This window comes from Mesoplodon bidens (genome assembly GCF_964165515.1).
Source record: "Mesoplodon bidens genome assembly, chromosome: 2".
Taxonomy (NCBI): Eukaryota; Metazoa; Chordata; class Mammalia; order Artiodactyla; family Ziphiidae; genus Mesoplodon; species Mesoplodon bidens.
In genome coordinates, this window is record NC_138177.1 from 171,167,889 (window position 1) to 171,234,546 (window position 66,658).

At 48.7% G+C, this 66,658-nt stretch overlaps 2 protein-coding genes across 2 annotated transcripts; one reads left to right on the forward strand and one right to left on the reverse strand.

Annotated features, from left to right (window-relative positions):
• Nucleotides 1-11,690: 11,690 nt before the first annotated feature.
• Nucleotides 11,691-13,543, reverse strand: FAM43B (family with sequence similarity 43 member B). Its single transcript, XM_081224856.1, has one exon. It carries the CDS (start codon nucleotides 13,166-13,168, stop codon nucleotides 12,182-12,184), a length of 987 nt encoding a protein of 328 aa, XP_081080982.1. The 5' UTR covers nucleotides 13,169-13,543; the 3' UTR covers nucleotides 11,691-12,181.
• A 34,954-nt stretch (nucleotides 13,544-48,497) lies between these two features.
• MUL1 (mitochondrial E3 ubiquitin protein ligase 1) lies at nucleotides 48,498-56,124 on the forward strand. Its single transcript, XM_081224149.1, has 4 exons — nucleotides 48,498-48,714; nucleotides 52,315-52,402; nucleotides 52,814-52,934; nucleotides 54,210-56,124. Exons 1-4 carry the CDS (start codon nucleotides 48,595-48,597, stop codon nucleotides 54,937-54,939), a joined length of 1,059 nt encoding a protein of 352 aa, XP_081080275.1. The 5' UTR covers nucleotides 48,498-48,594; the 3' UTR covers nucleotides 54,940-56,124.
• The last annotated feature ends 10,534 nt before the right edge of the window (nucleotides 56,125-66,658 follow it).

The window sequence follows — 66,658 nt, forward strand, 5'->3', positions numbered from 1 at the left end:
ATAAACATCAATAAATAAGATAAATTTATAAGGGCTTTCCTGGTTGTGCAATGGTTAAGAATCTGCCTGCCAATGCAGGGGACACGGGTTCGAGCCCTGGCCCGGGAAGATCCCACACGCCACGGAGCAACTAAGCCCGTGTGCCACAACTACTGAGCCTGTGCTCTAGAGCCCGCAAGCCACAACTACTGAGCCCGCGTGCCACAGCTACAGAAGCCCGTGTGCCTAGAGCCTGTGCTCCACAACAAGAGAAGCCACAGCACTGAGAAGCCCCCGCGCTGCAATGAAGAGTAACCCCTGCTCACCGCAACTAGAGAAAGCCTGCGCACAACAATGAAGACCCAACACAGCCAAAAATAAATAAATAAAATAAATAAAAATAAATGTAAAAAAATTTATAAAACAGAAATCGCATCAGCTTAAGTTACTTAACTTCTGCTTCTCAGGCTGCTCATCTGTAAAGTGGGTCTAGTAACAGAGCTCTCTTTTCACTGTTTTATTGTCTGTTCTTGCCCTGCTAGAATGGAAGCCCCTTGAGGGCTGGGATTTTTGTCTGTGCTGTTCACTGCCCTAACCCCAGTGCCTAGAACTGTGCCTGGAATAGCGTAGCTTCTCAATAAATCTTTGTTGAGTGAATAAATGGATGCATGGATGAGTGGGGGATTAGTTGCAGGATAGGTGGGAGAAGATGAGGAAAGGATAGAGCCATGTCTCTGAGAAAGCTTAAAAAAAAATTGAAAAGCCGCTGGCTTCTATTCTCTGCCTGGAATGGTTTGCAAACTACCTGCTTGGTCTTCAAGCCTGTGGTGAAGCCCCTCATCCCTCATGCAAAGTCTAATCACATGGGGCAAGGGGGTCACCTCTTCAGGGATGCCCACTTTTTTTGGCTCTGCCTTCCTTAGTGCTCGGTGTCCTCTCCATTCAGCTGGCAGATGAGGAAAGCAAAAACAAGGCTTGCTTGGGGCAGGAATGTGAAAGAGGCTCACATGCCATTGGCTAGAACGTAGTCACATGGCCACACCCGGCAGCAAGGGAGGCTGGGAAATGTGTAGTCACGCCTCTGTAGGGAGAGGTGACGGCTTTGGGGATCATCTTGCCAGTCTCTTCCACGACCATTTCTAGCCCAGAGATTTTGTAACCTTGGAATTTTCCATCTTGTAGCACCCACTTTCCTTACACCACTCTACTTTTTCTTTTCCATACATGTGTCTCCTTCTAACAGAATGTATTCATTTACTGTGTTTCTTATTTATTATTGGCCTCCCTCACTAGGATGTGGGCTCCACAAGGGTAAAGTTCTTTGGTGTTTTGTTCATCACTGTCTCCTCAGGACCCAGGACTGGGCCTGGCGTGCAGAAGGCACTCAATATTTATCAGAAGAAAGTTGAATGGTTGCAAGTGTGGCCCTCTGGCCTGCAGCCTGGTCCTGAGAGCACAGTAAGCCCTAGACAGATGGTAAGTCTCTCCTCCGCCTGCTGGAAAAGCCACAGTGGGGTCTGGGGAGTGTCCGGGCCTGGCTGAGAAAGGGCGCTGCGCCTGAGCTTTCCCAGGTGACTGACTCGCCCTGTGCAGGTCAGCAACCCTCTTCTCTGGCACAGCTCCACACCCAGGATGCCTGGACCCCTGACTCCATTCAGGCCAAGAGGCTTACTTCTCTGGAGAAGTGGCCATTTCAGCCAAGTCACCTGTACTCCGTGCTGTCCTCATGCACAGGGTAGCCTATACCAGTCCATTTTCCCAGACAGAACCTGATTTTTTATGTTTGTTATTAAAAATATTTATTTTATTTTATTTTTTATTTTTTATTGTTTTGGCCACACCGGGAGGCTTGTGAGATCTTAGTTCCTTGACCAGGGATTGAACCTGCACCCTCAGCAGTGAAAGTGTATAGTTCCTGTGAATTCCCTGGAACCTGGTTTTTTAAATGTAAAACACAGAAGGGAGCTTGGTTCCTCTTTTCCAATTTTGGGGGACAAACACAATGGTCAGGTGGCAACTTCAGAGCATTCGAGCTATAGAGCCGTCCAGCTTCTGTAGCCTTCCTGTGCCTCATTTTTGAGAGGAGGAGACAAAGCCCAGAGAGGTAAAGGGACTTGACCAAGGTTACCCGGGGTTCCGGTGACCAAGAACTCCCGGGCAGTGCCCACAGCATGCTCCCAGAGGACAGGTGTCTAGGTCCCCCTCCTGGCTGGTTCCCTTCTCTGGGCAAGACATCAGTGATGGGAAGGGCACAAGGAGACAAGAAGAGATGGCTTGGGGCGGGGTGGGGGGGGCGGGATGAGGAGAGGCCACCCTGAGCTCTGCCTGGAAGCACACAGTGTGGTCAGGGACCAAGCAGAGAGGAGGGTAGAGGCAGCAGAGAAGGGTGGTAGCCTGAGGGCTCAGAGAGAGGCTCTGGTCCTGGCTTTGAAGGTGAAGAAAGAACATCATCCTGACCTGTTGCCTTTGAATCTTTGCAGGATCCTTACCCCCTCCCAACCTCTACGGAAGCTGGCAGCCAGCACTCCCTCGAGGAGCCAGGGCCACCAGCCTTCACAGCCCTGTTGTAGCACAGACACCTCTTGGTGCAGAGGAAGCACCACTGGACAAGCAATCAGGAGACTTGGGCTCTATCAATTCAAATCATTACTAAACACCTACGACTTGCCAGGCACTGTCTTCAGCAGGCAAGAGCTCTGCCCCATGGGGCTTCTATTCTAATAGGGGAAACTGTTGATGAACAGACAAACACATGCCTGAGATCATTACAGATGATGACAACAAGCAGGGTAATGGGACAGATGATGGCTGAACAGGTTAGTTTGAGTCGTGGGGAGGGTGGAAACAAGGAGGGCCTCTCTGAAGAGGTGACATTGGAGCTGTGATCTGTATGTGAGAAGGTGGCAACCATGTAAAAATCTGAGAGAGGTGTGGTCCTTCCCTGGGACGTGGCAAGTGCAAAGGTCCTGAGGCAGAAATGAGCTTGTGTTTGGGCAAATATGACTGGTGAGAGGGACAAGAGGAAGAGTATAAAAAGAGGCTCCTTCCCTTTGTCATTATCTCTGTGGGATTTGAGTACATCTTATCTCCTTACTTGACCCCTAAATTTTGGGCATCTGTAAGTTTAAACAAACCTTTCTTGGTCCTATTTCCAATTTTTATTTTAACATCTTTTGTACAGAGGACAGGATATTCTTAGTCTGAGAGTCAGAAGACCTACATTATGGCCCCAGAGTTTTCAGTAGCAAGCAGTGTGACCTTGGACAAATCCCTTTTCTCATCTTTAAACCAGGAGATTGGACCACAAGCTCTAATGGCCCTTCTGGCTGAGACATCCCAGCACCGGGAATTCATGTTAACTCTTCTTGATCCTCTTTATTTTCAGCCCACGTGTGGATCTGCTCAGCATACATCTGCTCCTTCTTCCAGGATCTGCACACATTTATTAGATGCTTTTAAAAACATGAGACAACCTGTACAGACATTAGCAGGAGATGGTTGACTATATCATGCAGCTATTAAAAGAAGAATGAGTTACACTGAAATCCCCTGAGCTGGACGGAAGCGCATGATGTAAGTGATAAAACTAGCTGTGGGATGTTAGAGAAAGACTCCGTTTTTGTGAAAACCAAACGACAAAATCTCTGTGTGTGTGTATGTGGGTTTGTTTATGCTCACAAGTCAGGAGAAAGGTGGGAGAGAATAAGCAGCAGTCTGCAACATTAGTTATCTAGGAGTGTGTGTGTGTGTGTGTGTGCGCGCGCGTGCGTGCACATGTGTGCGCGCTTCCTCTAAAGACAGTAGCACGCTTCCCAGAACCCATCCCACCCTCTGGGCCTGTTTATCAATGGGATTCTGGCAGAGGGTACGTGATGCCAGTCTCCGAGTTTGTGTCCTTTGGAGACTGAGGGAGGTAGAGAGGAACAGGTGTGGGCAGTGTCCACTTTGATCTTGGAATGTCCCTCTCACCTCCTGGCACCTGCGCCTCTATTTCAAAGGCTGCTGAATGATCACAATCTGAGGCTGGTTTTGGTGGCAGGAGAGGCACCAGAGCTGTCCAGGGCCTATGGGATCCAAGATCACAGGCATGATTACAACAAGAGAAGCAGATGCTCCAGCCTGCTGTTTCCTGCTCCTGCTTTAGGACTTCAGAGGCAGCTTGGGCTGCAAGGGTCTTCTGGGCCCTCCCTGGCCATCCCCCTGACTGCAGACGGATGAAACCAGCCATCCCTCCAGCCTACCCTGGGGGGCGGTGTGTATGGGGAGCTTATTGTTTGAGCTGCTTCCGGGTCATGTAACTCTTCCCTCCAGGGAATCCCTGCAGACATCTATTTTAAACCTCCCTTGCTGCGGTCCGTGTTCATTTCCTTTGCCTGGGCTCCTCCCCCCCCAAAGAGGAACCCTTCAGCCTGGATGTCGTGGAGCGGCCTCACTCCAGCTTTCTTGTCCGTAAGGAAGTCCGTAAGGAAGCACCCTGCCCCGTATATGGTGCTTGATGCTTTTCAAAGCCTCTCATGTTGCATCCCACGTGAACGGCCCTTTACAAGAATCCTCTGAGGCAGAAATACCTAGGAGTATTGCCTCCATACTACAGAAGAAATGGGGATGCAGAGCAGTTAAGTGACTTGTCCATGTCCCAGGATGAATAACAGGCAGTTCTGGGTCTCTCACTCTTGAGATCAGCCTGCTCAGATCCCGATCCATCATCAGAGGTGCCCCCTCCACACTGAAGGTCTCCTGGGAGGTTGGCTTAGTGGCCACATTTCCATCTGATGAGCCGACTCCCCAGTTGCAGAGGAGTGGACCAGGGTGGGTTCATGATCTGGGGTGATCACCTAGAGCCTGGGCTGCACTGATCAGCCTTGTGCTCTAGCATTTGAATGAAGGCCAGAAACTGAGTGAAGAGGCACGTGGAGTCAGGGTCAGAGCCATGTGCTGATTGAAGTCGTGGAGGGACGGGCACTATGCGCTCCATCCATAGAGGGAAAACTGGGAAGGTGTGCGAGGGGCAGCCCGGATGGAAGATCGGGTGACCTCGGAGAGGGACAGGGCCTGGGGACTTTTGGATCCCATGAGCTGCCTGGATGTCCCACAATCAGGCAACCCTGGCAGACCCTGAAACTTTTCAACAATCCCCCTTTTCCAGAGCTGGGGACCTGATGAGAACAGAGACGGCAGGGCCAGGGCTCTCTTTTATTTTTTTTGCGGTACGCGGGCCTCTCCCCGCTGTGGCCTCTCCCCTTGCGGAGCACAGGCTCCGGACGCACCGGCTCAGCAGCCATGGCTCACGGGCCCAGCAGCTCCGCGACATGTGGGATCTTCCCGGACCGGGGCACGAACCCGTGTCCCCTGCATCGGGAGGCGGACTCTCAACCACTGCGCCACCAGGGAAGCCCCAGGGCTCTCTTAGATGTAAGCGAAAGAAGGCCCAACTCACACTGGCTTAAGCAAAAAGTACAGCTTATTGGCTCAAGGAGCTGAAAACTCCAGGGGCAGACCTGGGCAGGTCCAGTGAGATCCAGGGGCTCAAGTGATGCTTTGGGGTTTGTGGCCTGCTCTGCTTTTCCCTGTTGGCCTCTCAGCCTTTCTCTCCTCATGGTGGCAAGATAGCTGCCAGCAACACCAGACATACTCCCTACCTCTCAGCAACTCCAGCAGAAAGTGAGCTTCTCTCTTCCCAAGAGTTTCAACGAAAGTCCCAGAACTAAGTTCCACTGGCTCTGACTATGTCACATGCCCATTCCAGAACCAATCTCTGGGGCTAAGAATACAGGATGTTCTGATTGGTCAGGCCTGGATCACACGTTCTCCTCTGGAGCCCACGTGTGTGAAGTCAGCTCCGCCCAAAGCCCAGGGACCAAGAGCAGAGAATGATGGTCTCGCCAGGAGCATCAGGGCAGTGGGTCCCAAGACGAGTGCGTTAGTCAAGGTAAGCTACTTGCTGCAATAAACCCCCCAACACGTCAGCGGCTAACACAGTACAATTTCGTTTCTTTCTTTTTTTTTTTTTTTTGTGGTACACGGGCCTCTCACTGTTGTGGCCTTTCCCGTTGCGGAGCACAGGCTCTGGATGCGCAGGCTCAGCGGCCACTGCTCACGGGCCCAGCCGCTCCATGGCACGTGGGATCTTCCCGGACCGGGGCACGAACCCGCGTCCCCTGCATCGGCAGGCGGACTCTCAACCACTGCGCCACCAGGGAAGCCCCAATTTCATTTCTTGCTCCCATTGTTAGCAGGGCTGGGGCTCTACTTCCCGTGTCCATTCAGGGACCCAGGCTGGTGGAGGCTCTGTCATCTTCATCATATAGTTTCCAAGGACACCCTGGGTGATGACATCCAGCCGGCCATCAGGAGAATAAAGCAAAGGTTACGTTTTGTTTGGTCCAGGCCCTGGGAGTGACACTCATCAATTGTATTGGCCAGAACTCAGTCACATGACCACATCTCAGTGCAGGGGAGAATGGAGAGGAAGTCTCTACCATAAAGGGGAGATGGATGAATGCTGGGCAGACAAAAACAAGATCCACCTGAGCTTTCCAAGTCCTTTAGCCTTTGTCAAGGGTTCCCAGCATGCCGCAGTACTGGCCCAATCTTCCCGGCTGAGGTCTCCTCTATGATGGCTTGAACTCCACCTTCCCCCTTAATGCCTCACCTGCCCATCCTCTTTCCCTCTCAAGCTGAGTGGTGAGGAGGCTCAGTTATTCTGGATCAGCTGACAAACCCATGTGTGCTTTATGGACAGGAGGCAGTCGAGCAAAGGGAGAGAGAGGACAGCTTTGGCTCAGAGACTCGTCAGGTCTGCATGTCAGCCCCGCGATCCTTTTCGGCTGTCCTCTACTGGTCCTTAAGCCAGCAGCCTCTTCCTCTTCTCCAGAGCCTGTAGCTAAGGGCAGACAGGGACTGGAGGGAGGCTGATCCATCTCTCACAGAGGACTGGCATCTCAGCTTTCTGAAGACCTTAGCTGGGAAGACTATGTGTCAACATTTCTGCCGGCAGCAGCTAAACATTCGTTCATTCATTTACCTCTGAAGTGCTTACCGTTTGCCTGGCATTGCACTGGGTGCTAAGGTGAAAAGGAGATACAAAAGCTTAAGATATTAGATCTAATCTAGTGTTAAGGCGATCAGGCTTATGCTGGTTGAACAACTGGAGATGAAAATAAGACAAGCTGAAGCTGAATCTTCTACCGTGATTTAGAGATGATGCCACCCCAGGGCATGAACAAGCAGCATATTTAGTGTCTCAGGGACCAGGCACCTGATCTCCTCATCCCAGAGCTGTCAGCAAGGGGAGCTCCAGGTGAAATGATGATAATCAACATCATAGCAGCAGCTACAACTTATTATGTGCGTCGGGCACTGTGCTAAATAAATTATCCAAGTGCAAAGCTTTCATTCTCCCAACAACCATATAAAATCTAGACTCACCCACCCCTGTTTTCACAGATGGAAAATCAAGGCTCTAAAAGCTTTCAGAAACCTGCTCCAAGTTATAAAGCCATCAGGTGGCAGCTCTGGGAAGGGCGGTCAGGTCTATCTGATGCTCAAGCCCAGGTTTGACCGCCTGTGTGTTAAATTGGAGATGGCATCTGTCTGGATGGTCCTCCCGCTGCCCAGACAGTGCACCTGGAGGTGCTTGGTCTCCACCAGGAGCTGCTCTGTATTGTGAGTGGCAGCCCTTTGCTGGGGCTGGGCTAGACCAGAGAGTGAGAAGGCCCAGTCCTGGGGATTTGGAGCTCAGAGCAGACCCCAGGGACAGAGGCTTCAGTTTCTTCCACTGGCCTCATCTCTTGAGCTGCTGTTTTTCTCTCCAAGAATAGCCATCCATCTGAGCAGGGCGTCTGAGGATAGCTCTCCTTCAGCATCTCCAGGCAGAAGCCTGGCAGAAGGAACACTTCTCCACCCACTTGGTTTCCTATCCCATGATGGCTCTTCCATCTGGCTCGTTCATTCATGTGTTCATTCAACAAATTAATATTGAGCCTCACTCTCTGCCCTGCCGTGGTCAGGGTACTGAAGGGGGTGGGGAAATGAAGATGGATCAGTATGAGAGACAAGACACTTCCATATAAACAGGAATCCCAGGGGTAACCTAATGAGGACCACGAGAAAAGGATAGGCCACGTCCTGTGTGTTTGAGAGGAGAGATCACCCCCAGATTTGGCAGGAGTGGGGGAGGGGTGTGCATTAAGGAAAGTTCTGAGGAGGTGAGATTTGTGCTGGGCCTTGAAGAGAGGGTAGGATTGGACACGTGCAGCGGAAGGAAAGGACATTTGCGGTAGTGAGAAGGGCAGGGGCATGGGCCTGGAGGTGGGAACACGTGGCCATGCCTGGGGCCTGGGAGCACGTCCACGTGAGGAACAGGAGCACCAGGAATCAGGATGGCATCGGCGGGCCAGCTTTATCCTCTAAGCTGTGAGCCGTGGCGCAGTCACCGCAGTCACAACCCAGCCCCTCCAGAGTAGGATCAGGAGAACAGGAAATAAGGCCCCAGAGGTCCCAGGAAGAGGCTGGCCCAGATGAGACACACTGTCCCCGGCTGCCTGTTGCTCTTGGAAAGCCCTCCATTGACACATTCACACTCCAGCGTTACTTCTCAGGCCTAGTTGACCCAGTGGACCTAAGACACACACAGCATGGGGGCTGGAAGGAAAGTTTAAAGGGCATCTCACCCAGTGTTTAAAACTCGAAAAAGAAGAATCTGTAGGGTCCCATTATTCAACTGGAATCCCATAAACCCCAAAGGGAAAACAGAGATGATGCTCCAGTTAAAGCAGGTGGGGGGCGGCCTCGCCATTCCGTCTCCCCATCACTCCCCACAGCAGCTCCTGGGGCACCCCTGGGAAATCTAGGACTGGGAGAACCCTCCCATTTTTATTTTACAGGTGGGGAATCTGGTGCTGGAAAAGAGACACAGGGACACCAGATGGCTCGCCCGATGCTTCAGGGATCTTCTTGAGCTTGTGTCTAAGATCGGGGGAGAGGGCCTCCCTGGTGGCGCAGTGGTTGGGAGTCCGCCTGCCGATGCAGGGGATACGGGTTCGTGCCCCGGTCTGGGAGGATCCCATATGCCGCGGAGCGGCTGGGCCCGTGAGCCATGGCCGCTGGGCCTGCGCATCCGGAGCCTGTGCTCCGCAACGGGAGAGGCCACAACGGTGAGAGGCCCGCATACCGCAAAAAGAAAAAATAAATAAATAAATAAGATCGGGGGAGAAAGGCAGTCAGTGTATAGATGGAGGGGGCCTGGTTTTCCAGGAGGCATCTTCCTCCTTTGGTAGCAACGATGCTTGGGGCCTGCTGGCTGGGGCTGCCCTCAACACCTACTCTGTGGCCTGGTGGCAGTTGGCACTGTGCTGGCTCCCCTGTGGCTTATCTCATCCTCAACCCACTGTGGGAGGGAAGGTGGACCAGGTCCTTCCTCCATCACACACACTGAGGATGGAGATGTGGGAGTTAGGATTAGTGGTTAGGATTCCGGGCTTTCACTGCCATGGCCCTGGTCAGGGAGCTGAGATCCCGCAAGCTGCACAGCGTGGCCAAAAAAGAGACAGAGAGAGAGAGAGAGAGAGAGAGAGAGAGAAAACAACTTATAATCACCGTTACCAGGGAGAGTGGAGTGGACATGGGGGGAAGGCACACTAAAAATCCTAATCTAAAGAGAAGAATCCTGTGGGTAAAATGGTTGTTCTTCACATGTGCTGGGCATTTTATTATCTGCCAAAGCTTTTTCACAGACACGATTCTATTTAATTCTTATAATCAGCCTGTGAGGTAGATATTAGCCCCTCCCATTTTACCAGTGATAAAGGTGAGGCTCAGAGAGGCTGAGGGAGTTGCCCAACATCATACAGCTGGTAAGGAGGCAGGGACCATCCTTTCACTCTGGTCTTCTAACTCCAGGTCTAGCGAGCATACTGGGAGCAAGGAAAGGAAGAAGGCAGTTCTGTGTGTGTGTGTGTGTGTGTGTGTGTGTGTGTGTGTCTATGTTTTGGGCGGCTGCCAGAGAAGAGTGGAAGAGCAGAGGCTAAGGCTGGGAGTGTGCTTGTGAATTATTATATTGCAAGTGTTCCTTTAATTATATGCATTTCACTTGAGAATATAAGAGCCACAGGGAAGGGACTCCTGGACCGCTAGGACCTAGCTTAGTGCCTGTCCCAAGGCAGGCATTTAGTACATTTCTGCTGCAAGCATCTGATTAAAGAGGTTGTGCTTGTGACCTTGTTTCTGGGTGAGGTTGTCTCTAACACCAGAGGCTGCCTTGCAGCCCATCCTCCTCTCCCAGGGCTGACATCTTCCCACTTCCTTCTCTCCTTCTGTATATGGGGAGAAACACCAACAAATCCCCTGGCAATGCATAAGAGGGAAGCAATGAACATGCAGGGTATCCCTGTCACCCCCAAAACATGTGAAGTCAAGCCCAGCTTTCCCCTTCAGAGTCCCCCCCCACCGACCCTGCCTGGGTTTCTCCAGGGTGAAGCGGCAGTGGTACCCTCTGTTCCAGCAGCTCCAGGAAACAGAACAATCCTGATTGCTGGTAATTGCAGAGGCCACTCGTCTGGGCTCTGGACAACTCTGGGATCAGTGCCCAGCTCAGCACAGAAGTAAAGAAGATATCCAAGCTCAGGACTCCTGCTGTTATAATGGTCTGGACAGATCTCTCCAGCTCCTCTGAAAGCAAATTGGGTTGCCCACCCCTCTCCCTTACATCCTTGAGGAGACCCAGCAAATACCACCTGCTTTGACATACATACACATGAACCTTCTCAAAGATACATGGCTGATGAGAAGGCCCCAGCCCAGTGCCCCCTCCCTGCCAAATGTCGCAGAGACACTTGTGTTTGGTGCCCAGGCCGAGAGACATTCCGGGACGCTGAGACAGACAGCTGACACCCCTTCCAGGCTTGGCACAGGTGACGTGCAGGCGAGGCACCTGCTACTGTTTCCTTTCCCGACATGAAGGGAACAGCTTCCTGGCAGCAGCCCCTTCGTCCCCCCCTATCCTGAGAGTTGGCTCCAGCTGCTAAAGGGGATACTTCCTGGGGTCTTCTCCTGCCCTTCAAGGCTCTGATGATAATCTTTTCACCCCCAGCAGGCCTGGCATCAAACACAACACAGGAGTGGTGACAGGCTGAAAAAGCAGGAACACTTTATTTACAGTGATCATTTGGTGACACATAGATCTTTGGGTTTTTAGTGGCCTTGCTGAGAGACACATGGGCAGGGGTCCGCTCTCTCTGTTGGGTTACCGCATCCTCCTGCCTCATCCTGCTATGAGAATCCAGCTGCTGTCAGGACCCTCGTGCTCTGACAAGCCTCAACTTGGGGGCATCCCTCCTGTGTCCATTTTCTGGGTAGTCAGTGTCCTCAAGCACTGCCAGAGGTCCTCCTTACCTCCTCTGGAGGCCTCGTCTTGGTCCTGGTTGTGGGGCACCTAGGGGGGAACCACACACATCGGTATGCAGAAAGATGGGGTGGGTGAGGAGTCCTGTGAGGGGTGGCAGGTGCCAGGGCACAGGCTTGGACAGCCATCTGGGGCAGAGAGCTGTTACTCGGCCTAGCCTGTGGTTGGGGTTGGTAGGAACATCCCAGTCTTCTCCAGAGCCAGAGCAGTGAAGTCCCAGAAGTCCTCCAAGGGGTAGAGAGGCCAGGTATAGAGAAGTCTTCCTTGTGCGTAAGGCAGCAGACTCAGTTGCCACTTTGGGCCTGGCCTCAGTTCTCCAGGGCTACTTACTCTTCCCCCTACAAGAATGCCTCCCCAGGGTTGGTCTCATCCCAGGGAGGAAGGCTAGCCTGGTCAAGGGCAGGATCACTGCCTCCACCTGGCCAAGATCCAAGGCCACCCTCCTGGATTTCTGGAAACGTCTCTCCCCCTACTCTTGAGAGGATGTTTGGGGAGAAGGCGTGGTCTATGGGTAAAGAGACTTGGTGGGAAGCGTAGGGGGCAAATCCACAGTGGAGGGCTCCGGGAGTTTCAGGTGGGGGGAGAGGTGAGCACTGAATTCTGCTGCTCCCCCATCTGGTTCCCCAACACAAGGGCGTGTCAGGCGTCACCGTGAGCCAGGATGAGGCTCGCGGACAACAGAGACCACGAGGGAGGCACGGGCCGGGGTACCAGGGGGAGCCGTAGCGGGCAGGGCCGGGGTTAGAGGCTGTTAAGTCAGGCCGGCCGGGTCTGGGGCCGCAAGTCCTGTCCCTTCGGCTCTCAGCGCGCCTGGCCGGCCCGCTCCCGGTGGCCGGCCTTCCAGCGGCGAGGCTGCGAGGGCGGCGGAGGCGCCGGGGCGCCCCGCAGGCTGCACGTCCTCAGCTCCCGGGCCAGGCTGAGCACCTCCGGCCGCTCGCTCTGGGGGGCTCCTTCCTCGCGCTCCTCCGCCTCCTCGTCCTGGTCCTCGTCCTCCTCCTGGATGCTGCTGAGGCGCGGCGCCCCGCGGCCGCGCTCGGCGGCCGGCGGCCTGTAGGCGCACTTGGCGTTGAGCAGCCGGCGCAGCGGGGCGCGGGGCACCGAGGCGGCGGCGCCCCCCGCGAGGAGGTGCTGCTGGCGCACGTGGCGCGCGTCGCTCTGGCGCTGCAGGCGCTTGAAGTCGCTGAAAGCCGCCAGCGCGGTCTGGCGGAGCAGGCGGGCCAGGGCGCGCGCCTTGTGCGCCCGCGCCAGCAGCACGGCGTGGCAGCGCAGCACCACGGCCTTGTGGCGCGCCTGGTGGCGGTAGACCCAGGCGAAGACGCGCGGGTGGCGCCCGTCCGCCGTGCAGTAGGTGATGCGCGGTAGCAGGTAGGCGTGCGCCGGTCTGCGGCTCCCCGAGCCCCCAGAGCCGCTGCGCTCGCACGGCTGCATGCGGATGCCGTGCGGGCCTAGCGTCAGCTTCATCTTGGTGCCCCCGCCCGGCCCGCAGCGCGCCCAGATCTTGCCCACGGCGTCGTCGGTGCAGCCGTCGCCCTTGGCGTGCAGGGTGACGGCGTTGCCCAGGTACCACACGGTGTAGGTCGGGTCCTCCTTGTTGAGCTCCACTTTCTGGCGCCGGCTGCGGAACACGCGGCCCAGGCGCTCCAGCGGCCAGTCGGGCAGCAGGTCCGGGCAGGAGCGCAGGAAGCTGGAGAGCAGCGACGTGTAGGCGAGCCCCGGGCTCAGGCTCTTCGCCTTGCACTTGGCCTCGTCCTCCACCAGCACGAATTTGTTACGTCTCCAGGGCAGCATCGCGGCGGCGGCCAGAGGGGCTGGGGACGCCGCGAGCTCACAGGCGTCCTGCCCGGCGGCCGTGGGGGAGGGCGCGCAGAAGCCCGCGGCCCCGGGCTTTCGAGAAGCTGGGCGGCGCCGGAGACAGTCGGTGCTCAGAGATGCCCAGTGCCAGGCAGGGCTAGCTAGCTTCGCAGATGCCCGGTGCCCAGCCGGGCTGGCAGCCGAGATGCCCAGGCAGCGCCCGAGCGTCCGGGAACAGCGTCCCCCGGGAGTCGCTCCAGACGTCCGGGAAGCAAGGAGGGGCAGGGGCTGGGCGGGGACGAGACGCCCCCCAGGCCCGAATAGGGGGGATCCCACGGTCCCCGCCGCCCAAATTGCGGCGGCAGGGAGGTCGCCGGAGCCGGGGCTGGCGGCTGGCTGCTCGGAGGGGTAGACCGAGAGAGCGCGACTGCGGAGGGGACTCCTTCACGCGTCGCGGCTCCACCTCCCCGGGCTGCCTACATCACCGGGCGGGACCGCTAGCTCTCTTGTCCCCTCCTCTCTCTCCTCCCCCGCGCAGGCTAGCAGTGCTCTTCGCCCGAGACGCAGCACAGGCGCGGTGGATCGGGTTTAATCATTATCGTCGGAGGGGAAGGGGTGGAGGTAGGAATCTCCTGAAATCCACCGGAGGGCTTTGCCAACGCACGTTTCTCAGGTCTCACTGGTGGTCTCTAAGCTCCTCCTGGAGCGTTCGGTATCCCCCTCCTCTTTCTAGGATTCCCATTGCCCCTCACATCTCTACCCGCATCTCTGAGGGTGAGTTCGGGTGGGTTCCTGATGGGCCGGCCTGGCTCACTTTGCCTCTTGTCTGCACAGCAGAAAGCCAGATGAGGCGGCCGAGCAGTGCAATGGAAAAGTACTGTCGCTTGGTGAAGCTTTCTCCCAGATTCTTCCAAGGTCGTGGGCCAGGCTCCTGCGCCTGAGCTGGGAGACCAGTCACAGCTCCAGCGGCCGGTAGTGGCCCTCGCCTGGACTAAAGCCGGGAGGGTACTCTCTGAGGGTGGGGAACCTTCCAGAGTGGTCCTGGGTCTGTAGGAATTGCAGATCAAAAGCTCCTTTGGCCAAAGGGGAGCCTCTGGACTCTCCCGGGATTAAACAGATACCATTCCTGTTTGTGATCACCTCTCCTCCTCCGGCTGCCACCTCCGGGGGTTTGCATTCATTATGTCATTATCACAGGATTACCCAGGCTCTCAGTTAAGCGACTTGCCCAAGGTCACAAGGCTGACAGGAGGTGGAACTGGGGCTCCACTCAGGCTCGGGTGACCCACGACAGGGCCCTCACTCTTCTGTGAGTCCACTGTGTGCTGCACATGGATGGGGCGTTTTCCACCCTCCCCTGAGACCTTCCAGTGGGGCCTCTTACTAGGGAGGGGTCCTAGTGTACTGGCAAAGAGACACTTGACCCTGGGTATGGGGACACATCTGCCCCTTTCAGGATTTGTTAAATCACAAGCTCCCTAGAATCTCAGGACTGCTCTGATGGGGGCCCAGGAGTCTCCTACAGAGCCAACACCCAAGCCCTTTCGGTGGCTTCAGAACAGGTCATTCGGGGAGTCTTCCAGGTCAGGAATGAGCCCAGAGGCTTGGGCTAGGCCAGGCCAAGCCAGGTGACCTCCCAGAGTGGGGACAGTGGGAAGATGATATGTCCCACAGCCTGGCCACATTCGCCCCAGGCCAGCCGGTTGGGCTCAGAATCCCTGGGGGGGGGTGGGGTGGGGGGATAAAAGCAACCCTCCTCCTCACAACGCTGCCTCACTGAATGCTCCTAAAATGACATGCAAATAAAGAATAGGAAATTACTTGGAACGGCAGAATCTTAGCTTCAGTGGGGGCCTCAGAGATTACCTGGTCCACTGCAGCCTCATTTTATTTTATTTTTAAGGTGGAAATGTCTTTATGGCTTGTTGCTGATTATAAAAGTAATACATGCTTGTGGTAAAGCAAATCACTCCAGAAGGACATGGAGGTCTCCTACTGTCCCCACGCCATAGCCATGGCCTTATTTCTCCATAAGAGGACAGGCTCTGAGAGGCACAAGGATCCACCCACTGGACCTCACTGCCTCAGGGTCCTCTTCCCCACAAGCATCAGGAGGCTGGTGGGAGAAGCCAGTAGCAAAGTTTCCGCTTGCAAGGCTGAGATATCTCCAAGCTTTTGGGAAGGCGTAGCCTCCTGGGGTTGCTAGAGTTAATATATCATGACACGGGAAGCCCAGTTAAATTTGAATTTCAGCTAGATGACCATTTCTTTAGTATAAGTGTGTCCTAAGCATTGCCTGCATTCGACCAGGTAACTAAGCCTCCTGCCTCTCAGAGAACAGGAAGGGGTGGGGCGCTGCACTTGGGAGCCTAGTGTAGGCTCACTCATCTAGTCCTGCTTCTTTTCTGTTCCCACTGCTTTTGGAATATCCTGGCGGGGGGTGGGTGTGGGGAGGGTTACCCTGGACTGCGTTGAGATCACAGTGTGCAAGGGTCTGTTTTGTTTGTTTGTTTTTAATTTTTATTTTTGGCCACGCGGCATAGGGGATCTTAGTTCCCTGACTAAGGGGAACCTGTGCCCCTGCAGTGGAAGTGCAGAGTCTTAACCACCAGACCACCAGGGAAGTCCTGCAAGGGTGTGTTTATGTTAAGTCCTCTGGACCACAAAGCAGCATTTGACATCATTAGCCATTTTGTTACCTTGTGGACAACTCACCTTGGCCTCCGTTGCAGGGATTTCCTCCCTCTGGCACCGGCTCTGGGACCATTCCTCCCTTCAGGGGCTCCTCCTGACACCCTCGGGCCTGCTGTCCTGCCTTCGGCTCCTCTTCCTCTAAACTGGTTCCTCGGAAGGGTTCAGCTGCCGTAGAGCTCCCACTGTCCTTTCTATTCAGAAGACTGGAGAGGCCGGCCTGGTCCCAATCATCCAGGCAGAGCTCAAGGCTGTCCCCTCCCTTAAGTCTTCCTTCCCCTCTCTCCCGTCCATGGTAGGAGCTCCCAGCTTTGTACCAGAGCAGTATCATCACTGCTTCATAGACTGGCATGTAGTTGGATTTTTTTTTCTTTTTTCAACTTAATTTTTAGCTCTCGCATACTTATACTGGTATTCGTTGAAAAAGTCCTATAACTGCCTTATAGTAGACATATAATTAAAAAATCAGTTTCCTACCCATCCTTTCCTCAGTCTCAAGTCTCACTTCCAAAGACAACCCCTCTTTCATGCATTTTAGATGGCACTTCTGTCATATGCCTATTTTTATTTATTTATTTATTTATTTATGCGGTACGCGGGCCTCTCACTGCTGTGGCCTCTCCCGTTGCGGAGCACAGGCTCCGGACGCGCAGGCTCAGCGGCCATGGCTCACGGGCCCAGCCGCTCCGCGGCATGTGGGATCTTCCCGGACCGGGGCACGAACCCGTGTCCCCTGCATCGGCAGGCAGACTCTCAACCACTGCGCCACCAGGGAAGCCCTGCCTCCTTATTTTTAAATAACACACCTAATTCAGATTTTCCACTTTTTGAAACTTTATCTATTGCCTCTCTTCTATGGAAGGTGAAGATTTAATGCCCTTTCATCTACCCACATCCCACACATTATTTTCCCTTCCTTCCTCTCAGTTTAGTTATATCATTTTGTTGCTGTGGCATCAGTATTCAGTGTTTAAGTATTATGACTATGTAACTATTGTTCATAGCTGAGCCTTGAAGTGTGTTATGATTTCATTTTTCCTTACTGGACAACATTTTTGCTTTTCTAGAGGTATTTAATCACCTTATTAAAAAACAAAACCAAAACAAACGAAAACAAACTTCCTTATGTACACATCACTAATTCATCCCCCAACTGTCCAGCAGTACCCTAAAACGTCTATCTGGTTGAACACACCAGGTGGTCGTTCAGGTCTCTGTGTTTCTTAGAGACACCCCTCCTGAGGCATCGTCCCTGGGCTCCAACCTGGACTGCTTACCCTACAGACCTGTAGAGCCATTGTCCTGGGACCTTGTTTTACTACCACCCTGGAAATTTCCTTTGATTCTTTCCTGTGTTGGATCCTGTTTTCTGGTTCTCTTGCTTTCTGCCTTCCCGCCACCCCGCCGCCATCCCCCCACCGGCTCCCAAACAGGGTTTATTTCCTTGTTTTGGTAGAGCATGTATTTCAGTAGCTTTGATTGCTAGTTCTACTGGGTGTAGAGTTCTAGATTGGAAATAAATTTCCCTCAGGATTTTGAGGAGTTGATCCATGGTTGCTGTTGAAAAGTCAAGCGACATTCTGATTCCCGATCCTGTGCGTGTGTGACTTGATTTTTCTCTCTGAAAGTTTTTAGGATCTCTCAGAGGTCTAAAGTTTCAAATGATGTGCCTTTACTACGGGCACTTCTTGGTGAACCTTTAAATCTGTAAATCAATCTCCTAATCTGAAAATCAATTTTGGGGACATTTCTTTGTGCTGATTCCCTCCATTTCATTTCTGTTTTTGCTTTTTCTATTTTAGATGGATGTTGGGCCTCTTGGATTGATCCTCTAATTTTTTAGAATGTTCTTTCCAATTTTCCATTTTAAAAAATGTTTGTTTATTTTCTGGGACATTACCTCAACTTTATCTTCCAACTTTTTAAATTGGATTTTTCTTTTATGTCTCTTCTCAGAATTTTTCACTTCTAAGAGCAACTTCTTGTTCTTTTTTATTTTTTTGCGGTACGCGGGCCTCCCACCGCTGCGGCCCACCCCACCACGGAGCACAGGCTCCGGATGCGCAGGCCCAGCAGCCATGGCTTCATGGGCCCAGCTGCTCTGTGGCATGCGGGACCCCCCCGGCCCGGGGCACAAACCCACATCCCCCACATCGGCAGGCGGACTCCCAACCACTGCGCCACCAGGGAAAGCCCTCTTGTTCTTTTTTATAGCATCCTATTCTTGTTCATGGACATATTATCTCCTGTTCCTCTCAAAATATTAATTATAGTTGCTTTAAATTTTTAAAAATTTTAAGTGTGGTGAAATACACATAACACTTACGATCTTAACCATTCTTAAGCGTACAGTTCAGCATTGTTAAGTATATTCACGTTGTTGGGCAACCGATCTTTAGAACTTTTCATCTTACAAGATCAAAACTTTAGGGCTTCCCTGGTGGCGCAGTGGTTGGGAGTCCGCCTGCCGATGCGGGGGACACGGGTTCGTGCCCCGGTCCGGGAGGATCCCGCGTGCCGCGGAGCGGCTGGGCCCGTGAGCCGAGGCCACGGAGCCTGCGCGTCCGGAGCCTGTGCTCCGCAACGGGAGAGGCCACAACAGTGAGAGGCCCGAGTACCGCAAAAAAAGAAAAAAACAAAACAAAACAAAACAACAACAACAACAAAAAAACTTTGTACTAACAAAACAACTCTTCATTTCTCCCCCAGTCCCCACCATCCCCACCCCCAGCTCCTGGCAACCATCATTCAACCCTCTGTCTCTATGAATCTGAGTACTCTAGGTACCTAATATAAGTGGAATCACACAGTATTTGTCTTTTTGTGACTGGCTTATTTCACTTAGCATAATGTCTTCAATGTTCATCCATGTTGTAGCATGTGTCAGTATTTCCATCATTTTTAAGGCTAAACAATAATCCACTGTATGTATATAACATATTTTGTTTAGCCATTCATCCACTGATGGACACTTGGGTTGCTTCCACCTTTTGGCTATTGTGAATAATGTCGCCATGGACATGGGTGTATAAATATTTCTTGGAGACCCTGCTTTCAATTCTTTTGGGTATATAACCAGAAGTGGAATTGCTGGATCATATGGTAATTCTATTTTTTTAAAAATTTATTTATTTATTTATTTATTTAGGGGTGGGTCTGCGTTGGGTCTTCGTTGCTGTGTGTGGGCTTCCTCCAGCTGTGGCAAGCGGGGGCTACTCTTCGTGGCGGTGCGGGGGCTTCTCATTGCAATGGCTTCTCTTGTTGCGGAGCACGGGCTCTAGGCATGCGGGCTTCAGTAGTTGTGGCATGTGGGCTCAGTAGTTGTGGCTTGCAGGCTCTAGAGCACAGGCTCAGTAGTTGCAGCGCATGGGCTTAGTTGCTCCATGGCATGTGGGATCTTCCCAGACCAGGGCTCGAACCCGTGTTCCCTACATTGGCAGGCAGATTCTTAACCACTGTGCCACCAGGGAAGTCCCTCTCATTGTGATTTTGATTTGCATTTCCCTAATTAGTGATGTTGAGTATTTCTTCATGTGCTTGTTGGCTATTTGTATATTTTCTTTAGAGAGATGGCTATTCAAATTTATTTTTTTGTTGTTGTATCGTAGGAGGTCTTTATAGATTCTGGATATTAACCCCTTATCAGATATATGATTTGCAAATATTTTGTCCTGTTCCTTAGGTTGCTTTTTAATTCTGTTGATCATGCTCTTTGATGCACAGAAATTTTAAATTCTGATGTAGTCCACTTTGTCCCTTTTTACTTTTGTTGCCCGTGTTTTGGTGTCATATCCAAGAAATCACTGCCAAATCCAATGTCATGCAGCTTTCCCTCATGTCTTCTTCTAAGAGTTTATAGTTTTAGGTCTTATTTTTAAGTCTTTGATCCATTTTTGAGTTAGTTTTGGTATATGATGTAAGGCAAGGGCCCAACGTCATTCTTTTGCACATTGATATCTAGTTTTCCTAATGCCATTTGTTGAAACAACTGTTCTTTCCCCATTGATTGGTTTTGGCATCCTTGTTGAAAATCATTTGACCATATATGCAAGCATTTGTTTCCATCCCTATTCTAGTCCATTGGTCTATATGTCTGTCTTTATGCCAGTACCACACTGTTTTGATTACTATAGCTTTGTAATAAGTTTTGAAATCAGGAAGTGTGAGACCTCCAACTTTATTCTTTTTCAGGGTTCTCTGAGATTCCATATGAATTTTAGGATTGATTTTTCTTTTTCTGAAAAAAAATACCATTGGGATTTTGGTAGTGTTTGCATTAAATCTGTAAATTGCTTTGGGTAGCATTGGCATCTTAACAATATGAAGTCTTCCAATCCATGAACACGAATGTCTTGCCACTTATTTGTGTTGTCTTTAATTTTTTTCAGGAACATTTTGTGGTTTTCAGTGTTCAAGTCTTTCCCCTCCTTGGTGAAGTTTATTCCTAAGTATTTTATTCTTTTTGATGCTATTGTAAATGGAATTCTTTTCTTAATTTCATTTTCAGAAATTGTTCATGGATAGTGAGTAAAATGCAACTGAGTTTTGTAGTTTTGTGTGTTGATTTTGTATCTGGTCATTTTGCTGAATTTATTTATTCTAAGGTTTTTGTGGAATCTTTAGGGTTTTCTAATGATAGTTGTTTTTTGTTGTTGTTGTTTTCTTATTTCTTTGCTTTTTTTTTTTTTTTTTTTTTTGCATTGGTTCTTCGTTGCTGCGCATGGGCTTTAGTTGTGGTGGGCGGGGGCTACCCTTTGCTGCGGTGCATGGGTTTCTCACTGCGATGGCCTCTCTTGTTGCAGAGCACGGGCTCTTGGCATGTGGGCTCAGTAGTTGTGGCTCGCAGGCTCCAGAGCGCAGGCTCAGCAGCTGTGGTGCACGGGCCCATTTGCTCCGCGGCATGTGGGATCTTCCAGGACCAGGGCTTGAACCCGGGTCCCCTGCATTGGCAGGTGGACTCTCAACCACTGCGCCACCAGGGAAGTCCATGATAGTTGTTTTTAAAGGTTTTTTTTTTTTTTCAGTTTCATGCATTGCTCTTCTCCCTGAGTTCTTTCTCCCTGTTTAAAAAAAAAAAAAGTTAAAAGATGTACATCTCTGACTGTCATGCTTACAGCTTTCCTCTAATGTCTGGTAATCACTATCATCTAGCCCTATCTGAGAGGCACAAACACTGATTGGAAACTCTATGTATGGGAGATGCAGGGGGATGAACAGGACTTGTCATATATGGGCCTCCTTATCTGATGACACACTCAGCCAGGTTACAAAGAAACACTGGCAAAGACTCTCTCCTTGACCAAACTTGGCTCAGGCTCCTCTGAATCCTTTTCTCAACTAGGCTCCCTCCTTGTTCATCCTGCATCATCCAGTTTTAGCAAGAATCTTGTTAAGTCAGCTTATACAGAATCCCCCACCCTGGATATCTGATCACATTCCTCACCCTCCCATCATCCCCTCTGTTGATAGCTGATCACCCGGGTCTGCCTTCAGCAAAGATCCTGTCAAGTGGGTTTAGTCAGAATCCCTTCTTAGCTCTGACTTTTCCTCTTAGTAGTTTGCCCTCCACTGACCCTCCTCCCTGCTTCTTGGCTCTAAATGCCCCCTTGTTCTTGTTGTATTTGGAATTGACCCCAGTTCCATCCTGAGGTTTCTCTATTGCAGTCGTTCCTGAATAAAATCTGTTTTTACCACTTTAACCACCATCCAGCTCTTTTTTTTTTTTTTTAACAGCCCTCCAGTGTTGAGGTCTGTAGGTCTTTTCTTTTGGGCTGGCCAGGGTCCCCAGGGAGAACTCCTAGAGCCTCCTGGCCATGGGGGAGGAGATGTATAAACCCAGCTGCCAGCATTCTGGGGGTGGAGTAGAGATGGGGCCTCCTGGAAGTCTCACTGATCAGTAGGCGGGCTGCCACTTCATTCGTGTTCAGGATGGTGCCTCCCTGCCCTCGGCCACGCCTGGGGTCCTCAGTCCAGAGGCGCCTTGGGTCCATCTCCCCAGAGAGGAAAGCTCCAGTCTTCTGGTGCAGGGGTGGGGTGGGAATCCCCATGCTGCTCCGGAGAGGGGAAGGTACCTAGGGCTCTCACTGCAGACTCTCACTGATCCTCTGTTTTTACATCTGACCTGCTGTCGCCAGAGATGTCTGGTGCGTGGGATTCCTGGGTTTCTGGGTCTCCTCAGCATGACACGACTTGATTCTGTCTGGGTTTCCATCCTTTGTGCTCCACTGAGCTTGCTACCCCTTGTCAACGTGCCTTCCATCCTCCAACATGTTGTTAACGCCTCTCAGCGGCTGTCATCGCCTCCTTTTTCTTTGTCAGTTTATGCCACTTTTGTTCCTTTATTGTCATTTTAGTGAGGCTTGGGGAATGAATGGGGACTTTATCTCAATGCTCCATGTCTAACGAAAATCTCTCCTCAGTACTTTTCTGATGGTTCATTATTGTGCTCAAGATTCGTGTATGACATTCACTTGGTCTCATTATCATTTGTCCCTGGCAATGTAAACGTACCTCAATGCATACCAATCGATTAATTAATTCGTATTTATTTATGCGTTTATTCAGCAGCTTTGTTCTGACAAATGCAGAAGTTGGACTAATCGCCACAGTTCCTTCTGGTTTGGACATTCTGCCATCATAGGAATCATTTTATTAAGTGGGTGCTGAGTTCGAAACTGGACACCGTGGGGGCACCTAGAGATAGGTGGAGATGTGTAAGATATTCCTGAGCCGGCCTCCACGACAGCTCCCGGTGAGGCTCACCTCCTGGTATTCGTGCCTGTGTGTCCCCCTCCACACTGAATAGGGCTGACCTGAGTAATGAAAAAGACATTGTGGATATGACACTGGGTGATTTCTTTTTCTTCTTTTTTACTTAAAAAAAAAAATATTTATTTATTTATTTTGCTGTGCTGCATCTTAGTTGTGGCATGCGGGATCTTTTAGTTGCAGCATGCAGGCTCTAGCTCCCCAACCAGGGATGGAACCCGGTGGGCCCCCAGTATTGGGAGTGTGGAGTCTTAGCCACTGGACCACCAGTGAATTCCCCAGCACCAGGTGATTTCTGAGGCTAGAACTTGAAGGACATTGTGGCTACTGCCTTGTTCTCTCCTGGATCACTCTTGCTGGAAGGTACCAGCTGCCATGTCATGAGGACACTCAAGCAGCCCTGCGGAGAAGTCCTCATGGCAAGGAACTAAGGCCTCCTGCCAGTTCACCACCCATGTGAGGAAGCCATCTTGGAAGTGGACCCTCCGCCCCAGTCAAGCCTTCAGATGACTGTAGCCCCAGCTGACATCTAGGCTGCAACCTCATGAGAGACCCTGAGCCAGAACCATGCAGCTCCCAAATTCCTGACCCACAGAAACTGTGAGATAATAAACAGTTATTCTTGTCTTAAGTCACTAAGCTTTGGATTTTTTTTTTAGCAAAAGATAACGAACATAATCCCCAGTCTGTCACACAGGCCCCCAAAGCTCTGATTGCATCCCCCTCTCCCTGCTGCCCAGCTTCCTGCTAAGACCCTCTTGCCTACATCTCTGGGCCTCAGCCGTGCTTTACCAGCCTCCTCCCAGTGCCTCTAACCTCTGCGTACCGTCTTGCCCCAGGTCCTTTCCACATGCTGTTCCCTCTGGTCCTCATCCTTCTTTCTCATCTCCTCTTCCAGCCTATTCATCTTTCAAGCCATTGCTTAAAAGTCCTTGCTCTTAGGGAAGTAGTTCCCTGAACTGTCCTGACTTCCTTGGTTGTGTCCCTCAAAGCACCCTTCAAAGCATTTATCAGAATTGTTATCAATTCATTATTTGGTTTTTTGTTGTTTATTTTTGGCTGCGTTGGATCTTTGTTGCTGCACACGGGCTTTCTCTAGTTGAAGCGAGTGGGGGCTACTCTTCGTTGTGGGGTGTGGGCTTCTCATTGCGGTGGCTTCTCTTGTTGTGGAGCATGGGCTCTAGGTGTGTGGGCTTCAGTAACTGAAGCACGTGGGCTCAGTAGTTGTGGCACGTGGGCACTAGCGTGCACAGGCTTCAGTAGTTGCGATGCGTGGGCTCTGGGGTGCGCGGGCTTCAGTAGTTGTGGCTCACAGGCTCTAGAGTGCAGACTCAGTAGTTGTGGCGCACGGGCTTAGTTGCTCCGCGGCACGTGGGATCTTCCCAGATCAGGGCTCAAACCCGTGTCCCCTGCATTGGCAGGAGGATTCTTAACCACTGCGCCACCAGAAGTCCCTCAATTCATTATTTGTGTAATCATCTATTTAATGACTGCCTTCCTTTACTCCTAAGGCTCCAGGTACTCTGAGGGCAGGGAATGCATCTGTCTTTCCCACTGCTAACTTCACACTGCCCTGGATGGCATCAGGAACATAGTAGGTACTCAAAAGATAGTTGCTGAATAGCTGAGTGAGTTTGACTCAGTTTTCATTCTCTCCACTATGAGAAAAATGTCTTAGAGCAAATCCCTAATCGATGGCAGGTCAGTACATTATTCTTAAAGGACAGCACATGCACTTTTATTTAAAAAAAACAAGTCTCACTTCTGAAAATGACTCATTTTGTGACCTTGGGCTGCCTACCTTTCCTCTCTGAAAAAGATAGATAGCAATTGGTAAAGTGCTTCTCTTGAAGGCCAGGAACTATTTCATTTAGAGAGATTTTGGCAAGGTTTTCAATGCTCTTAAAAGTACAATCATCTTGGGCTTCCCTGGTGGCGCAGTGGTTGAGAGTCTGCCTGCCGATGCAGAGGACGTGGGTTCGTGCCCCGGTCCGGGAAGATCCCACATGCCACGGAGTGGCTGGGCCCGTGAGCCATGGCCGCTGAGCCTGCGCGTCCGGAGCCTGTGCTCCGCAACGGGAGAGGCCACAACGGTGAGAGGCCCGCGTACGGCAAAAAAAAAAAAAAAAAGTACAATTATCTTAATATCCAGGTGGTTGTAAATGATTATATAAGTGATGAATATAAATGAACTATGATTTACCATGTGGATATATTTCAGTTATAAGGATGTATGTGTGTGTGTATATGCATGCCTTTTGGTGCTAAACTGGTAAACATTTGTGTATGCATATTTCTTTTTAAAGAAGCGTTTGCTCTAGAATGCTCATGAACATCCAAAACTCTGCTGCAGATTTGTTTGAAGCTGTAATTGTTTGACTTTGCTCAGAGCTGTATTCATTTCTAATAATAGCAAACCAATATTTACTTACGTGTCCAGAATTATGCAAAACCTTTTCCTTTATCAGAGCCAATCCTCATGATTACTTTTGCAAGATAGGAACTATTATAATTCCCATTTTACAGACGAGGCAACAAAGGCTCAGAGAGGTAAAATAACTTCCCTAAGGCCACACAGCTAGTAACTGACAGAGCAGTAACTAAAATCTGTTTGGCATGTTCTTAACCTTTGGAGGGATCATGCGTGTTTATTTGTTACTAAGAAATAAAGAAAAAGAGGAAGGTGACCAACATTACTCTTCGTTCTGAAGGATTTTAAGCATAAAGGAGCCTTCAGAATAGCATTAGTCTGTAATCAGATGCCCCAGTACTGAGTGGTATGAATGTAGGAGGTGAGCAAAGGTGATGGATGAAAATATTACCTTCAGCGTACCTGTATTCATTAGATAAGCTTGTGCATCCATCAAATTATAGTCCAGTGCAAAGCAAAATCATGTTTGCATAACAAACAGAACAGCCTAAATAAAGGCTGGTTTTTGGATACAGCTGGATCTCAGGAATGCAGGCAAGAGGAGACTCCTGCAGCCCCACAGGCCCTGAGCAAGATGGGAGCAAAGACAGGGTCAGAGGAGGGGATTTAGAGGCCGGCTTCATTTTGTACTGATGCTGATCTCACTGTGAATCCCTCTACTTGACCCCCTCATATAGCCACTCTTTTTTAATTTGAAAATTTTTAAAAATTGAAGCATAGTTGATTTACAATGTTGTGTTAGTTTCAGGTGATTCAGATATCTATCTATCTATCTATATCTATCTATATCTATCTATCTATCTATCATCTATCTATCTATTTCAGATTCTTTTCCATTAGAGATTGTTACAAGATACTGAATATAGTTTCCTGTGCTATACAGTAGGTCCTTGTTGTTTATCTATGTTATATCTTCATTCACTCAATCAGCCATTCAACAAATGATTTCTGACCACTTGATATGTAGGCACAGGGTACAGAGGAGAGCAAGGAATACGTGGGCCCCCTCCTCTGGAGCTTACAGTCCTGCTTGGGAGAGGGCTGTGTGTCACAGGAATATACAGTATGAACTATTATGCAAATAATTATGTAATTATGTGGCGAGAAGGATGGAGCGCTCTGAAAGGGGCTCCTAACTTAGTCAAGGGGATCAGAGGCCACTTACCTGAGGAAGTCATTTCTTTAGAAACAGAGGAGTTGTTGGGGGAGGGACTATTAAGTAATAAAGAATTAGTGTCTTCATTATCTATGGGTAATAAATGACCCCAAAACATAGTGGCTTACAACAGTAATAATCATTTCATTACCTCTCCCGGTTTCTGTGGCTCAGGAATTTGGGAGCAGCTCAGCAGGGCAGGTGTTGCCTGCCCTGAGGTTTCAGTCAGATGTTGGCTGGGGCTGCGGTCATCCGAAGGGTCGACCGGGGCTGGAGGGTCCACTCAGACATGGCTCACCCATGTGCCTGGCGAGATGCTGTTGGCCATTGGCTGAGGCCTCAGTTTCTCTTCATAGCTCTGCTTGCATGCCCTCATGGCCTGGTGGCTGATTTTCCCTGGAGTGAATGAGCCAGGAGGCCAAAATGGAAGCTGCAGAGTGTTTCTCTGCCATAGTCTATTGGTCACACAGGGCCAGCCCTGATCCAGTGGGGGAGGGGACTACATCAGGGTGAGTGCTGGGAAATTGGATCATTGGGAGGCATGTTGGAGGTGGGTTAAGAAGGACACATCAATCGGGGTTAAATGCTGGTGCTCCCATGCGATGTTTTCCTGCAGCCCCCTCCAGGAAGGGTGGCTTCTGTCCCACACCTCTAACCACTGGACCAGCAGTGGGACAGATGTCCTTGTTGCTCCCAAATCAAAATCCCCCTTTCCTTCCTAAAATCTCCCAGGTCACTAGACCATGCCATCCCACACTCCTCTTTGCTACAGTCATCTACCAGCCCGAGGGGCCTTCTTTCCTTACATCTGAGCTCCTGGCTCAGTGTTCTCTGCTCTGCCACTCCTGGTTAATTCTTAGTGACTTCAATATCCATAAAGTGATCCTCTAACATTCCCACCTCCCGGTCCCTCCTCTGAGGATCCTGTCTTCCACCCATCTCAGTACTCATCCCCACTGCCATACCCTTGACCTTGCCATTATCAAAAACTGCAACCCCTACATAATGTCAATTTAAAGCATCCCACAGTGTAAGAACTTACCTTCTAGTGTCTCATCTCCAGCACTGCTTTGACCCCACCTGGGCCTCCAATTCACGGATCTTGCTACCTTTCCATCCTTCTCATAGCTCATTTCCCTCCTCCCTCAGCTTAAATCCCACAACTTCCTTGCATATCCCTGTATTAGTTTCCTGTTGCCGCTGTAACAAACTGCCACAAACTTAATGGCTTACAACAATAGAAATTTATTCTCTTATAGTTCTAGAGGTTCGAAGTCTGAAGTAGGTCTCACTGGGCTAACATCAAGGTGTCACTAGGGCCACGCTCCTTCTAGAGGCTCTAGGGAAGAATCTGTTTCCTTGCCTTTTCCAGCTCCTAGAGGCCACTCGTATCCTTTGGCTCATTGCCCTTGCCTCCATTTTCAAAGCCAGCAATGTTGGGCTGAGTCTTTCTCATGCTGCCATTACTCTGGTTCTCTCTTTCCTTCCTTCCTCTTCTGCTTATAAGGACCCCTGCGATTACTTTGGGCCTATCTGGACAACAAAGGATAACCTCCGCATTTCATGGTCAACTGACTGGCAACCTTAGTTCTATCTGCAGCCTTATTTCTAATTCCCTTCTGCCATGTAGTCTGCTATATTCAGAGATTCCAAGGATGAGGATGTGGGCATTTTGAGGGGGCCATTAATTTGCCTCCCACAAACCCCTCAAATGTTTTTCCCTTCCCCAGCGTTATTTTACTAACCTGAGCAAAATCCCAAATCTTGTTTCATCCAACTGTCTACTTATTCCATGTCTGTACCCATGCAGCTCAGCCTGGCCGGAGAAAGACAGAAACCACAGGCTCGCTCCACACTCATGACCACTGGGCTTGAGTAGACTCTTAGACCGCCAGGCAATTCTACTACATTTCCCTAGTCCATTCACTCCCCCTCTCCTGCATGATGATCTCACACCTCCTCCTCACTCTTCAAATCCCCACACTTCCTTCCTTGTCTACTCTCAGCTGAAGCTCTTGCTTCCTCAAGAAAATTGGGGCAATAAGAAGAGAACATTCTCAGACTCAGCAGTGCATCCACCCGCCCACCTGCATCTGTCCTCATATCCTGCCTCCCTCTCACCGCTTTAGACCGACAGCCCAAAGCCAGCCCCTCCACTGGAGCTTGGAGCCTGTCCCTGCTCGTGCCCTCAAGGTCGTCACTCCAGAGAGCCCCTGCACTTCCTTCTGTGGTGTCAGTACCCACCCGCCCTCTTTTGGATCATTTTCCCGTCAGCACACAAGTATGCTCTCATTTCTCCCATCACACAAAACCAAACCGAAATAAAACCCTGTCTCTATCTGACATCCTGTCTCCAGCCAATGCCTATTTCTCTGCTTTCCTTTACAGCAAAACTAGAAAAAGAGCTCTCTTGCTTCTTGGGTCCAGTCTCTTGCCTCTCACCTTCTTGGATCTGCTCACATCCAGCCTTGGCTGCCACTGAGCTTCTCAAGGTCACCAACAATTGCCAGGCTGCTAAATCCAGTGGTGGATTCTCAGTGCTGACCTTCTTCCTAGGCTCTCAGCAGCGTTTGATACAGTTCACCTCTTCCTCCTGAACATACTGCCTTTGTGTCCTCACTTGGTGTCCTCTGCTCTCAATGGCCACTTGTCTCAGCCTCCTCTGCTGAGTTCTCCATATCTCCTTGACCTTGAGATGTTGGAGTGTCCCATGCTCCCTTGGTGATCTCATCCAGGCTCTTAGCTTAAATACCATCTTACAAGCTAACCACCTCCAAATTCTATCTATAGCCTGGACCACTCCTGAATCCAGACTCTTTCCTACCCTCCACTTGGAGGTCAAATAAACTTCTCAAAATTAAAATGACCAAAACCAGGGATGGCCATGCCAGCCTCTCAGTTAGTTACTCAGGCCCAGAATTATAGCATCGATCTTGACTCTTCTCTTTCCCTCACACCCTTAACCAATCTGAACCAGTTCATGTCAGGTCCACTCCGAGTACATCCAGGATGTGACCCCTTCCTGCCACCTCCACTCCTCCCAGCCGGGTCCACCCACTTTCACCTCCTGCCTGGAGAGGGATGCAGCAGCCTCGTCACTGCTGTCCTGCCTCTGCCCTGGGCCCTACTCAGTCTATTCTCAACACAGGGACCCTTCTAGAAGGTAAATCCAATCAGGTCCCTCCCCTACTCAAAACCCTTCAGTGGCTCCCTGTCATAGTCTGTTTGGGCTGCTGTAACAAAATAGCATAGATTGGGTAGCTTATAAATAACAGAAATTCATTTCTCACAGTTCTGGAGGCTGGGAGGTCCAAGGTCAAGGCACAGGTAGATTCGATGCCTGGTGAGGGCCCACTTCCTGGTTCATAGACAGTCATCTCGTTGTGTCCTCATGTGGTGGAAGGGGTGAGGGAGCTCTCTGGGGTCTCCTTCATAGGGGCACTGATCCCATCCATGAGGGCTCCACTCTCATGACCTAGTCACTTCCCAAAGGCTCCACCTCCTAATTTCATCACATGAATTTTGGGGGGAGACAAATATTCGGTCTATAGCACTCCCCATGGGCTACCAGGCCTCAAATGAGCAGCCTAGCTGAACTTGTCCCCTGCTCTCCTTTTCCTTGATGTGATCACTCCCCACTGGCCTCCTTGCTGGTTCTCTAACAGGCCAGGCACACCTCCACCTGGGAGTTTTCAGACACCCACAGATCCCCTTATCTCTGCCTTCACATCTTTGCTCAAATGCCATCTTCTCAGACCAGCGTGCTGACCATTCCATTTAAAACTGTGACTCCCTGACCCCAACCCTGTGCCAGCACTCTCTGCCCTCATCCTCTGCTGTATTTTTCCCCACTGACCCTTGTCACCATCTGCGTTCGTTTCCTGTTGTCCCTGTAACAAAGGACTGGAAGCTTAAAACAACACAAATTTACCCTCTTACACTCCTGGAGGTGAGAAGCCCAAGACAGGTCCACAGAGCTGTGTTCCTTTTGGAAGCTCTAGGGTAGAATCTATTTCTTTGTCTTTTCTGCCTTCTAGAGCTGCGCACATTCCTAGGCTCGTGGCCCCCTCCTCCACCTTTAAAGCCAGCAGCATAGCATCTTCTCGCTCTGACCTCCTGCCTCCCTCTCATAAACATCCTTGTGATCACCTTGGGCCCACCTGGATACTCCAGGATAATATCCTCACCTCAGGATCCTTAGCTTGATCCCATACTCAAAATCCGTTTTGCCACGTAAGGTGACATATTCACAAATTCACAGAGATTAGGATGCGGACATCTTTGGAGGGCAGTATTATTCCACCTACCTCACCTGATAAACCATATTTTACTTCTTTATTTGTTTATCATCTAGCTCCTTGAGGGTTTGGACTCCTCAAGGAGGCTTTTGGTCTGTATCCCCAGTACCTAGGACTATCCATGGCTAGTAGTAAATGCTCAATAAATATATTTTGAATGAACATCTGTTGTTTTGGCCACGGCTGTGTTTGACTGTTCTTGAGATATGTACCACCAGCAACAGCGCCTCTGTTTGAAAGCACGTACCCCCTATGTGCCAGGCGGTGTCAACAGTGCCTGGGGTAGCTTTGAGGAGTGCATTGGGCAGCCCGCCAATCCAGGCAGCCTGATGAGAGCTGCATTTTCCTTCCATCAGCCGTTTTTTTTCAGGCTGCTTCAGTGCAATTTGATTTAATGCTTTGATGTTTATCAGAGTCCTGAGGTGGAAGGCTGGTCCCGCCCCGCCACTCCAGGAGATGTCTAGAAAGAACCTTGTCTCTCTCAGATTTGAGCCAGAGATTCATCTTCAGTCTCGCAAATGGTATTTTGTTACCATGGCAACCGGACTTCTAAAAAAACGATGTCAAGTAACATGCAGATCCCAGTGCTCATGGCAACCACCATTCTGCATATTTTGGGGAGAAAATGTGTCTTGCCTTCTTCCTGCCTGAGTTGAGGAGGGGGAAGGTGAGCTTTGCGGCACCAGGTTTCCTTCCAGAATTGATGAGATGTTGAGGTTTGGGGCAATAGCAGGGTCAGAGGCTGGACACCTCCTCTAGTGTAAAAGCAGCTCTTTCCTACAAGGTCGCATAACCAGTGCCTTCCACCCCACCCCCCATGCTTGAAAGGAGATCTGTCTTCTGCCTCTCCTGTCTTTGATGTTCAAATCTCTGGAGACTTGCTTGGGTTCTACCAGGGAGATACATGGTAACACACACACACACACACACACACACACACACACACATACACACACACGCACAACCCTGTGGGCTGAGGATCTGAAAGGTGTAGGCATCACTCTTCCCTCATTCTTGCATTTATTTGCTCATTGATTCATTCATGTGTTCCCTCAGTAAATATTCACTAAGCGCCTACTATGTGCCAGGCCCTGTGCTGGGGCCTTTGAGGCAAATAGGACGTGATTCAGGATGTGATCCTCATCCTCCATCCCTTACAGAGGAGATAAGTAAACACACAAATTGCTCTGAAGCTTGAAAGAAAAAGGCATACATAAGGCACAGAAAGGAAGGGAGTGATTAACTCTGGCGGAGATGTAGGTGGGAGTGGAAAACAAAGAACCCAGCCTTGTTTTAAGTTGTTTTACAGAAAAGATTGGCCAAACTGTATACATTTGAGGAAGATTTAAGAAAAGATCTCTAACAAGTTTCTCAAACGCATCTTTCACTACATACTCCATTGCCTCAACTGAAGATGCACATTTTCCCCATTATAATGTTTCTGAAATCAGGATGTGTTTTATGATCAAGTATATATTCAATGAAATGTTTCTTTCCCTAGTCCCAATTAAATTGATGGTGTGACTTAGAATCAAAGAAACATGAGCTTTCCCTTTTTTCATTCCCAATATTCATTAGTAACTGAGCCTGAGACCTCAGAGAATCTTCTTGGGCTTGGACTCCTCCTCACATTTCTTCTCTGAAGAAGTGCAGCCTTTCCCATTAGAGACAGGGTGTGGTTCAAGTTAGAAGGATTTTGAGGGGTTTCTCTGCACTGGGTGGCAGATTAGTTACTGTTTAAGAGGGTGGGTTCTGGAGCCACACTACCTGGGTTCACTTCACATCAAGGCTCCATCACTTTCTAGCTGTGTGGCCCCCTCGGAGCCTCAGCATCCTCATCAGCAAGGTTGTACTACTACATACTATTAGGGCTGGTGATCCTTCAGTTTGTCCATTCTGGACAAACCAAACTCTGTACACTGAATACAACAAAGCAGAAAGATGAGTTTACTGCAAGGCTTTCAACCTGCGAGTTGGAAACTCAGGGCCACAGGAGCAATGAGTTCCAAGTTGCTCACCGATTAAGGGATTTCTGGGGGGTAAATTCTGAAGGTACTTGGCTTTTTCAGCCGATTGGTTGCCTTAGTGGTGTTTTTTTCCTTGTCTCTCTCAGATTTGAGCCTGAAATTCATCTGCAGTCCTCTCTAGCACATGGGTTTGTTATCTCTCTTCCAGTCCTGACAGGTGATGGTCACACAGTTTGGTGACATTTCAGCAGTTTCTTTTACTCTGACATGCCTCTGCTCAAAAGCTCCATGCTGCTTACAGAAGAGAGTCTGGACTCCACAGTTCCTGGCACGCAAGTCTTCTGATACAAATTTATTGAAATATTGAAAGGACCTCCATGATCTTGCTCTAATGTGTCTTTTCAGCCTTTTTCCCCCACTACCTCTCCCTGACCCTGGTGGAATCTATTTTTTTGTAACTCAACTGGTACATTTTTTAGGAACCTCAGGTTATCAAACTGTGTTGTTTAATAATAATTGTTTCAATAGAAAAATAATAAAGGCTAGAGTGTTTCAGTTTTGGGTTTTTTTTTTGTAAATTTATTTATTTATTTATTGGCTGCGTTGGGTCTTCGTTGCTGCGCGTGGTCTTTCTCTAGTTGCAGCGAGCGGGGGCTACTCTTCATTGCAGTGTGCAGGCTTCTCATTGCAGTGGCTTCTCTTGTTGTGGAGCACGGGCTCTAGGCGCGTGGGCTTCAGTAGTTGTGGCAGGCGGGCTCAGTAGTTATGGCTCACAGGCTGTAGAGCGCAGGCTCAGTAGTTGTGGTGCATGGGCTTAGTTGCTCCGCGGCATGTGGGATCTTCCTGGACCAGGGCTCGAACCCGTGTCCCCTGCATTGGCAGGTGGATTCTTAACCACTGTGCCACCAGGGAAGTCCCAAGAGTGTTTCAGTTTTAAAACACTGAAAGTTGTCTTTGTCTGCTCATCAGACCCTCCTCTCTTCCAGTCCCAACCTCCAGCCTCTTAGACCACAAGAGTGAGCACATGTCCCAGATTGGGCAACCATATTATCCTATCTCTTGGCCACAGTGATTGGTCCAGGCAAAGACATATGACCCAAGACAGCCAATGTGAGGTCCTCCCTGAGATTTTTCCCTTGTCGTCCACCCCCCTCCCCACCCTGCCCCAGTTCTTTTTGCACGATGAAGAGCTTAACCTGATACTTCTTGCAACTGTGATCTAATTGAAAGGAGAAAGACTAATGGTGCTAGGAGAGACTGAAGCAAACAGGCAGAGGAAAGCAAAGGAGGGGAGGAGGGAGAGGGGAAGGGGAGAAAAGAAGAGAATGAATAAATACTGGTGAATTTGAGCCCGGGATCCATGTGTCCTAGAGGCCAGCTTCACCACTATGCTTTTCCTACTTAGAATATTGGGTCTATAATTCTTCCATTTTGGCTTAAGCTAGTTTGAGTTGGGTCTGGCTAGGACTACAGCAAGGCAAGCTTGCTTGTATGCTCCAGAGAATGAGTGTCCTTAAATTTGTACCCTAGGGGCTTCCCTGGTGGCACAGTGGTTGAGAGTCCGCCTGCCGATGCAGGGGACACGGGTTCGTGCCCCGGTCCGGGAAGATCCCACATGCCGCGGAGCGGCTAGGCCCGTGAGCCATGGCCGCTGAGCCTGCGCGTCCGGAGCCTGTGCTCCGCAACGGGAGAGGCCAAACAGTGAGAGGCGGCCCGCGTACCGCAAAAAAAAAAAAAAAAAAAAAAAAATTAGCCAAATACATTTAAATATTAATGAGAATATCCTGAAGAACACAGACAACTGGGTCAAAGCCAGTGGATTTCTAGGCTAAGAAAGTAGACTGTAGCCCATTTCACAACTGCCAACCACTGGCTTGGTTATAACAGAAGCTATGGATTAGAAAACATGATTGTATTGGTTATAACTTGGTCAGATATCATTTGTAACCTTCTCAGAGCTCCTGTCACTCTGACTTGTCTTATGGCTGGTAGAATGGACACTGAGAATTCATTCCTCATTCCTCGGGTAACAGTGCCTAGAACAGTGCTTGTTGCATAGAAGGCACTCAATTGGTATTTGTTGGATTGAACTGAACAGCACCTGATCTCTGGACACGTCTCTCCTCATATACGTCTAATAGCGGGTATGTCACTTCTTGGCTAGTCAGTGTTTTCCCTCCCCTGGCTTCAGTGATTAGCTCAGGGATTGATATGTGACCCAAGGCAGTCCATGAGACTCAGATTCCTGGACTTTTCTTGAAACTATGGGAAAGAAAAGTCCTCTTCCACTGGGGTTGCAAAGCTATGAGGATGTGGTTCCGGGGCTCCCAGTGGCCATTTTATGACCTGGGGAATGACTATCAAAGAATGGAACTAACAGAGGAATGAGACAGAGAAAGGTGAGTACTAATTACATTGATTTGAGTCCCTGTGGGGTGGTGGGGGGCAGCTGTGGCTCACCCTGGGGACATAGACACTGGCAGCAGCCATATTTGAGAGCTTTGGGCACTGCTGCCCACATCTTAGGATCCTCCCTCTAGTTCTTTAGTGCCAAGACCTGACCCCACCCAACAACAGCCTGTGGGCACCAATGCTGAGACTCCTCAGGCCAAACAACTAACTGGGCAGGGACACAGCCCCTCCCATCAGCAGACAGGCTGCCTAAAGACCTCCTGAGCCAACAGTCACCTCTAGACACGGCCCCCTAGACAGTCTGCCCGCCAGACACTCTGCCCCCCAGAGAGCCAAGATCCAGCTCCACCCACCAGTGGGCAGGCACAGGCCCTGCCCTCCAGGAAGCCTGCACTAGCCTCTAGACCAGCCTCACCCACCAGGGGGCAGACACTGGACAGTAGAAAACCATGATCCCACAGCCTGTGATAGCTACCCTGGGACTAGTTGGGCCCCAGCCCTGCCCACTAGCAGGCCAACGCAAGCTTTCGGACACCCCGGACCCCATACCCAGTTGTGTCAGGAACTGGTCCCCCTCCCGCCAGTGATCTGACACAATATCTGGGATCCCTGGGCCCTGTGGCTAGACTCCAGGACCCAGCTCTGCCTGCCAGTAGTTTAGCACTAACCCTGGGACCTGGCTTCACCCACCAGTGTGTGGGCAACAGCCCTGGAATCTTTGGAACCCTGACTCCACCCACCAGTGAGCCAGCACTAGCCCTGGGGTCCTCCAGGGTTCTGCAGCCAGGTTCCTCATGACCAGGCCCCACTAACCGGCAGCCAGCAGCATCTGTACAAGGCAGGGCTTGGCAACCAACAGGGCTACGGGCCAACCAAGCCTACTAGACTGTCCACACAGTCAGCCCTCCACAAAAGAAGGACCCGTGCAGCCCTCTCAGGGGGAACCCCTAGGCATGTAGCTTGGGTGATGAGAGGGACACATAGGACATCTCCTACAAAGGGCCACTTCTCCAAAGTCGAGAGACATAACTAACCTACCACATACGTAAAAATACAATTAGCAACTTAGACAAAATGAGGTGACGGAGGAATATGTTCCAGACAAAGGAACAAGATAAAACCCCAGAAGAAGGACTAAGTGAAGTGGAGATGGGCAACCTACCTGAGAAAGAGTTCAGAGTAATGGTCATAAAGATGATCAAAGAACTTGGGAGGACAATGGATGCACAAAGCAAGAAGTTAGAAGTTTTAAACAAAGAGTTAGAAAATATACAGAACAACCAGAAATGAAGAATATAGTGACTGAAGATTACACTAGAAGGAATCAACAGACTGAATGATATAGAGGAACAGATCAGTGAGCTGGAAGACAGAGTTGGGGAAATCACTGTCACTGAACAGAAAAAAGAAAAAAGAATGAAATGAGGACAGTTTAAGAGACCTCTGGGACAACATCAAATGCACTAATATTTGCATTATAGGGATCCCAGAAGGAGAAGAGAGAGAGAAAGGGCCTGAGAACATATTTGAAGATATAATAGTGGAAAACTTCCCTAACCTGGGAAAGGAAACAATCACCCAAGTCCAGAAAGCACAGAGAGTTCCATACAGGATTAACCCCAAAAGGAACACAACGCCAAGACATGCTGTAATCAAAATGACAAAAGTTAAAGAGAGACTATTAAAAGCAGCAAAGGAAAAGCAATGAATAACATACAAGGGAACTCCCATAAGACTATCAGCTGATTTTCAGAAATTCTGCAGGCCAGAGGGAGTGGAACAATTTATTTAAAGTGATTTGAGTCCCTGGATCTAGCCAACCCTGAGCTTTTCAGTCATTTGAACAAACATATCCTACCTCTTCTTAAGTGTATTAGATTTGGGCTTTTGCACTTGTCTCTGAAAGAGCCCTCATTAATGCAGTTAGTTTTTAAAATCTGTTCGTTTTTAAGATGCTCTTGGTGGTGGTACTTACCAATGCCAGTTCACTGGGATTACACAATGAGGTTTACTATCTCAGTGACAAGCAGTTCAGGGATGGAGTGCTTTCAGGCACAGTTTGATTAAAGCTCTGGCTCCACTTCTCTATGATTCTCTTAGCCTTGCCCTTCTCCATGTATTGGTCTTGGTGGCAGCAAGATGGCTTTGACAGTTGCATTACCTCCAGATGCATTTGTCAGAGGAAGAAAATGGACCATGTCTTTGCTTAAGAGAGGACTTCCCCGAAGCCCCTCAGCAGACCTTCCAGCCAGCTCATTGGTCAGAACTGGATCACATGCTCATTCCCAAGCCAATCCCTGGCAAGGGCAATGGGACCACCATGATTGGCTGGGGCTGAGGCCAAGGTCTGCCTCCCTGCAGCACAAGGTCCCACAGGATGTCCTACATTTACCCTTCCTCTCTAGCATCTACAGTCTGTTTTCTTTTCGAGTTCCACCCTATCTGTCCACACAGAGACAACTCCCTCCCATCTTAAGGAAAAGGTCTTCATTCGACCTTGTACCCTTTCTAGCCACCATGTTTCTCTCCTGACTTCCATGAGAATTAGGTGGGCTCATGGTTGGCAGAACTCAAAGGAAGTTACTGAGGTGTGCAGAAGGGCTCTATATTCAGCGTCTTCCTCAAAATGGACAGAGGCTCAAGAACCAGGGCCGAGGAGGTGAAGTGTCAGAGATACAAGATGGCAGTAGACTCCTTGTGAGGTGATGACTTCTCCACCAGGGGAACTATTCAAGCAAAGGCTGGATGACCCTCTCTGGGTCAATGTAGAGAGCTTCTCCTACTGGGAGTGAGTTTGGATTGAGTCTGTTCATTCATTCATTTATTTATTTATTCAACAAATATTTATTGAGCACCTACTGTATGCCAGGTACTGGGCTAAATACTGAGGATGCAGCAGTTAACAAGACAGAAACGCTCCTGGGGTCACTCAGCTTAGGGGTTAGCAGGGGAGATGGACCTTAAGTGAATAATTATACACATAAAAATATAGTTACAGGTATTGTAGGATGACCCTCAAAGTCCCTTCGAATCAAAGATTTATGATTTTTACGTATAATGCTTAGCTCAGTGCCTGGCACATAGTAGGTGTTCAGTAAGTGTTAACTACTATAGGTATTCCCTAACCTTGGAGCCTATGGCAATGTTTCCCTCCTCCGAACCTCTGTATTATTTATGTCTGAGTGGTACTCATTTGCCATTCAGACATACTTTTATTATTAAACTTTGGATTTGTTTATCTGGTGACTATAGTAAACATTTTTTTACCCCCAGAAACTATACTATTAACCTACTAAATGCTGCTGAACAGATTCAACTGGTTAAAGAACAAGAATTGTTCACATTCATCCACTTCCTTGCCTACCTTTTGCAAGCCAAGAACACAAATAATAATTAAAAGGAGAAGAGTTCCTAATATATCTACAGCACTTTCCCAAACATCAGCTTATCTGGGCCGACAGCAGTCCTGTGCAGAGAGAAGGAATATTATCCGCCCTTTTTTCCAGCTGAGAAAACTAAGGCTTAGACGATCACTTTTCCAGTACCTGGGGAGGAGAGCGCTTCTTCTTCCAGTTCTCAAGCAGCTTGAATAGAACCCCTGCTAAAAGACACCTGGGGAATCATCTACTTCTCTCTTCCCACTTTACAGGTGAGAAACTGAGACTCAGGAAGATGCTGGGACTTGACAGTAATCACGTGGCTAGTAAATGGCAGAGCTGATGTAGGTAGGACTCAGGGCACCTGACTGCCAAGCCTGTCCTAATTCACCCTTTCCTAATATACACAGGGTGCTGGTCTTTCCCACTGACCAACAGGTGCTGTTAATAATTAAGGGTGGGGTGGGAGGGAGGGAGACGCCAGAGGGAAGGGATATGGGAACATATGTATAACTGATTCACTTTGTTATGAAGCAGAAACTAACACACCATTGTAAAGCAATTATACTCCAATAAAGATGTTAAAAAAAATAATAATTAAGGGTGGGTGGGGGGATGGGGATGGGGGTGGGGAGAGGGGTGGGGAGAGGGGTGGGAGTGAGGGGAGGGGTAGGGAGGGGGTCCCGCATTTCCCAGGTGAGGCTGGAGGTTAAGGTAGTCACAGGGCTTGAGGCTTACCTGGGTCCCTGATACAGCTCAGTGTGGAGCCACAGTCAGCCTCAGGGCTCCGCTTATATCTCCAGCCCCCGCCATTCCTTCATCTCCCTTCCGTAGGCCCTGGGCCCTTCTCCCTCGCTGTTTGCCTTCTACATCCTGTGCTCTTGGCGCCCCCTTGTGGCTAAAAGTATCCACTGCCGCCTTGACTGCACCTGTTCCCGGGAAAATCCCAGAGATCATGGAATGTGGAGATGAAGGACCCTTACAGATAATTTTACAAATTGTTTCCATTTTTCTTGGTGGAATCCTGTCTTCCAGACTAGTTTCCCAAATGTATTGTTATTGACTAACTCTCTGAATAGGAATAACGTGTGTGGTTCAGGGTAGGAAATGACTCCCATCAATCACCAAGTTGTTTGTAGCGCCAAACAACCTGAACGAGATAAAAGTCGGTATAGTTTAGTGCGTAAGCATGTAGCTCTGGAGAAAGATGAAGCTGGGTAAACTCTGCCACTTCACCTCACTGAACCTCAGTTTCCGCATCTGTAAAATGGGGATTAAAATAATACCTAACTACTTTGTAGGGAGATGGGAGAATGGCATGGAAAGCACAGTGCCTGGAACACCATATACAAAAATTAACTTGTGTGATATATAGGAAAGTGGTTAAGATACCAGATCCTAAGAGGTCTCATCACATGGAGAATTTTTTTCTTTTATTTTTAGTATCTATGTGAGATAATGGATGTTAACTAAACGTATTGTGGTAATCATTTCACAATATATGTAAATCAAATCATCATGCTGTACATTTTAAACTTACACACTGATGGATGTCAATTATTTCTCAATAAAACTGAAAAAACTTAACTCAAAATGGATCACAGACCTAAATATAAAACCTAAAACTATCAAACTTTTAGGAGAAAACATAGGAGAAAAATCATTGTGATTTTAGGTTAAGCAAAGATTTCTTAAATCCAACACCAAAAGCATGATCCATAAAAGAAAAAACCCGATAAACTGGACTTCATAAAAATCAAGAACTTCTGCTATTCAAAAGACAATTAAAGAGAATGAGAAGTCAAGCCACGATATTGAAGAAGATATTTGCAAATCACATTTTGTAAAGGACTTGTATCCAAAATATACAAAGAACCCTCAATAATTAGAAAACAACTCAATTAAAAAGTGGGGAGGGCTTCCCTGGTGGCGCAGTGGTTGGGGGTCCGCCTGCCAATGCAGGGGACACGGGTTCGTGCCCCGGTCTGGGAGGATCCCACGTGCCGCGGAGCGGCTGGGCCCGTGAGCCATGGCCGCTGGGCCTGAGCGTCCGGAGCCTGTGCTCCGCAACGGGAGAGGCCACAGCAGTGAGAGGCCCGCGTACGGCAAAAAAAAAAAAAAAAAAAAAAAAATTCCTGGGAGATAAAAATAGAATCTGGGCAATAAAATAAAGTCTAACCTTTAAAAAAAAAAGTGGGGAAAAGATTTGAGCAGATACTTCACTCACAAAGATATGTGGGTGGCAAGTAAGCACATAAAAGATGTTTGACATCACTAGTCATTAGAGAAATGCAAATTAAAACCACAATGAGATGCCATTTACATACCTAAGAATGTTTAAAATCAAAAGCGTGATTATACCAAATGTTGCGGAGGATGTGAAGGACTTGGGATTCTCACATACTGGTGGGAATGTAAAATAGTACAACCATTCTTGGGAACTTCTGGGCAGTTTCTTAAAAAGTTAAACATACATCTGCCATATGACCCAGCCATTCCTGTCCTAGGAATTTACCCAAGAGAAATGAAAGCATTTGTCCATACAAAGACTTAAACATGCGTGTTCAAAGCAGATTTATTTGTAATAGTTAAAACCTGGAAACAACCCAAATGTTCATTAACAGGTCAATGAATAAACAGATTGTGATGTATTCATATAATGGAACATTATTCAGCAATAAAAATGGAATGAACTATTAGTGATACATACAACGATATGGATAAATGTCAAAATAATTATTCTGAGTGAAAGAAGCCAGAGAAGAGAGAGTACATACCATGTGATTCTATTTATATGAACTTTTAGAAAATGAAAACTAACTTACAGTGATAGAAAGCAGATTTGTGGTCGCCTGGGGATGAGGTGGGGTTTAAATCATTATAAAAAGAAAAAGGTCTCCCTGATACCCTGCATGAGGTCAGGGGGCATGTCCAGCATAGTATCCCTGGGTCCTACCATATCTGGGAGAGTACATTGGATGGGTTAAATGCTCATTAAAAATATGCTGACATTTGATAATTCCTAATAATTATTATGTTAGGGGCTCCCCTAAGGGAAAGCTCTGTAAGGAAAGTGAGTGATAACCTGATGTGATTGTCAACACTTTTTCTATCTTTTATTTCCTTTGGCACACCTCTGTAGCAACATCAGTGCAGGATGCCTGCTTTCATATTTATTCATTTTATTTATTTAGTTTTGGCTGTGTTGAGTCTTAGTTGCGGCAGACGAGGTCTTCGTTGAGGCATGTGGGATCTTTCATTGCAGCATGGGGGCTCTCTCGTTGAGGCACGCGAGCTCAGTAGTTGCAGCGCACGGGCTTAGTTGCCCCCGGCATGTGGGATCTTAGTTCCGCGACCAGGGATCGAACCCGCATCCCCTTCATTTGAAGGCGGATTCTTTACCACTGGACCACCAGGGAAGTCCCAGCCTGCTTTCAAATCTATCAGGTGCCTGGACCCTGCCAAGTGTCTCACTGGAATGGACAGCCTATGAGGGCATTTACCCAGTGACTCATAGGGAAACCAACAGCCTAAGTTTGGAACTCAGTGCTTCCAGTGGTGATGTTGTCCTTAGTAACCCCATCTCTCCCAGGTTTGCTCCCCCTAGATTCTCTGCCTGGTACCTTAGGAACTTACCTCACTTTCTCTAAGTCAGAGGCTTAACTTGTGATTAAGTGAGGAGAGCCATTTTGAGCTGAGAATGGTTCCCTAGGGATATCTGGCTGTGGCCGAAATTGCCCATCTTTCATCACTCCTACCAAGGTCCACATGATGTAAATTTCAAAATATCCCAATAGGATCAAGCTCAGCCTGGCTGATGAAGGATTTCAGCCTTTGGCCAGAAAAAAAAAAAAAGGCAGGGTTATTTAAAACCAAACTGCTTTAAGAATGACAATCTTTTATGGAAAACAAACTTATGGTTAGCAAAGGGGAAAGGTGGGGGAGGGATAAATTAGGAATTTGGTATTAACAGATACACACTACTATATATAAAATAGATAAACAATGAGGACCTACTGCATAGCACAGGGAACTACATTCAATATCTTGTAATAACCTGTAATGGCAATGAATCTGAAAAAGTATCGATACATATGTAACTGAATAGATATAAGAATAGATATATATGTATAACTGAATCACTTTGCTGTACATCTGAAACACTGTAAACCAACTATAATTCAATTTAAAAAAACAATTTAAAAATTTGATGTTGGAAACCCCTCCCCCCCAAAAGAATGATGGTCTTTTTTTTTTTTAACATCTTTATTGGGGTATAATTGCTTTACAATGTTGTATTAGTTTCTGCTGTATAACAAAGTGAATCAGCTATACGTACACATATATCCCCATATCAGAATGATGGTCTTTTAATGAGCTCCCAAGGAACTTGTAAAAGGGTCTGAAGAATAAAACAAGAAATACCACTGATACCACAGATAGACAAAAAATCATAAGAGAATACTATGAACAGTTATATGCCAACAAATTGGACAACCTAGAAGAAATGGACAAATTTCTAGAAACATACAACCTGCCAAAACTGAGTCCAGGAGAAATAGACAACTGGACAGACTGATCACTAGAAGTGAAATTGAATTTGTAATTTTAAAAACTCCCAGCAAACAAAAGTCCAGGACCAGATGGCTTCACAGGGGAATTCTACCAAACATATAAAGAACTAACACCTATGCTTTTCAAAGTATTCCAAAAAACTGAAGAGAAGGGAACACTCCCAAATTCATTCTACAAGGCCACAATCACCCTGATACCAAAACCAGAAAAAGACACTACCAAAAAAGAAAATTACAGGCCAATAATTTTGATGAATATAGACGCAGAAATCCTCAACAGAATCTTAGCAAAACAAATCCAACAATACTTAAAAAGGATCATACACCATGATCAAGCTGGATTTATTCTAGGGTCACAAGGATGGTTCAACATTCGCAAATCAATCAATGTGATACACCACATTAACAACAGGAAGGATAAAAATCACATGATCATCTCAATAGATGCAGAAAAAACATCTGACAAAATTCAATGTTCATTCATGATAAAAACTCTCATCAAAGTGGGTACAGAGGGAACATATCTCAACATAATAAAAGCCATTTATGACAAACCCACAGCCAACACAATACTCAATGGTGAAAAGCTGAAAGCTTTCCTGCTAAATTCAGGAACAAGACAAGGATGCCTACTCTTGCCACTTCTATTTAACACAGTATTGGAAGTCCTAGCCACAGCAATCAGAGAAGAAAAAGAAATTAAAGGCATCCAAACTGGAGGGGAAGAGGTAAAACTGTCACTATTTGCAGATGACATGATACTTTATATAGATAAGTCTAAAGCCTTCACCCAAAAGCTATTAGAACTAATAAATGAACCAAGGTTCAGGATGCAAGATTAACATCCAGAAATATGTTTCATTTCTACACACTAATAAATAATGAAAATCAGAAGGAGAAAGTAAAAAACATTATGTTTAAAATCACATGGAAAAGAATAAAATACCTAGGAATAAACTTAACAGAGGAGGTGAAAGACCTACACTCCGGAAACTATGAAACACTGATGAAGGATATTGAAGATGATACAAAGATATGGAAAGATATCTGTGCTCTTGGATTGAAAGAATTAATATTGTTAAAATGGTCATACTACTCAAAACAATCTACAGATTTAATGCAATCCCTATCAAAATACGCATGACATTTTTCACAGAACATATAATCCTAAAATTCACATAGAACCACAAAAGACCCCAAATTGCCAAGGCAATCTTTAGGAAAAAAAACAAAGCTGGAGTTATAGCCCTTACAGGCTTCAGACTATACTACAAAGCTACAGTAATCAAAACAGTGTGGCACTGGCACAAAAACAGACACATAGACCATTGGAACAGAATAGAGAGCCCAGAAATAAACCCATGCACCTATGGTCAATTAATCTACAACAAAGGAGGCAAGAATATACAATGGAGAATAGATGGTCTCTTCAACAAGTGGGAAAACTGGACAGCCACATATAAAACAATTACATTAGAACATTCCCCAACACCATATACAAAAATAAACTCAAAATGGTTTAAAGACCTAAATATTAGAACAAGAACCATAAAACCCTTAGAAGAGAACAAAGGCAGAACACTCTATGGCATAAATTGTGGCAATATTTTCTTGGATCAGTCTCCTAAGGCAACAGAAATAAAAGCAAAAATTAACAGATGGGACCTCATTAAACTTAAAAGCTTTTGCACAACAAAAAAAACACTGACAAAATGAAAAGACAAACTATGGAATAGGAGAAAATATTTTCAGATGATGTGACTGATAAGGGGCTAATATCCAAAATATACAAACAGCTCATATAATAACATCAAATTACAATATCAAAAAAACAAATAACCCAATCAAAAAAATGAGTAGAAGACCTGCATAGGCATTTTTCCAAAGAAGACATACAGATGGCTAACAGGCACATGAAAAGATGCTTAACATCACTAATTATTAGAGAAATGCAACTCAAAACAACAATGAGATATCACCTCACACCTGTCAGAATGACTATCATTAAAAAGTCTACAAATAACAAATGTTGGAGAGGGTGTGGAGAAAAGGGAACTCTTGTACACTGTTGGTGGGAATGTAAATTGGTGCAGCCACTGTGGAAAACAATATGGAAGTTCCTCAGAAAACTAAAAATAAAGCTACCATATGGTCCAGCAATTCCACTCCTGGGTATATATCCAGAAAAACAAAAACACGAATTTGAAAAGATACATGCACCTCAGTGTTCATAGCAGCACTATTTACAATGGCCAAGACATGGAAGCAACCCAAGTGCCTATCAACAGACGATTGGATTAAGAAGCTGGGATATATATATATATATATATACACACATGAATATTGTATATATATATATATTGTATATGTATATGTATATATTGTATATGTATATATATTGTATACGTATATGTATATTGTATATGTATATATATTGTATATGTATATGTATATATGTATATGTATATGTATATATTGTATATTGTATATATATATATATATATATACATGAATATTACGCAGCCATAAAAAAGAATTAATACTGCCATTTGCAGCAATGTGGGTGGACCTAGAGAATATTACTCTTAGTGAAATAAGTCAGAGAAAGAAAAATACTGTATGGTATCATTTATATGTGGAATCTAAAAATAATCTAAAAAATCTAAAAATCTAAATAATCTAAAAAATCTAAAAATCTAAAAAATCTAAAAAATAATACAAATTAATGTACATACAAAACAGAAACAGACTCACAGATGTACAAAATAAACTTGTGGTTACCAAAGGGGAGAGGGAAGTCGGGAGGGACAAAATAGGGGCATGTGATTAACTGATACAAACCACTATGTATGAAATAGAAAAGCAACAAGGATATACTGTAAGCACAGGGAATTACAACCATTATCTTGCAATAACCTATAATGGAGTAAAATCTGCAAAAATACTGAATCACTATGCTGTACACCTGAAACTAACATAATATTGTAAATCAACCACACTTCAATTATTAAAAAAAAGAAACAATGTTTCATTTAAGAATGACTTTTTAAAAATGAGCTCCCAAGGAACCCCCTTGAGAATATAACAAAAGTTCCCAAATAGTCAGAAACCTGTAAACAAGGACCCCTAGCAGTGGAGACTCTCCACTGGTTTTCAATTTTACAGTCTTTTTAAAATTTTTGTGCTTTTCTTTGCTGTGATCTAAGAATACAAGAATTTCGAAGATTGGGATTGACATATGTACACTAATATGTATAAAATGGATAAATAATAAGGACCTGCTGTATATAAAAAATAATTTCGATGATTAAAAAACAAACAAACAAACTAACTAACAAACAGGTTAGATCATGCCCTGCAGGTTCTCAAACAGCTTTACTAGATCCCATCCTCAAAATGATGAAGTTAAAATGTTTGGTTTGGCAATTAGCGACCTACAGGATGTGGTCCCAACCTTCCTTTTCAATTACTTGCTCCCTGCTCTCTGTCATATGCCCTTGGCTCAGGCTGTACCAGCCAACTCTTGATAGCTTTGCACTTTGCTCATCTTGTTCCCTCTGCATGAAAAGTCTTTCCCACTCCCATCCTGTCACTCTACCCACCATTCTGTTTACAGAACTCAAATTCCTTCCCTCATGAGGAGAGTAAGCTGCATCCCTCTACCGGAGGACTTTGTTGCCCAATTCCATTGGACCTGGGATAATAGATAACTCTGCCCGGGTCTGTTTCTCTACAGACCCTAAACAGCCAGAAGGCAGAGCCTGGCTGTATACGGTTGTGTCTCCTAGTGTCCAGCCCAGAGCCTTGGATGCAGGAGGTCGTTGGTTTTGGAGTGACTGGTGTGTTCATCTTCCTCTTTTTAAAATTCAAGTTTTATTAATTTGAAACATGCCATACATTCACATTTAAAAAGTACAAAAGAGTGAAGAGTCACTCTGTTCTCTAGCCACCTAATTCCTTCTTATGGAAACAACCAATATTATTTTATTCAAACGTATATATTCTCCTTCCTTTCTGGAATCAGTGAGATCACATTCAAACAGTTTACAGTTTGCTATTTCACTTTGCTATGCTCATATACACATGTATTAAAATTTTGTTTAACCAACTATTGAAAACATTTAGTTTGTTTTCATTCTGTTGTTATTAAAAACAATGCTGCAATTTATACTGTATATTTGTTATGTTCACATGTGTGAGTATTTACACAGGAAGAATTTCTAGAAGTGGAATTATTCAGTCAATGGGTGTGGGCACTTTTAATCTTGATCAGCATTGCCTAATGGTTCTCCATAAAGAATAGGAGTCTCTGTCCCCACACCTTTGCCAACACAATGTGTTATCAAACTTTTGACAAATTTAATTAAAAAAATAAAGTTAGATCTCATTATAAGTGTGTGTGTGTGTGTGTGTGTGTGTGTGTGTAACAAATTCATGATCATCCCTTGGGTTGAAAATCATCAAAGGCATGTGGCGGTGTTGACAATCTGGAGATTCTAACCCTATGTTCATAGAGTGTAATTCTTATTTGACTCCTAGCATAATTAAGGAATGGGGTAGGAAAATGTCATGGATAGCCAGATGCTTTAATAAAGAGATTTTACTTTTTTAGAGCAATTTACAGCTTTTAGATGCATTTTACATACATTGATTTTGGCCATTGGGTACATTCCTGTATTTTCAATTTAAAGCAGAACCTGGAGACAGCTGAATGAACACATGCTTTGCAGGTTGATGTTTTGGATAAAATTTGGGGGTATCTCGATTATTTTATGAAGGAGATCAGAAAACAGTTTGAAATCTGCACTATAGCTGTGTTGTGAGGATTAAGTGGTATGATGTTCGTATAACTTTTTGTCACAGTGCCTGACGCATAATAGGCACTCAAGAGCTGCCTCCCTCCCTCCCTATTTTTTGGCTGCGCTACGGCGCGGCATGCGGGACCAGAGATTGAACCCGCGCCCCTTGCAATGGAAGCGAGGTGTCTTAACCACTGGACCGCCAGGGAAGTCCCTGTAGCTGTAATTGTTAGTTAATAAAATATGCTGTTATATGTTTTGACGGCAGATTAAGGAGTTGTCAATACCTTGGTGATATAACCTGCCTTCTTGGAGGTACTAAGCTTTGTTGTCCGGTAAATTCCTCTCCAGCACTCATTAGCAGTGTGACTTGGAGCACACCCCCTAACCTCTCTGGCCTCAGTTTTGTCACCTGTAAAAAGGAAGAATAAAAGCCAAGACTCAAGGTTTGCCCTGAAGCTTAAATGTGTAATACTCACAAGTGCTTACTAGACATTAATTCTCTTCTTTCCTCCCAATCCAATGGCGGAGTCATCAAACGACCCATCAAACAACGCGATAACCCCAGGAAACCAGAAGGACTGAGACCGTGGCGACGCGGGCGATATTATGGCTGATGCACCGAGTGTCGAAAGGGTCACGGAGCGACAAGCTATCACTCAGCTTCGCAAAACCGTTCCCCACGTACGAGTTGGGAGACCCGGCCCCAGCAGAAGCAGCTGAAGCCCGGCGATCACCCTGGCAACACAACCTTCCGGTCTGCTCTGCCCCACTTCCAGTTCCAGGTCTTGCGTCATCACTGGGCGACCGGTTGCGCGTTTCCGGTAGAGACAGTGCTGGGGGTGCGATTCCGGGTGGAGGGAGGTGGCAGGAGGCGGAGGACGGGGGTCGCGCGTTGTGGGGCCTGACCTTGGCGGCGTCCCAGTCCGCGCCCAGGGCTCGGCGCAGCCATGGAGAGCGGAGGGCGGGCCTCGCTGGGCCAGTTCATCCTGCTGGGCACCAGCTCTGTCGTCACCGCTGTCCTGTACTCCGTGTACCGGCAGAAGGCCCAGGTCGCCCAAGAGCTCAAGGTCAGTGCTAGCGCCCGTCTGACCTCAGCCGGTCATCCTGCCCGGGGTAATGGTGAGCCCCCGATTCGCCGTGGGCCGTTCCACCCTCGGAGAAGATCCAAGAGAAGGAAACAGGCTCTGAGAGGGTGTCGCCCGGCCGGTAGACGGAGGAACTAGGATCAGAATTCCGGTCTCGTGATAACTGCTTTACTGCCCCCTTTCTCCTAAGTCTCTCTCATTACTCAGAATGAATCTTGACTTAATTATTTTATTCGACAAATATTTATTGAACACCTGCTATGCTCCAGGCGCTGAGGGTATCGCGTGGGTGGAACAGACAGAAGTCCCTGACCTCATGGAGATTCCATTCTAGTCCAACCAGACAGACAATAAACAAGTCAATCAGATGGTGTGACACATGGGGATAAATACTACAGAGTAATGCAAGGAAGAGAGGACATGGAGTGCTGGAGAAAGGGTGACATTTAAATAGGGTGACATTTGAGCAGAGCCCAGGAAGACTTGGGGGGGGGCAGTGCAGGTGCCTGGGGAAGAGTAATTCAGACAGAGGGAACCGCGAATACAGAAGCCCTAGATTTACCTACTACATAACCACTCAGCTCCTTGCTTCTAAAAGACTTCCTTTTTATATTAATAGCCCTTTAGGAAATGCCACCCACTTTCCTGAGCTGCACTTTACAACTTACACAACACGTTTCCATCTTGGTTTTAGTTTTTCTTCACAGTAATTTCTTGGGGTAGTTAAAATGACACCTCCGGATTGCAGATCAAGAAATCGAGACTCCGAGGAAAGGTCTATACAGCTAGTCAGCTTGGAACTTAAACTTAGGTCTTTTGATTCCAAGTATAGGATTTTTTCTTGTTGACTACATTGCTCAGTTGTGAATGTGTCAGCAGCTCACGAGAGATGGACCTCGTTAGGTCAGAGACAGGATCTTATTTACCCTTCTTCTAGGTTCTAACCCAATGCTTAACAAAGAGTAGATGCCCAGTAAATATTTGTGGATTTGTTTTGGCTGCAGTTTCATAATACAACAGTTAGGGCTTAATTTGACATTTATTTGAGAGACGGATTCCTAAACCTAACTTCATTATCATCAGATTGTTTACATTAAGAGCTTAGAAACAAATGTGCGAAATCCCTGCCATGAAGGGAGTTTTGGAATCTGCCTGGAATGCACCTAGTTACCAAGGAATTGAATCTGTGGTGTGAATGACATCCTGGTGAGATTCCAACTGCCTTCTTGTTTGCTTAATTAAATAAGTTACTCCTGAAGTGATTGGCTGTGATTGTAACTGATACTTTACTTTCTGACTCCGAATCCGAAATCACATTGGCATCAAGTTGGCGGGAGGTGGGATCCTCTGAAGCAGTGACCCATCTTTGGGTGACCTTAAAAGCTTTGCTGATTAGTTCCTAAATGAGGATGAAAGAAATAGACCCTTCTTGGAAAAACAGTTGGGGCTTCTCATATTTTAGGTTCTAGTTTCTTTTTTTTTTGCTGTACGCGGGCCTCTCACTGCTGCGGCCTATCCCGTTGCGGAGCACAGGCTCCGGACGCACAGGCTCCGCGGCCATGGCTCGGGGGCCCAGCTGCTCCGCGGCACGTGGGATCCTCCGGGATCGGGGCACGAACCCGTGTCCCCCGCATCGGCAGGCGGACTCCCAACCACTGCGCCACCAGGGAAGCCCCCGGTTCTCGTTTCTTGATCAGATTATAAAACTTCTGGAGTAGGGCTTGTGTCTTATCCTTTTGCATCTCTCATAGTGATGGGAATGCTTATTTATCACATGCCTACTATGTGCCGGCCCCTGGTCTGGATTCTTTCACACTTAAGTTTCATTTAATCCACATGAAAATCCTGTGAGATTGTGTCCCCTGCCTCTTACAGGTTTTGAAACTGAGACTCAGATAAATTAAGTTACCCAAAGTCACAGTAGAGGCATTGAAGCTTGATTCAATCCCAGGTCTTTCTGACTGAATTCCCCCTCCCTTCCTTTTTAAAAAAATTTAACCAACTATCCTATGGTGGATACTTTACTAGCTGTGTGACTTTGGGCAAATTACTTCACTTCTCTGAGCCTCAGTTTCCTTATCTGTAATTGGGCATAATAATGTCTGCCGTATAGGGATGGTATGAGCATTAAATGGGGTTATGCATTTAAAGTGCTTAGCAGAGTGCCTGGAATGTAGTATATCTAAGTGCTTATTTATTTGCTGATTTATTCATCAAATATATATTTAGTGCCTGCTATGTGTCAGGCACTCTCTCGGCACTAGGGGGACAGCAGTGAACAAGACCGACAAGGCCCTAGCCCTCCTAAGTTCAATAGTCCAGTGGAGGGAGAGACAGATAATAAAGGAGTAAATAAACTGAGGGTTAGTTGTTGTTATTGCCATTGTTTTTATTATCTTCCCAGTGTACATGGTTAATAGGTTTTTATTGACCTTGCTCCTGTTTTTTACTGTGCAGCAGCAGCTTAAACTTAGAGTGACCTTAGTATGTATCCAGTACCTCCTCACCTCTTTAGAGATTACTCATCCGGCGTCCTTACGGATTTGTTGATGGAAATACCTGAAAGCAGGAACTGTCCTTCATTCATCCCTGAATCCCTAGCGCCCAGCACAGTGCCTGGCTCAGAAAATGTTCAGTGGTTTTATTAATTTTATCTTACTTTTTTTTTTTGCGGTACGCGGGCCTCTCACTGCTGTGGCCTCTCCCGTTGCGGAGCACAGGCTCCGGAAGTGCAGGCTCAGCGGCCAGGGCTCATGGGCCCAGCCACTCCACGGCATGTGGGATCTTCCCGGACCAGGGCACGAACCCGCGTCCCCTGCATCGGCAGGCGGACTCTCAACCACTGCGCCACCAGGGAAGCCCTAATTTTATCTTACTTTTGACGCATCAGTAACAGGCTTGGTTGGTTCCCAAGCACGGCAGGTTGGAAGCTGAATGGGAAGGGATGGAGAACTGGGGATTGTGAGAGGAGGGTAGCAGCAGAGGTAACTGTGCTTGCCTGATTATGAGGGAAGAGAGGCAAACTGAAGAGTAGAAGAACAGTGTTTGGCACCGGTTCCCGAAGCCTTGCCCTGTGATGCAAAGGCAGCCCTTTATTATAATGTCTCATGCAGAGCATGAACTGACAAGGGCCCGGTGATAATTATACCTACCGTGGCCCAAGCCCCTACCACGTACTGGTCACTACTTGAGGTGCTTTTACGCATAAGCCCTTTGGCTGCATGGTTCTGTGTTGTCAGGAAAAGATCAAATTACATTCAGATCTATGGTATACAAATTGATTAGTATCTTTTATATTTTTGTCTTAAAAAGTTAAAATGAAAAGGAGTGAATGTTTGGTTAACTGGAGGAGTGTAAGTGGCACCCCCATTCTGCAGATGGCAGAGATGAGGCGCTGCCCCAAGCCTGTTTATATGGTAAAAGTTCTGGGACACAGCTTCGGAATCAGATTCTCCGTAGTCTCCTTCCTGCCTGATGTCCTTAGTCTCTCAACGTGAAAAACGTAAATAGTCTTTTTTCTTTTTTCACTTGTTTGAGCATATCAGTATTCAGCAGTCAATTCAATCTGTTGTTTCCGTTTAGGGAGCTAAAAGAATCCACTTGGGTGAAGACTTAAAGAGTATTCTTTCAGAAGCTCCAGGAAAATGTGTGCCTTATGCTGTTATTGAAGGTATATTTATTTATTGGTAAAATGAAAAATAACTCCCTCTTCTAAAAGTTTGGTAAAGGTTTTCTTGGCTGACGTTGAGGGCCTTTTGTAGCCTTGGGGCAGTGGTTCAGAACTTGGACTTTGGGGTCAGAAAGACCTGTGTTACTGCTGTGTGATCCTGGCGAAATTATGCAACCTTTTCGAACCGTCATCGCTCCACCTCTAAAATATACATTACAGGGTTGCTGTAAAACTGAAATGATGTGATCCGTGTAAACTGCTTAGCAGAGTGCCCCAAAGCATAACTTACGGTGATGATGTTTTCATCATGTTGATTAATTAAACTCACTCAAACGAAATACAAAATTTAAATTACTTTAAAGGAAAGGGCGGAACAGTTCTTCAGAAATAAAATAATTTGTTTCCATTCAGGAGCCGTTCGGTCTGTTAAAGAAACGCTTAACAGCCAGTTTGTGGAAAATTGCAAGGGGGTGATCCAGCGGCTGACGCTTCAGGAGCACAAGATGGTGTGGAACCGGACGACTCGCCTCTGGTGCGTAGCCTTGCGCCACGGGCCCAAACCACACAGGTGGTCGGTTCAGGTGTCGGTGTCCTGGCCCTGTTTCCACGTCTTCAAGCTTTTCCCGAGACAGGGCGGAGACCGGTCTCTCAGTGCTGCTGATATTCTTGTGCGTGGTCTGAGCACCTCTTCCACTGCTGTCATCTAGGCATCCTGTCCAAATGCAGATTCCTGGGCTCCGTTCCAGACCTACTGAGCCAGAATTTCCAGGATAGGGGACCTGGAGTCTGTGGATATGCACACTGAGGTTTGAGAAACACTGATTTATGGCATGGATTAATGATTTCAGTACCTGTTAAGATAATTTCATGCTATTACATGGAGTTCCATTTTTCCAGCTGATGGTAGGAGGGCTTTGTTTTGGATTTCTATTTTATTTTAATTTTTATTGTGGTAAGAACACTTAACCTGAGATCTTCCCTTTTAACCAAATTTTAAGTACAACAGTACAGTCCTGTTCACTCCAGGCACAAGGTTGTACAGGGGATTTTGAACTTACTCATCTTGTAGAAGTGAAACTTTATACCCGGTGAACAGCAACTCCCCATTTTCTTTTTCCCTCAGCCCCTGGCAACCACTGTTTTACTGTTTCTGTGAGTTTGGCTACTTCAGATACCTCATGTAAATGGAATCGTGCAGTACCTGTCCTTCTGTCCGTCTGCCTCAGTTCGCTTTGCTTAATGTCCTCCAGGTTCACGCATGTTGTCACATGCGGCAGGATTTCCTTCTTCTTCTTTTTTTTTTTATAAAGGCTGAATAGTATTCCCTTGTTATGTATATACCACATTTTCTTTATTCATTTGTCGATAGACATTTAGGTGGTTTCCGTTTCTTGGCTGTTGTGAATAACCTTGCAGTGAACACGGGAGCACAGATGCCTCTTCTAGATCCAGGTTTTAGTTCTTTTAGATATATACTCTGAAGTGGGATTGCTGGGTCGTATGGTAGCTCTATTTTTAATTTTTTTGAGGCATTTATTTAAGATAAAAAAAATCAGTCTGTCTTACAGGGGCAAAGGGAAATAAAGAGTAGAGGTGATCTGTGACAATATTTGGTGCCCACTGAGATCGCCTGAGAACCTAAAAAACCAAGCTTCCCTCTTCTGAGGCTCTGGACAATTGTGATTTCTGTTGTAGTCTTCCACTCGCTTCGGACTTCAAACTGTCCTCCTGGCATCGAGGTGCTCTCTACCCCTGCCCTGGTGCGAGGTATCTGCCATCCTTTGTTTTATCTTGAGTTCTCTTGTAGGAACGACTGTTCCAAGATCATTCACCAGAGGACCAACGTGGTGCCCTTTGACCTGGTGCCCCACGAGGATGGCGTGGATGTGGCCGTGCGGGTGCTGAAGCCCCTGGACTCGCTGGATCTGGGCCTGGAGACTGTGTACGAGAAGTTCCACCCCTCCATCCAGTCCTTCACGGACGTCATCGGCCACTACATCAGCGGGGAGCGGCCCAAGGGCGTCCAGGAGACCGAGGAGATGCTGAAGGTGGGGGCCACCCTCACGGGGGTGGGCGAGCTGGTCCTGGACAGCAGCTCCATCCGTCTGCAGCCCCCCAAGCAGGGCATGCAGTACTACCTGAGCAGCCAGGACTTCGACAGCCTGCTGCAGAGGCAGGAGTCCAGCGTCAGGCTCTGGAAGGTCCTGACGCTGGTGTTCGGCTTTGCCACGTGCGCTACCCTCTTCTTCATCCTCCGGAAGCAGTATGTGCAGCGGCGAGAGCGACTGCGCCTCCAGCAGATGGAGGAGGCGTTCCGGGAGCACGAGGCCCAGCTGCTGAGCCGAGCCAACCCTGAGGACCGGGAGAGTCTGAAGCACGCCTGTGTCGTGTGCCTGAGCAACTTCCGGTCTTGCGTCTTCCTGGAGTGCGGGCACGTGTGTTCCTGCGCCGAGTGCTACCACGCCTTGCCGGAGCCCAAGAGGTGCCCCATCTGCAGGCAGGCGATCACCCGGGTGATTCCCTTGTACAACAGCTAATGGTCTCGAGGCCCCACAGTGAGACCCCCGCCCCACTTCAGGGCTGTTTATCTCCAGGCCTTTAGAAGAGCAGTGGTGGGCGGTTGTCATCTCACAGCCCCAGCAGCAGAGGGCGGTCTTTCCAACATGCAGGGGACCTTTTCCGGTACTGAGCACAGACTCATAGCCGCACCCTGGGGCAGGCGCCGTGGCGCCGCGTCCCTCCCCTGGAGGCCCTGAGCGTGCGTGGCTGAGGACAGCTCACCGCTCAAGCGCCAAAGTCAGTGGCCTCCAGCTTTTCTGTTCTGGTGTCTTCTCGTCCTTTCTGGTGAGGTGTCAGTTCCTGTGGACTTGAGCCTTGAATGACTCGGCCAGAGGGGAGGCAAAGTTGCCTTGCGGAGCGGCTTCTGAAGAGACTGTGCAGTCTTCTTCCCCCTTGCTTACAGCCCGGAAAAAAGTTGTCAGGCTGGACGCGTCACTCGAGTCCCTTTCCCTCACGTGCTGGCCTCCTACATGTGCGCACACGTGTGTCAGGACAAAAGGAAGTGAAATCCTGCATCTGCCCTCTGCCTAACAGGGCGGAACTCTGGTCAGAGAATGGAGAGAGGTCATTTGCGGGGGCACTCGGACCGGTGCCCATTCAGTGATCCCCGTGGCAGTGAGGATGGGGCCGCTTAGCTGCAGCCCTCCTGGGGCCACCACGGACCTAACGAGAGGGCCACCGGAGCACGCGTCCACCCTGGCTTGGAACTCCCGAGGCCTGAGCGGGCTGAGGGCTCTGGTTTTCCCAGAGGAAGCAGTAAGGGCACTGCTGCCCCAGCCTCGGGCTTTCCCAGCTCCTCTCCAAGGCTGGCCCCACGGAAAAGTAGCAGCCAGCATCCTGAACACAGAGCCTCTCCCGGCCCCCCGGCCCACCCCTGAAAAGTTCACATCCCGTGGGTGTAATCACACCGCCCTTCTCACAGGCCTGCTCACCCCTCAGCTGTCCCGCTTGAGTTTGTGAGTGTGGAGAAGTGGGGAAGCCTCTCTCACCGCCTCTGAGTGTCCAAGGGCACGCGCACGGCGCTTTCCTCTCTCCCTTCCCTGGCTTTGAATATCCATGCCTGATCCTCCTTTGTGCGGGGGAGATGGGGGTGCTCTCAGGGGGCTGACGCCGGTTCTCTGCGCGTCCAGCGTGGATGGCACAAATAAAAGACGTTATAGCCATGTGTCAGCCTCTTGCTTTGAACGAGAGTTCAGTGGCTAGGCTGAAGCTGCCCCGGGATGGCATTGAATCCTTTTATGGTGGAATGAGCTGGGGACCTGGAGGCCTCTGTGCGTCCTTCCTTGCCTGCAAGGTGGTGCAGCTTGGTGATGCTGAAGCATGGGGGTTGCTGGGGGTTGCTGGGGGGCCTCCGGTTAGCCTGAGAGAGGGCCACCCCGGAGACATGCCCGCAGGTCACGCCTGGCCTTGCTGAGAGTTGTCTTTGAAGACATCTGTGCTGACGTCCTGAACACAGGCAGTGGGATTTCACCTGTTGGGAGAATGGGACAGGGGTGTTGGGGACAGCAGGGAGGACACTAACGTATGTACTGGATGCTCTTTCAGACTTTAATTTCATAGTAAGTCGATCCTCACAAGACCCTGCAGGCTCTCATGGCATCTCATCCTACAGATGAGGAAGCAAGCCCCGAGGGGGCATGTTCAGTGGCTCAAGGACACACAGCAAGTAAGGGTGGGGGTGGGGGTGGGGTCCACATTTCAGCTCCCAGCTGCTTCAGACCCTTGACCCTCCTGCTCACGGTGGTGGGGCTAACGGGTCCCTCAGTGTTCACGGGAACACCCCACAAGGTGCTGGTGCCCCACGTCAGTGGACGAGGCCACACTGGAGGAGGAGGCGGACGTGAGAACCCACTTGCCCATAGTGAGTCCTGTCCAGGGAGGCGGTAAGACCCTGGCTTTACACATAGGTGGCAGGGAGTGGGCAGGGAGAGGGGGGATTGATGGGGCTGACCTCTGAACATCTCGAAGCGTCTGCCGTTTTCCTGTGTCCTTTCAGCAGACACTTTGAAAGAGGGTCGTGTTTTAGAGGATGAATGAGCTGCCTGTGTGTGGGGACGTGGGGGGCTTGTGCGCTCATCTGTCAGAGTTCAGCCCTTGGCATTAGATTCCATGAGTAGATCTGATCACGTGATGGAAAAGCAGCAAAGGCAGCCTGCCCTTACCCCGGTCTGACTCAAATCCTGGGCAGACTAACTCTGTGTGGAGTGTTCCTCCGAGTGGAGTTGAATTACCCATCGTGGGAGACACAGGAGCAGCACACCGTCTCTGCCTCAGGAAGTGGCAGCTGGTTGGGAACACGAACACACACGTACCCGGATTTCGGATCTGAGGTCCACACTCGGTCCCAGCCTGGCTGGACTGAGACTGCCCCATGCTCTCCATCACCCGTGCCAGTTCCCACCTTCCATTTAAGGAGCCTCGTCACCAGCAGGGTTGAAGGGGCTTAAACCGATCCGTGGGACTGAGGCTGGGGGTTGGTGGTGACTTGGAGACAAGGAACTGATGGTGGGATTGTTGTGAATTTTGACTCAACCCTTATGCTCAGCCTCTAATCCTAGGCAGACGGCATTAGGCAGGGATCGTCTTGAGTAATTGCTCCTGGTGTTTTGAAATTCTGTGCGAGGCACTTGATAAGCATGAATGCTTGCAGTCCTGCAAAGTGGGTATTGTTCCCCCTATTTTACAAGTGAGAACAGCGAGGTCCAGCAGGGTTACCTTTTGCCTACAGCCACGCATAGTCATGAGCCTGGCAATGTTAGACTCTCCAGGTATCAGGTATGTTTCTAAGATTTAGGGCGAACCAGGAGGGGAAGCTATATCACCCCTTTTTACAGCTTACGTGATTTGCTCAAGGCTGTCAAGGTCTGACTGTAAAGCCCTTTGCCTTTAGTCACATTGAAGCTGAGAGGCTAAGAGGGAAAACTGTTCCAGCAACAACTGAAGCCAGTCAGCACCTTGACAATCACCAGTCACATCCCCTGGTTTTATAGACCGCAGGTTGAGGCTTATCCTGGTGGAGCAGAAGCCAGAAGGCAGGTCTTTGGAATCCTAATTCATTCAGAATGGTGATGGAAAATTCAAAAAGCAAACAACATGACAAACCAGGCCAATCTCTGACACCCTTTGCAACCCTGGTCCTAGGCTGGGTGTGGAGAGATCTGATGGGGATGATCCCGCAGGGCCTCTCGAATGCTCAGAAGAGGCTGTCAGGTTTGGTATCCTTGCTGGGCGTTTATTCATCTCAGAGACATTTGCTAAATGTGTATTCTGTGCCTGGGGATGCAGAAACAAATATGATGCAGTCCCTGCCCTCAAAGTGCTCAGAATTGTCTTTTACTGTGTCCTCATTGTTTGAAAACGACTAAGCCCCACGGGACGGATGGGTGCCTCTCGGCTGTTGGAGTGTTTGTGGTTCACAGCATATCGCAGCTGGGATGGCCTTTGAGATTAGCCCGGTTAGAGCAGATTCCCTGACCACTCAAGATAAAGCAACCAAGGGCAGGGTATCATTGCCGAAGGGGAGCCAGACAGAGAACACCTACCCCACAGAGCCTAGAATGATCTATTTAAAACACCAATCGGACCACGTCCCTCTTCTGCTTGAAGTCCTTCCCCAGGCTCCCTGTCACCTCCAGGGTCCAGCCCTGGTTCCTGCAAGGCATATGAAGGCATGTTACCCAGCCCTTGGCCACCTCTCCAAGCCTCTCCATATCCGTCTCTCTCACACTTGTGGCTCCAGCCACACAGAGCCGATGAGCTTCCTTAAACACGTTGCTGTTCCTGCCTCCTAGCCTTTGCTATTGCCGAGTCCTGCCCCTGGCATTCTGGTCCTTTCTTCACCTTGCTAACATCTCCTCACCCTTCAAAAGTCACCTTTAGGTGTCCTCTCCAGAAAACCCTTCCCTGACTTTCCCCACCCAGGCGGGTTAGGTACCCCTCCCCTGAGATTCCATAATCCAGTCCTATTCCTGCTCTGAACCCATGTCTTGGGCAGGAACTGTATTTTATTTCTGCTCCAGCACAATTTTTTTAGGTCATCACTCTATACTCGTTAGAGCTAACATTAGGGCTTGCTCTTTGCTAGGTACCGGCGAAAGACTGGACGTGATTAATGTCATTTAATCCTCACTGTGAGCTATGTGTTTGTATTATTCTTACTTCAAGGAAAAAGAAGTCAAGGCCCAGAGAGGTCAAGTTGCTCGAGCACCCAAGAAAGACAGGATTTAAGTCCAGGCAGTCTGACTCCAGAGCTCAGGCTCTTAACCACTGAAAGTACATGGAATGAATGAGAAAACCAATGAATGAGATAGTGGATGCGGGGCCAGCAATCCTGGGAGGCTGCCTGTGGGAGTTGGTTTTTGGACCAGAGATGAGGGCCATGGCTTGGTTGTAAGGAACAAGGGAAGGGTCTCTCTTGAGGGCCTGGATCCAAGATGGATTGTGGAAGAGAAACCTCACGTCCAATGACCTGCCCAGAGCTTTGAGGGCTCCACACAGGAAAGTCAGGACAATGTGATTGCGTGGTGGTAAATGGTCTGGACTGGGAGCTCAGAGGCTGCCTTTCTCTCGGGTCCTGGCTCTGTTGCTGTGTGATCTTAATGGAGTGATGTAACCACTCTGGGCTTCACTTCTGTCTGTAAAAGGAGGAGATTGGATTAGACGCTCCCCAAGGCTCCACTCAGCTCTGCCATTTAGCATGTCTGTGACGCAGCGGTGGATGAGGAAGGAGGGAGGGCAGTTTCGAAGCCCTGAGATGAAGACCCTCTTCAGGCGAGCTGCCTACCGCAGACTCAGAGCCACATTCCCAGGAAGCCCGGGAGATCAGCACATTTTCTCTCTAATTAGATAGTGTTAACTTATCAATTTTGAATGAGCTAAGTTTCCATGTACGATGTCCTGAATCGCTCCCCGGAGTGCTCATTAGTCATTTCTCTTGCAGCTGCTGCCTTATTGTTTTTCAGATGCCAGCCGAGGGACCTGGCATTTCCCTTCCCCGAGAATGGGGCACGTGAGGCCAAGCCAGGGACACTGGCACTGGTCAGAGGGGCTGCCCAGGCCTGGGGGAGGGCCCTCAGCTCTTGACCTTTACCCTGTGTCCCTGCCAGAGCCACTGCCTCACATTAGGTGCCTCAAATCCAGATTCCTCTAGGATTGGGCTATGACCCTGGAGGGCCACAGCTGAACTCAACAAGCACTTATGAAGCACCTAGTGCACCAGGCACCTTGTGTCTTGAACCTGAATGGTCTCTAGGCCGGGGAGAGTGGAGTACATATGAAGTCATACTAATATTAACGTCCAAATTGGCATAACTTCAGCCCTCCCACCCCCTCATGGTCTTCCCTGGTGTTTAAGGTGCTTCATAGGATGGGGCTTCATTCATGCCTGCAGTTAAGTTGGCTCATAGTCTGCATTTCTTCCTGCCCTTCCGCACCCCAGGGCTTGTGATGGGAGCCCTCTCATGCTGCAATCTCTACCACGACCTCCAGGTGGCGCTGTGCTCCTATGGTTGAGGCCGCTGGAGGCCTTGCGGGAGAAACTGAGGTGGCGCTTCCAAGGGCGGGTGCAATTTTCTCTCTCCTGAGGCATGGGGCGCGGACCTGAGAGAAGAGCCTGAGAAGGACCCTGGGCTGCTGATCCCAGGTCCCGCGCACAGGCCGGGAAGGGGAGAAGCAGGAATGTTCTCTCTGGTTCCTTCCTTTCTCTGCCCAACACACCAGGAAGCCAGGTGCAGATGTGAAAATTCTGAGAAACCCAGAAAACTCAGGGGAAAAAAATCCCGCATTTCTCTCCCTATAATTTTCCAGGCATTCACATCTTTAAATATACTAACCATGATTTCTTTCAACAAAAAATGAGACATGCATAATGCATCACATGTTCTTAAAATACCCAGATGACTTCACACTGGTAAAGGAGGCTTGAAAAAATTGTATGGCATAGATTTTGATTTTCTCTCCAGAAGCTTTCTCTTAGTGGAGAAATCCTGCTTCTCCCAGCCTGGCCTGCTTCCCTTGCTGTCCTCTCCTCTGCCCTGTCTTTGCCTTCCGCCCTCCCTCCTATCTGTCAAGTTTCTCTGTCCCCTTCTCTGCAAGGAAAGAGAAACGGAACTGCTTTGCTTGGCAGTTCTGCCTCTCATCTGCCGCTGTTTGCCTCTTGTCTTTGAGTGTGCGAAAGTTTCTTCCTCTGCGTGTGGATCTGTCTTCCTCTCTGAGGCTGTTTTGGCTTCTCTCCTTCTGTTGGATTCTGTCTGTGAGTCTGTCTCTCCTCACATCTGTCTCACCTGCACCTGGCTCCTACCCTCCCAGACGGCTGTCTCCTCTTCCGGATCCCCTGCTCAGCCCAGCTTCTGGCAGGGCAGGGTGCGGAGGGCCTCTGTGCCCTGCGGTGGCCGCTCCCCCAGCTTCTACCCTTCCTACTACACAGGAAGTCCCTCTTCTAGGAAGAGAAAGCCCTTCTCTCCGCCCCTGCAGGCCCTGGAGGGCTTTGGGCAGTGGGACTCACTGCATGAAGCCGTCCCTTCCTCTTATCCTAGTGACCCAATCAGCATCTCATCTGATCCTCCCAATCTCCCCTTGAGGCTGATCTGGTTACCCCCACTTTACAGCTGAGAGGAATTCTGGCTCAGACAGTGAAGTGACTGCCTGGAGGTCACACAGGTAAGAAGGGGTGGAGCTGGGATTGAACTTCTGCTTTACCCTCATCTCACTTGCTGTCACCAGGTCCAGCGGACAGAGCTCTGAGCTGGTCCTTGGGAGACCTGGGGTCTCGGTCCTGGCTCTGTTTCCAATCGGGCAGCTCATCTTTCTCGTTTGGGGTTGACTTCTCCCCACCATGCAGTGGGAAAATACTGCTCTCTGCCCTGCCAACCTTACAGGTTATCACGGATATCAAATGATATTGCATCCGTGGGGTGGGGACGTGCTTGAATAACATCGTGTGGGAACCCAAGGGTCCAGAGCATGCCCAGTCCCCTCGCTGGGAACCTGAGCTCAGATGTCAATGGCCACATCGTTCTGTCCAGGGTTGAGCCCACACAGGTCTGACCCCAGGTTTGGGGGAGAGTCAGGGTGAGGGCCCCTGGATTTAAGGTGTAAAAATCTCTTCTGTTGTCACAGGGTACTGGTGGGGAGTGTCCTTTATGGGATCCAGGCCTGCGTTCTTTATCTAAAGGGCTTTGGGGTTCAGAGATCCCCTGGAAATTGCACACACAATTTTCTGTATCTGGGAAAGAGAATCCATCTCTTTCATTAGATTCCCAGAGAGGTCCTCAGCCTGCAAGAGGCTTGGGCAGTGATTTACATCTCCTCAGTTTGTGGGTAGGTGGAGGTGCAGAGACTAGAAGAGGCTTGTCCCTGCGCACCCGACTCCCAGGTGTCCTCAGGGAAGTGGTGTCACCCAACAGTTGAGAGCTCGGCCTGGAGTCAGACCTGCTGCCCCTCCTGGGCTGTGCTGCTTTGGGCTTGTCACTCAACTTCTCTGGCCTCAGAGCCCCTAAGGATGACATAGAGAGAGATGACAATCACAGCCACCTTCTGCGGTTATCAAGTGTGGATATGTATTCCCGGGGCGTGGGAAGCTCTTCATAGAGATCGGGTGGGAGAGTGGCAGTCAGGGGGCTACCCTTTCTGAGTTTGATGGAGTCAGTTCCTCCTTAGTCCCCATTAGCGGTCGCGATTTGCTTAGCTCATTTTCTGGTGAGGTCAGGGGCTCTTCAGTCAGGGGACTTCAGGCCTCTCGGGAGCCTGGGTGGGAGAAACCTGGTATCCAGAGCCCAGGCTCTGGAGCCAGACCACGGTCCCCAGCCTCCTGAGCCTCCACCATTTGTCCATGAGGCTAGCACTGTACCTGCCCTTGTCTATACCCCTGCCCCGCTGGAGTTGTGCCGACATGGCCATGGTGCCTGGCCTCTCGGCTCTCTTCTCCTCCTGGCCTGGGCCTGAGTGAGGCAACTGTTTCCCAGAGTGACGTGGAGCCCCAGCACCTCCCACCTGCTCGTTCTGGGCTGGTTTCTCAGAGGTCCTAGGACCACACCCCACCGCCATCCTCTGTGTGAGGACGTGCAGTGACTGGGGCGGGGGGAGGACAGTGCAGTCGGGACACCGGTGATCCCCTCTCACGTTCTGGTGAGATTAAGTTCCTTAGCTCTCCCCAGGTGTCCTCACTATTTCTGAAGTTTTCCTAAGGAGCTCATGGGACTCTCACTTTGTGGGTTATGGGTATAATAAAATCTTAAAAAAATTACCTTCAGATCTCTTTATTTTAAAGGAACCCGACAGACTTCATCGTTGAAAAAAGCCCTTTTATTTTGTGACTGATTGATTGTGTGTGCGGCTGGAGCTTCCCCCCGGATACAGCCCCGAGCTACAGTGAGAAGCAGGGGTGTGAGACCCTGAGCAGGAGACCTGGCTCCAGCCTGCCCCATGGGCACCCCTTTCCCCACCTGTGATGGGAGGAGGTGGGACTAGATGAACTCTAGGGCTGGTTTCATGCGGAGGCTTCTAGAACTCTGGGCATTCTTTGGAGACCCTCTGGGGAGTATGAGGGGCCCGAAGGGGGGCGTCCCAAGCCCCTATCTCCCCAGCAGCTTGCCCTTTATCTACTTTTTATCTCTGGAGGTTCCTTGTAAGATTTTATTTGAAGAAAGGGTCTTGTTAATTAAATAAACAAGGCAAACTTTTGGGGGGAAGGGCTCTGCCTGCCACAAAAGTCCTGCACAACTGTTTGCTGAATGTAGGGATGGTGAGTGAACTATTCTTGGATTGTTTCTTGATTCTAGGTCTGAGCCACCCCCAGTCGGCTAACATGCTTTTCTCTCACTGTGTGTGTTTGTGCACGTGTGTGTGCGCACACACAGGCGTGGTGCGGAGGTGGGCTGCAGAGTCCCTGCCTTTCAAGGCGGGTGGGGAATGGGCTGCACCCAGGTTCCATTCCCCGAGGTGAGAGGCGTGGGGGTGATGTGGGTTTTTATCTGGCCTGGCTCAGAGTGGTAGTCCCCTTCTGGAGGCCACTTAGACTCTCTGGAGGTGACCAGCTGGCCGTTGCCACGGCACCGCATCCTGGCCTCCCCTGCTGGGCCATCGAGGGTCTGAGCCAGTCCTGGCAAGGCTCAGCATTGCCCCATGGGTTACTGGGCCTGAGCTGGCAGCAGATGCCCTGCACCCAGGGCTGAGACACCACCATCTTCTCTAAGTCTCGCCATTACTCTCTGATGTCATGGCCCGTGACTCAGTTTCCCCATCTGGGTAGGACAGAGGGGAAGGGAATAAGGGGAGCAAATGCATGCGGAGCATCTGTTTTATGTGGAGGCCCGTCTGGGGCTGACGTTCCCTTTTTCTATCCCATTGACACTAGTGCAGTGCTCAGGGCACAGCAGAGCCTTGCAAATGTGGTTTGTTTTTTGTGTGTGTGTGTGTGGTACGTGGGCCTCTCACTGCTGTGGCCTCTTCCGTTGTGGAGCACAGGCTCCGGACACGCAGGCTCAGCGGCCATGGCTCACGAGCCCAGCTGCTCCGCGGCATGTGGGATCCTCCTGGACCGGGGCACGAACCCGTGTCCCCTGCATCGGCAGGCGGACTCAACCATTGTGCCACCAGGGAAGCCCGCAAATATGTATTTTTAACCCTGGAACGTCTGTGCTGAAAGGGCTCACAGAGATGGTTCTGTCCTGTGGTTCTCAATTCTGCAGAGTCCCAGGGTTTGGTAAAGGAGATTTCAGGTGAGGTTTGAAGGAGAAACCCCCCCACCTTTGCCTCAAGCAGATTTTCTCTACTTTAGATTTGAGAGAACTGGTTGATTTTGCAGCTGAAAAAAATGTGATTTTTCTCCAAGTTTCCCATTTTGTGATGTAGAGTCAGAGGCCTAGAGGAGAGAATCAGCTTATTCAAGGTCACAAAGAGAGTCAACAGGTAATAATAATAACTACGTTTACTGAAGACTTACTGTGTGCCAGGCACACGATACATGTATAATCTCCTTCCCCAGAACAAACCACCGAGTAGAAATCATTATTACCCCCATTTGACAGATGAGGAAACTGAGGCACGATGAGGTGAAATAACCACAGAGTTAGGAAATGACAGAGTAGGAATTTGATCTTGGCTGTCCCAGTGAAGGCCATCCCCTTCACCCTGGCCTACTTCACTAGACAGTGTACTGCCAGGTTTCCTTGATGGGTGGTGGGGAAAGTGGTCTCCACTCCTGCCTTACTTGGTCCGTTCCTCCATCTGGACCTGGCATCTTCAACACAGCCCTGGGCATCTGGCTCACAGCTAGCCTCTTGGCTTTGTGGGGTAAGGCAGGGATGGAGCCCCAGGGTACGTGTGTGCATCCAGGTCTAGGGCTCCAGAATAAAGCGATGGCCCACTGAAGGATGAACAAATGGAGGACTGAGTGAGGCCTTTGAAATGGAGACAGTTGGGAGGGGTAGAGGTGGAGGAATACCATACTGATTCACACTTTCCCTTGCAGAGTTTCCGTGTGCCCTTGGAGGCATCACTTAACCTTCAGGAACCTTGTCTGTAAAATGGGTCTGACTGTCCCAGTCCTGCCACTTCTGGATGCTAAAGGGAGCCTCTAGGAAGGGAACAGTCATGGAAATGTTTTTCTAACAGTAAAGTGCCATGTGCCTGAGAGGAATGGGTGGGTAAGGGGGTGGGTATTGAGTTAGGAAGGTGTGGTGCTGCTACCTTTAACCTTATTTGGAACAAGGAAAGGTAAACATACAAACAGATGGGGTGTAAAGCCCAGCTTCTCTTTTTGCTCTCACTTGCTGTGTGTGCAGGGATCCGTCAGCCCTCTCTGTGCCTTTCTGCAGACCTTCAGTACAGCAGGACTGTGGTAGCTCTCAGCGTGAGCACTGCTTTGTTACTCGGCAGTAAAGAAGGAGCCAGAGGAGTGTGAGATGAGTGCAGTGGTCTCAGCCCTGCACGCCGTCACCACTGCGGGGGGTCCCCTATAGGGACCTGGAATCACAGCTGGGAAAAGTGGCTTCTCCTGGTTCCATCACTAGCCTGTGACCTCGGCAGGTCACATACTCTTTCTGCTAACGGTTAAACAGGGATGCACTGTCTCCTCTTTCTACCTCAAAAGGTGTTTATTTTGAGAAGCAAGGTCAATAATGGATGTGAAGATGCTTTGGGGTGTGGTGGGGAGGAATAGAAAGACTGATACAAATGTAAGAGCTTCTTGTAACTATCATCCTGCTTGTTGTGCTTTTGTTTTCTCTTCCAGCACTTGGCCTGGTGTTAACCTCAAAGCAAACACTTGGTAAAGCCTTAATGAATGGAGACAGGCTGCTTGTGGAGTGGAGCAAAGGGGGCCAGAGACCTGCTGCTTCTGCCACTGACAAGCTGTGGGATTCGGAGAAAGCCCCTGACCCTCTCTGGGCTTCAGTTTTCCCATTTCTAAATGAAGGAGGTTGGACCGGGTCCTCCTTAAGGATCCTCCCAATTCTGACGGCTCTGAAATGGGAATGAATGAAGTACTATTGTTCTTTCTCCATCATTAAGTCATTTCGCAAATGTTTAGTGCACCTCCATGCTCAGCCAGGCCCCGAGAGCCTGATGCTAGCTAGCCACATGCCTCATTTGACAGCTGAGATCATGGAAGTTCAGAGAGGGGATGTGACTTGCCCAAAGTCACACAGCTAGCAAATGACAAGGCTGAGATTCAAACCCAGGCCTGAATCCAAAGGTCAT

Coding starts and splice junctions, on each gene's coding strand:
- MUL1 (XM_081224149.1), top strand. CDS start 48,595: ATGGAGAGCGGAGGGCGGGCCTCGCTGGGCCAGTTCATCCTGCTGGGC. Junction 48,715..52,314: donor AGGTCGCCCAAGAGCTCAAG/GTCAGTGCTAGC, acceptor GTTTCCGTTTAG/GGAGCTAAAAGAATCCACTT. Junction 52,935..54,209: donor AACCGGACGACTCGCCTCTG/GTGCGTAGCCTT, acceptor GTTCTCTTGTAG/GAACGACTGTTCCAAGATCA.
- FAM43B (XM_081224856.1), bottom strand. CDS start 13,168: ATGCTGCCCTGGAGACGTAACAAATTCGTGCTGGTGGAGGACGAGGCC.